The 52,594-nt window shown below is 47.5% G+C and overlaps 1 protein-coding gene across 1 annotated transcript; it reads right to left on the reverse strand.

Moving 5' to 3' along the window:
* Positions 1 to 20,205: 20,205 nt before the first annotated feature.
* On the reverse strand, positions 20,206 to 46,880 carry LOC144731460 (semaphorin-4D-like). The gene is made up of 14 exons (XM_078612514.1): positions 46,426 to 46,880; positions 36,392 to 36,546; positions 35,819 to 35,878; positions 33,771 to 33,866; positions 32,090 to 32,180; positions 31,559 to 31,675; positions 30,306 to 30,448; positions 28,491 to 28,678; positions 28,148 to 28,283; positions 27,080 to 27,302; positions 26,263 to 26,378; positions 25,693 to 25,856; positions 24,941 to 24,987; positions 20,206 to 24,210 (listed from the first exon to the last, which is right to left on the reverse strand). The coding sequence occupies exons 1-14, from the start codon at positions 46,553 to 46,555 to the stop codon at positions 23,948 to 23,950; spliced, it is 1,929 nt and encodes a 642-aa protein (XP_078468640.1). The 5' UTR covers positions 46,556 to 46,880; the 3' UTR covers positions 20,206 to 23,947.
* Between the last annotated feature and the right edge of the window lie 5,714 nt (positions 46,881 to 52,594).

A 52,594-nucleotide genomic window follows, 5' to 3' on the forward strand; every position in this document is an offset into this window, starting at 1 on the left:
ATGCACTATTCCGAAATGACCCTTTAACGATTGTCGTGTGCGCCCGTTCGTGGAGCGGAGGTCTCGAAGGGCTGCGCGCATGGCTGTCGTCACTGCCAAGCGAATAGTCAGGACAATACGGACCTCAAGCTGAGACAGGGTCCGCACGAAGTCTCCTCACCAACTGAACCCCAGCCTATTTGGCTCAAACCTGCAGCATCCCGGGAGTCCACTGGAGTGTAATTACTCAAGAAGACGGTACAACAACAAAACAGTACTTTCCGCATCCTGTGTATAAAAATGCACGACATTATTTTTTGGAGATAAATTCCAACACCCATGCATTCATCAGCCGTATGCTGTAAAACCAGTGGCTCTTAACCTGGGGGTGCACGCTGCATCCCCGCGGGGTGTGGGATGCCCTTTCTGGGGGTGCGAGACGTGGCAGCTTTTTCTAGAAGGTAAAACACATTCCTGCGGAGGGAGCTGGTAGGAACGTTGGGTTGCTCGGTCAATGGCCAGGGTCAACGGCGGCGTGGTGTATTCCGCAAATATGGCCGACTGTGAGGGCGGGCACAAGCCGGCGTGAGTAGGTTAAACGTTGAGTTTTATAAGGGCACCACGGGGTGACCAGCCCCTCCCCACCCAGCCCCACCCCTCCCACCCCCCACCCAGCCCCACCCTTCCCACCCAGCCCCTCCCCACCCTCCCCACCCAGCCCCTCCCCACCCTCCCCTCCCCACCCAGCCCCTCCCCATCCTCCCCTCTCCACCCAGCCACACTCCTCCCATTTTTGGATGCACGACGGACGGACACAATAATCCCCTGTGGGCTGGTGTAACCAGGAGGTTCCTACCAATATAATCGAAACACAAATGAAGCGCGGGCACGAAAGTACAACTCCTCTGTTTCATCAAGCCTATGTATTCATATTACACGTTTTTTTACGATTGAGAACGAAAGGGGTGCAAGGCTGCAGTAAAGGTTAAAAACCACTGCTGTAAAAGGAGCGATACGTGCGAGCGTGGAAAGAGGACATCCCCACGGCAGAGTCATTTTAACCCTCGGTTAGGAGCTCCCGTTCACATGTAATCAGCTGTTGCTGGTGTGCGCCCCTAATGGCCGAGCCGGCTTCGTCTAAATGCATTTACTACAAGCAAAATATTTATTAGCGAGATATCCGCAGGCTAGAAAAAAGAAACACCCATTTGTGAGTCTTCCTGTTTTACGTGACCGAAGACCAATTGCCATTATCTGCGACGAACTGAAAAGAACAAACAAACAGACAAACTGCGCCACAGCTCACAGACGGCTGAGAAACAAACCACGGAAACATTGGGAAACAAACTTGAGTCCGTCGAAGGGAGACGTTGACTCGTGCGTGGATAATTCAAACACTTGCAGAGCCATTGCAATTCTAACCAAGGTACATGTAAAGCCACTGAAATACACAATTGTCCGACGTTTTGCTCCACATGCCGGATTCTGCTGCAGATGCTGAACTGGTTCCGCACAACTGGCAGTGCAGTACAATACACATCAGAGAACAATTGGCTCCCAGCACGGGAAGCAGAACGGCAGCCTTCACTCTAAACAAACACGCATGTACAACCCGTTCCGAAACGCATCCAAAAAATCCACCGCAGAACCACGAGGACTTGCGAAGTGGCATCACGCCAAACACCCGCGCCCAACCCAAGGCATTCATATAAACGATGCATGCGGTAGGCGCGCTATAAAGTACGTTATGCGATTATATTAATGGTCTTTCAGGTTGTGGTAAACTTTTCACAGAGATGACGGATTATGGTGCTAATGACAGGCGGGCATGACCGCGCACTAAGTGAGCCTGTGTTAGGGACAAAGCCACATGGTTTGACTGTTCGGGGGGGGGGGGGGGGTGTCCGCCATGTGTCACGGCGATGTGCATCTAATCCTCGCTGAGGATCATTTTCAAGAGTAACATTACACTTTATCCTGAGGAAGAAAAAAAAACTCCCCATAAATATATATACATATGATATTACATTATGTGGCCATACGGTCAGCCCTTTCCAAATGTGTGCGAAGTTTCACCAAATTAAACCGATCTGCAGATGGAACCCACGAGAAAACTATATCGACCACGCTGCCTCCCTTCTGCCGCAATACATCCAACCTGTGCGACGTTTGGTATCGGTGCCATTCGTGTAGCCCCGAGGCTACGACGCAGGCGCTGCGTTCACGGGCGATTACAGTCGGGCAGGAGTTGTCCAGTAGGGGGCGATGTGGCTACGTGGCTCTACCCAAATAGGTAATTTGCGGTGTAAATCTTCACGTTTGGACCGTGGCGCACAACTTTCCCGCTCTTTTTAGAGCGACGTCACGGGGGGGGGGGGGGGTCTTTAACGTCGACTGTGAAGCGGACGGCGCAGAGTTTTTATAGGTAAGGGGCCGTCCATAAATGACGTCACGCACCTGGAGGGGGGGGGGGGTCAGACATTTGTGATGATGTGTGACGGGGGGGGGGGGGTTGAAAAATGCGCAACTTTAATTAAATATAGAATTCATATTCTTGGTTCTTTCGGTAAAGTCACGTAGAATGGAAATAATAAAATAATAAAAATAAAACATAATACAATTCTCACGACGTTTCGGCCACAACGCAAGCAGCCGTCCTCAGGTGAAGAACAGAGCTGTCGGAAAGACAGCGACAGCTCTCTTCTTCACCTGAGGACGGCTGCTTTGTGAAAATTGTATTATGTTTAATTTTTATTATTTTATTATTTCCCTTCTACGTGACTTTACCGAAAAAACCAAGAATATGAATCCCTGCAGTCACGAAAGCTTTAAATCAAAAAATATAGAATTGTTATAACAACACTAATTGTTATAACAACACTCCTACAACATCAGAGTGCAGCGCCACATTAAATACGCACTACGATGACAATAGTTTAAAGCGATTTGAAGCATGTTTTATTTTCAAAATGGAAATATGGTTTTGGGGGGGGGGGGGGCAGAGCTTTGTAACGTCATATTTGAGAGGGGGTCTGACTTTTTGTGACGAGGGGGGAGGGGTAAAACATCGTCATTTATGGACGACCCTTAACATGTGCAGCCCCCGCAGTTATTAACCAGGGCAGCCGGAGCCCCCCCCCCCCCCCAAGCGCAGCGAACCGACGCTACCGTTCGGCCCACGTCAAACCACGCACGAGAGGCAAAGCAGGAGGACGCCTCGACCACTCCGATGGGGGCCTTGGTGGTGTGCGGAGGCGAGAGGGCACGCCCCGTAATAGGCGCATTTTAATTGTCAGCAATAATTCTGTGCAATTGAAGCTGCACTAAGACGGCCGCATGATTCACAGCGCGAGCGCGCGAATTCGGCGCGTGCGTTTCATTGTTAATTCACTTCGCGCGTGCGTTTGTGCGAGCCGCACGCACGCCGAGCTTCTTTCGCACCGTACGTAGCCGACAGTGCACATCGTACGCATCTCTCGATACTTGCGCCACACCTCGCACGGTGGTTGTCAATCTACTGCCGGACGACAAAGCCCTCTCCGTGCAACGTCGATCATGGGGGTAGTTTGACCCATCGCTCAGTCGCTGCTGGTCGGTGCGGGTTGATCAAGCGATGGCCTTGGACGGGTTCAGCTGTCACTCACATTGACTGTGGGGGGGGGGGGGGGGGGTTGCACCTGTGCTAAACACTGCACCACCGTTCCACGACCATATGGACCTACACCCATGAACAGAACGTGGATGCAGTTTCGGGAAGCGATGGAATCGTGCACCGGAGTTTTCTCTTCAGAACTCAAATGTCTCGTTACATTTCTGTCACGTGTAATATGATGATGTATTGTAATTTGTGTAATGGGCTCTACTTAAAAAAAACATTCTGACAGGTGCTTCCTAGTTTTTTTAACACAAAACGAAAAACAGTCTGTAAACATTTCCCCGAAGAAGCCTTAGGTGATGTCTTCAGACTCACACTGCCCACAACTATTACGTACTATAAATAATCCGAATTAATTTTCTGTAATTCGCTCTTACCGGAACAGAAATGGTACGTGCGCACTCGCGATGAGTTTGCAGAGACATGAGGAGATATTTAAAAACAACAAGATGAAAGGGCAGTGTGGAGGAGGAGGTTTGCGAGAGAGTGAGTGGCAGGGAGACGGACTAACGCAGAAGGGCCCTGTGGAACGCACGTGTGGATCTTTGTCTTTCCTCACATGCAGGATCGCTGTTTAATTCCAAGCCTGGTACGAAAGGAAATGGAATGAAGGCTTGGGATTCCTTGGCAAACGCAAGCCAGATGCGAGATGGTGTGTGTCAGCACTCAACGCAGACACTCGCCAGCACATCGAGATCGAGGCGCGAGACGACACGGTGGAGTTCAGTGCGCGGCTGTAATGAGGAGAATATCAGTACCTTGAAGATGTCATTTTCAAAACGACTTTTCTTACTTTGGCGTGCAACGCGGGACAATTTGTTAAGGTTTTGAAACATTTGACATTTTGGCGTTTGCTCACATTTTGCATTGTCTTCGTCGACAGCCCACTGCCGGAAGGATGACTCCCCACACCGTGTCGGTCCGATTTGACCATACTTCACCGCCTTGGTCAGCGCGGGTTTGGTGAAGGGGGTGCCGAGGACCGGTGCTGATATCACTCGCCACTAATGTTAGCCGTGGCTGGGAATAACACTCGGGTCGCCGATCTCGTCGTGCAGTCAAACTAACCACAGTACCACCACTCATACCCCACACTATATTATATACCGATAACATTTATTGAAAACGTTTTTATTTGTTTATTTCGAAAGTATTTTCATCAGCTAAGTTACACACAACTGCTATCACCAAAACCCGTCACTCTCCGACCCCATGCAACTAATTGCAGAAACAGAACAGAAGCAACCTCTTCGTGCTTCACGTTGTCTTTCAAGATCCTTAAAGCAAAATGAGTTTTTTTTACATCGCACGCACGAACAGATATCGAAACGTAACTTCACGAAGAGCAGAGGCAAATGTGAAGCTCACGAAACAAACACCTACAACGTTTTATGACGTCACAGAGGAGTGTGTGCTCCCTGCCTCGCGGTGGAAATCCACGAGTCGCATCGAACGCGACACTTGGATGGCTTTATTGCCCTCTATTATCCAGGAAAGCCTTCAGAGTCTCGAGAATCATTTCCAGAGGGACGCGTCTTTTAGGCTTCGCTCCCATCTGTGCGTTTGCGTGCCACGTGCGTGCACGCGTGCTTGTGCACACCACACAACCTGGTGACCAGGGTGTCAACGGTGACCAGGGCGTGAACGGTGACCAAGGTGTGGTGGTGACCAGGGTGTAATGGTGACCAGGGTGTAATGGTGACCGGCTGCAGAGGATGGTGACGAAGCAATGGACACTGGAAGATGCTCGGAGAAGAGGAAGACCACGATCTGGTTGGACGCCAATCACAAAAACCCGTGTGGTGGTGGTGGTGGTGGCCACGGGACACGTGCCTTTTGGCTCGCCATCGAACAAAGACGGTCACCGCATCGGGTGCATTCAGATGCGCTTCTGCGGCCGTCTGGAACGCTCTTCCCTCCGATATTAGGAAGCCACTGGAGCTGTGCACTTGTAAATCTCGACTGAAAGCTCACTTCTTTCGAACTGCTTCTTGTGTTTAGTGTGTTGTCTTCCCCTCGCAACATCCGATTAGCGCGGTTGGCCTTGTACAACGCGAAAGAAGTGCAACATACCATGCCCTCACATCCAGCGCTGAAGGCAGTGAGAGTTGGTGGATCACCACATGCACGTTGTGAAACTCCCTTCCCTCGGGGCATCGAGGTGCCAAAACCTGGCTCGCCGGGAGAATGCAGTGCAGCAAGTGGACCAATCGCCATCTCGTTCCATCTGTACGGAGATATATCATTGCTCGCTCAGCGGTGAGTTGCTTATCTCCGGTTTCCTCCCACTCGTACAAACACTCGCTCAGTCATTGGCTGAAAACATTTAACAAACAAACAAACAAAAAATCCCAATCCAGAGACCCTCCTGACAAAAGTCCGACGACTCAGTGTGGCGCTCCTGGTGGAAGAAGTAAAATATAAAATCACACTCGTCAAGGTGTGTCTGTCGTGGGGGTTGTATGACCATACTTCGCCAAGTTGGTCAGTGCGTTCCAGGGCAGTGGGAGAGGGCCAGCGTCGGTCCAGCTGTCCCCATTGCTGGTGATGCAGACAAATATTGTGGCGGTGGAAAGGAAATGTCTCACTCCTGGATGGAGCCCGCTGCTTCGCCACACTCGAACGAGCATCAGAGCGGCGTCCATCGACACCGATGTCTCCGAGCGAGCGGAGGGAAATTCCAAATTGCTGTAGCACGAACCATCCTCTCGATAGCAGGAAAAACAACCCCCACACACACCACCCACTGTCGCCTTTCCTGCAGCAAGAGGTGACAGGGCCAGCGCCAGTGGTGGGCCCTGCCCTACCCAGTGTCCCTGTGGCACCACCCAAGTTTTCTCCCTTGAACGGTGAAACTGATAGGGTCGCACCAAAGACAAAGACCCCCCGTATAGACACAACATACTGTTGGGGCAAGTGCTGTTAGCGAGCACCTCTGAAGGCCAGAAGGGCACACGAGGGAGTGGTTGGCCAGCACCACGCCCGGCCGCCTTTGTCTCCTTAGCTGTGATGTTCTTATGCATCGCACCTAGTCCGGTCGCACCCTCCCCCCCACGCACGCACCAGCTTTACTGGCCTCAACTCTCATCAGGGAGGAGATGGAGCCAGGCCTGCGTGGGGTTTCACTTTATTAGGATGATAGGTCGCGTTAACCCCCCCCCCCACGCCTAGGGTTTGACGCAATGTCCTTCTGACGGTGAGTCAGGTGCTCTGGCGTGGAAGATCGTAACATTGTGTGTTTAAATATACAACGCGAGGCTGCAAATAATGCCCACTAATAAAAAACAAAAGGCACGCAATTTGTGAATTTCCACACGCGTGAGTCATGGGCTATTGGCCACGATGTCCCGGTACGGCCCAGAGACGCACTCCCACAAAACAGCGCCACAAACAGCATTGCCCACTGTCGCCCAAACTGCCCACATACGTGCAGATCCAGGAGATGTGTATATATGTGCACGTTTTATCAGTGGAATAATAATAAGGATCATATTTGAGGGATTTACAGCCCTTTCCGACCTCGCTGCTGGATCAAGGTCCCCTCCTCACACGTGTCGGTTATGTTTGAACATACTTCACCACGCAAGGTAGTAGGCTTCGGAAAGGTAAGGTAATTTACCATTTTTACCGGGTAAAAGGGTAAAGGTAAAGGTGTCGACATGCCACGGGGTAAGGTAAAGGGTAGAGTAAAGGTAGCGTGGAAGAATTACCCGGTAAACACCTTGCTTACCGCTCGCTAAAAGCTCCGTGGTGCAGTCTGTGGCCTCTATTTAAAATGGGAATCATCGAGAGTATTATATATGAATAAAGCGCTCTACCTAGCATTTACCGTTTTAAACCTTGTTCATGTGTAGTAGTACCCCAGTAATTACCCCGTAATTGGGTAATTTGTATGGGGTAAGGGTAAAAGGTAGGGTAAAGGTAGGCTTGTTGCTTTTGACCTTTTACCTTTTACCTTACCTTGCTAAAGGGCAAAAGGTAAGGGTAGAGTGATTGTATTGTGGTAAGGGTAAAAGTTAGGGTAAAGGTAGGCTCGTTGATTTGACCTTTTACCTTACCTTGCCGAGGCCTACTAGGTAGTGGGCGTTGGTGAAGTGATGGGGTGGGGTGGGGGGAACCGGTACAGATCTGACTCTTCGTTGACGTGAACCGTGGTTGGAAATCAAACTTAGGTCACCGGGTTCACGGTGAAGTGCGCAATACCACCGGGCCATCTCTCCCCATCTCTTGGCGAATAAGCATAATTGTCAACAGCTGAGTATATGGCAAGTATACGGGCAAGGTAAAATGGCAGCCATGCAATTGCTCGCTCCCACCACTGCGGACGAAATGGCCTCCGCCAGAGGGGGCACGTGAGAGCCCTCTTGCTACTCGCAAGGCCAACAGCGCCGTCTTTATGAGCGTGGTGGTCACCCATCCAACCAGGCTCAATGCCCGCTAAGTTTTGGAGGTCTGGAAGAATCGGTTGCTGCATTTCGGGTGAAATTGGTTGTATGTGTGCAATGTGCTTTTTGCTTTGGTGCCATTTCTTAATTTGTAGTGGTTAGCGCTATGCTGCCCTACGAACCCAGCGGACCCGAGTTCGATTCCCGCTCACGGTCAACACCAGTGACGATTATCTGAACCGGCCCTGGTGCCCTCCCCTAGTTCGACTCAGCCTTAAATGAGTACCTGGTGCGGTGTGTAAACATCGCCACTGGGGAGACGAAGGCGGCCGGGCGTGGTGCTGGCCACCCACCTCCTCGTGTGCCGTGCCGGCCTTCATAGGTGCTCGCTAACAGAACTTTCCCCAACAGGTTAAGGTTATATGGAGGATCTTTGTCTTTGCTTTTTGTTTTCGTGCCATTTCTTAATTTGTTTATTGATTTTAATTTGCTGGGTAGTTCCTTATATGCGATTTGGTCCCTCATATATATATAAAATTAACGGACAGAGTTATGGGATGTTATTAGAAAGAATGACGCTGGATAAAATAAAAGTATGAGTGACAATAGGTTTCCCCCTTTTTTATGGCAACAAAACAGGTGTCAAGATGTTTAAACACCAAACTGAAACCTCTTACAAGGAATCATGTTTGTATTAACCACAATACTTGTGGTCAGATTGCAACAAAAAAACATACTCTGATAATATATGCATTGTCTTTTAAACGGATCGGTCAACACCAGAGACAACTTTCTTTGGAGCCTCGTCTCAAACGGTGTTAGACCAGAGGACGCCAACTAAGGGGAAAACTTATTCTCATGTTTTGGAACTCGCAAAGGAGGTGCTATGATGTACAAGTATGAGTATTATGTTTAACTTCTTTCGCATCGTACATAGCCAACCATGCTAATGGAGTGTTCGGATGGGTTGTAAATCTGTGAATACATTATTTAAACATTTCAGGGATTTCTAAATTTACAGGCAATTTACGATCTTTTTTTCGGAGTGCTGTGCTTACATGGTACGACATTTCACCGCTTGTTTGTGTTAAAAGCGACATCGTCTGATGGGAAGTGATATTATTTTTCGGGGAAAAATCCCAAATTTGGATCGAGTCCTGATTTTTGGGGATTTTTTTGTTGGATGAACTAGAAATTGTGGTGCACATCCCATATGTAATGTTATTGAGAAATGGGGTTGTCTGTGGTGTAGATTGACATCTATTGATAGGTAACGATCACTATGAAAGTAATGGAAGGATGGACAGCAGGATTAAGTGATTTCAGACAGCGGAAACAGCAGAAGAAAAGAAGCCAACACCCACAAATCAACTCAGTGCATTTATTTACTTCAGTAATCCGAATGCGTAGGTTTATATAGCGTCGTCGTTCATGTCAAGTGCATCTCCCAATCGCCGAGGAACCACAGAACCAAGCTGGAATGTAGCAGCCAGGCGGTAAGCTGGCGAAAAAAATTGCCTAAGATCTGCAGACCTCGCTATATGAATATGTTTTCGCCAAATTCACGAGTGTTTATCACATGTGGGCGGAAACCAGAGGACCTGGAGAAAACCCACGTGTGTAAATGGGCAACACACTATCCCATTGAGAAGGAGCAGATGGTTTTCATCTGCACCTTGCTTTATCGCTTTCTCCTGGCGAGCCGGGGTACATCTCCTCCTCGACGCCCACGGGAAGGGAGTTTCACACCATCTGTCTGTGACCCACCAACCCTCGCTGATGCTTGCCTCCACCAGCGCTGGATTTCAGGCCACGTGTGTAGCCACCACCGCTGCCCTGAACCAAAATAGCCGTCGTGGACATCGTTACACACATGTTAATCCTGCCAGCAGCCGCATCTGTGTGCGATTGTAACGTGCTTGTATACCCACCCATTGCCTCATTCACAAGCCAGGTAGCTTGCAGCCAAATGATCCGGCTGACTTTATTGAGAGAATCTTTAAAATAAAACAAATACAATGTTTCGTGGCTTCCAAAAATTGTATCCAGGCTGTGTTCTCGGCATCACGGCACGAGACTCTGAGAGCAGTTTATAACTCATCGTCCTGATGTCCAACGAACGCGGGCATCAAAAGGGAACCCTTAAACTTCCATGCTGCTCTTTCCCACCCGCTTTGCATGACAGTCACCCCGCCCCCATGTGTTTGTGTGTTTGTGTGTTTGTGTGTTTGTGTGTGTTTGTGTGTTTGTGTGTTTGTGTGTGTTTGTGTGTTTGTGTGTTTGTGTGTAATGTGCTCACAACGAGCGGAGCGCCGGGTGGCTTAAGCACAGCGAGTTGGCACAGTAGGGCGCACAGGTGGTGCATCAGCCAGTCATCTCGGTCATCTCAGTCAGTCGACCCGTGGCACCTGCTGGGTCTGCCCCGTGACCTCCTGCCAGCGGGCGTTCGACACTTCACGTGGCCTCAAGGTGCACATGGCCTGGCACAAGCGTCGTGGTGACGTCACCGCCACTTAGTGGCGAATGGCGGTTGTTGTTGTGTGTGCATCAGTCATTGGCGACTGTGCTGAGACCGTGAACTCACTGCACTTTCAAACTGGGTTCGATCACGGACGGCTGTCTGGAGTCAAGCCCAGGCTTTTTACGGTTCAAGGCCACCTCCTCTCAGCCACCAGACCACCTCCTCGTTTGAGGAGGACGTTTTTACTCAAACGTGACCTATAGTTAGGGGATAAGCGTTGTGATTTTAACTCAAAGCAAAACACATTTAACAACCACCCCCACGCCCCAACAGCTTAAATGAGCACAACATACCCCTCAATCATCACAAACTTTGCGATGAACCCAGATAACCTCCGACGAGATGGCCCACAAATCAACTTTGTTGACACCATTAGGCGCACGCGCGCACACGCAGGGCGCTTCCACGGCTCGACTAACGCACGATTAACGAACGGGAACAACCACAAACCACCCCACCCCGCGCCCCGCTTCGGGATACTGCGACGCCACTCTCTGTTTGAACCCAATCCAGCGGAATGCGGCGGACCAAAGGGGGTGAACGAGTGACAGAGTCGTTCCAGTGAGAGCCGTTGTCCGGCGACGTCACCGAAGAGGACCGCGTGTGGATGGGGGGCACTGGGGGCCCCCGGGCTGGCCGCTTCTGATTTCACTTTGTTGGCGTGCCCAGGTGTTTTGTTCCATCAGAGGACACGGCGTGCTTAAAGGGGCGATGTCTGGATGTGGTTACCGAGTTGATTGCCGGCAGTGTTTCAACTGCGGTGCAGGAATTTTCATTGTCTGCAGATTGTCTTGACGAGAAGCACTTTCGACGCTGTGCCTGCACACCGCTTACTTGTTTTTTTATTCAATTGCATTGCGGAGGGATACATGCATATTGCCATGGTATGTTTGTGTTGTCTACAGGATTATTGATTGGGTAACAATGTCATCGTCGTCACCAGCCACGATCTATCCACTGTTGAATGAAGGCACCTCCGATTCCACCGCACCTCCGATTAGCACTGCTGGCTACGTACTGTGCGAAAGAAGCTCGACATCCATACACGAACAAGGCCTTTCCAAGCCGTTGCCATCTCTCACGCCTCTGCGATGTCACGATCCCCCCAGCTCCTTTCTCACGAGGCGGGCTCGTCGCTCCATCTCCTCGGCTGACGTCCTTTCGGGCGCGTTTCATCCTTTTGGTAGCCGCCGTTCTCTTCTTAGTATCGACCATCGACCCTCGCCCCATCGAACGACGCGCTCTGCCCAACTCGACTTACTTTTCTAAGCAGTCGAGGCGACGTCTCGAACTCGTCTTTGTTCTCTGTCCCCACGTCTCTTCCTGCGAGTCCATGTATTGCACCCGTCCATGCTTCTTTGCACATGTTTCAGCTTGTTTTATACGTAAAAATGTTTATGGGTTAGATCGCGTAAAAATATAAATGTGTCGTTAAACCCGCCACCACCCGACACAGCCAACTAGTAAGGGTTGTCACGTAAAGAGAACGTGCCAATTCGTCACGAGTACAGCAACACCGGTGTGTTGGAGAGCCAAGCTACAATATGTACAATCTGAGTACGACGTTTCGCCAGTAATTACAACTAGCTTCATCAGGCGACAACCAGATTTGTGGAGAAGTCCACCTTTTTCTTTCCTATTATAGAGCCGTAGATGTGGTGCGCAAAATGGGAGATTAATGAGTCAACGTACATTATGCATGTGCATTATGCCTTGCCCATTGATCTTGTCCATCCTGTCCATTGTGTACTAAAATAGCCGTACCAACGGTATTCCCTATTGAAGTATGGTCGCTGTATAGGCATGCATTTAAACAATGTATTATTCGATTATTCGCTTCCACGCAGCACTAAGTTGATAGCGATCCGAACGGTTAAATTGTTTTCATTTATTTCAATTTCGATAGATTATATAATTAGTTTTGGCCAACAGCAACTAGTTTTGCACAGAACTTCAACATTATCAAAATTAATTGAGTGTCCTTGTTGGCACGCGTGTTCTGCTACTACTGGCAGTTGTATTTGGGAGTATTTAATATTTTTTGGTGTTATTTTAGTCTCGTGCTGATCTTTCGTCCTGTTTGTCCAACATAGCATTTGCCACAAGTGCAATAAATTCGGTACACACCTTATGTTGTTTTATGTTGTATTAATTAGTACCACTTTTTTTCTGATGTGTGCATACATCACAGCGGCCAGTATACACGAATTGGAGACCATCTCCTTTGGGCACGTTGGTTATGGTGCTTTACATCATCAAGTTCATGGACAAGTTCATGATAAAGTTCGTGATCACGTTGATCAGATGGTGAGCAACTCCAAGGCCAGTTATTAGGATCGACTGTAGAGATTGAAGCGATGATTGTAGAGGTGGTCGAGAGGAGGCTGGAGTGGTTTTCAAATAAATATAACGGTAAACTGCAGTTGAATTACAATTAATTTACAACGCTACGTATTCACACTGACATGGTGGTGGCGGGTTTAACGACACATTTATATTTAAGCGATCTAACCCCAAAAAAACCTCTATTGCGGATAATATTTGTCGCGAAAGCCTACGTGTTAAACTCACACGGACGTTTTAAAAAGGTAAACGTATGCGCCGCAAAAATAAGTTCGGAATGCAAATTGTTTAAATGATCATGTCACTTCCATTAACGTTGCTAAACTTTCATGTCAGGTCACGAAAATGCGAATTCATGAGATGGTTCCAAGATGTGCAACAACATTGCCAGCGTGCGTTCTATCGTCACATCTCTAATTCACGAAACGTTGCTTTTATTTTAGAGGCTCAACAACTTCGAAAACAAGAATTAGGGGACCGAACGGATCATACTTAAATACGCCAAACGTGGAGTCTTTAGTGGCACCAACCAGGCCAGCGTTGCACAACGTATGATACAATACCTTTACCAACCATCTCATAAGCACGTAATTGCACCTTTGAGGTGCTTTCCTTTCTGTGCTGCCGAGCCCACAGACGCATGGGCAGCGCGTGTCCCCATTAGTGGCGCTTATACAAAATCACCGGTGTTACAGTGGCACATTGTTTTTTTCGTATGGCTCACGTTGATGTAGAGCTACGACTATAATGCAAGACAATTGCGTTATGGAGTGTATCGCTGTGATGATGCCACCCTCACATAGATCTGTGCGAGTCGAAGGGTCTCAGTGTAAATCTCTGGTTTTCAGTGTGAATCTATGGGTCTGGGTGTCAATCTATGGGTCTCGTGTGAATATATGGGTCTGGGTGTCAATCTATGGGTTTCAGTGTGAATCTATGGGTCTGTGTGTCAATCTATGGGTTTCAGTGTGAATCTATGGGTCTGGGTGTCAATATATGGGTCTCGTGTGAATCTATGGGTCTGGGTGTCAATCTATGGGTTTCAGTGTGAATCTATGGGTCTGGGTGTAAATCTATGGGTCTGGGTGTAAATCTATTGGACTCGTGTGAATCTATGGGTCTGGGTGTCAATCTATGGGTTTCAGAGTGAATCTCTGGTTCTGTGTGTCAGTCTATGGGTTTCAGTGTGAATCTATGGGTCTGGGTGTCAATCTATGGGTCTCGTGTGAATCTATGGGTCTGGGTGTCAATCTAGGGGTCTCGTGTGAATCTATGGGTCTGGGTGTCAATCTATGGGTTTCAGTGTGAATCTATGGGTCTGGGTGTAAATCTATAGATTTTGGTGATCTTCTTTGTACGGCTGACGTTGATGTACAGGGTGGGCCAAATGACTTGTGACCCCCCCACCCCCCCGATTGAACTAAAACTTAACATATTTGCATACAAATCAGTGGGAAAACATACATGAATAAGCAAAGGAAACAAAAATGTTAGCGGTCAATTCAATGTGGGTTACAGGAGATCTGGACCAACCTGTGGGGCGACAGCTATAATTCGACATTGAGGTGGTTGAGCCAGGCAATTGCGTCATGAGTCGCGGAGTGGCGCCTCACTTCAAAACTGCTCTAGAGGAGTTGTACACCCCTAGCTGCCACTGCTATTCAGTGGCCTAAAATACAATGTTTCGCTCCGGATGATCGCTGCAAAGTATGATCTGTGTTTTGATTTAGTGTGCTGATCTTAAAGGTGCATTGAAAAATGTTGATACTCCGACTGATGCTCCTGCTGCTGTGGAGTTAGTCATGCAGCCAGTTATGGCTACAGGGTTTTGGTGGTACATGTTGTTGACGTCGTTTATTGTGAAGATTCGGTCACAGTTCCTATGATCACTGTTTCATTGCTTTTATGGCTTTATTTTGGTGGTTTTCGAAAAGTTTTTTGGTTTGGCCATGTTTGTTTGTTGTAGTACAGAGTTAGACTGATGGCCTTAATCTAAGTTGTCTTGTGGTTGTTGTTTGACTTGCATCCCACTGGGATTTTTGCACACAGCGTTGGTGTACGGTGCTTTTTCTGCAATATTTTGCTGTCTTTTCTTGGATTTTCTGTTTGCACATTAAGTTGTTTTCTTGTTCATGTTTTTGTTTTTTGTTTGTTGCGGTTGCACCCGATTCAAGAGCCGAATGACTCACAGGGCTATACCTAATAAATGAACCTGAACTTCGATGAAGCATCAGGGACGCCACGGTGGCTCGGAGATGTTGACTACCTCGCCCGGTGTGCAGGAGGTCGTGGGTTCCATCCCGACCCTGACGCCTGCTGTATAATTGGAGTTTGCGGTGTCTCTCTCTTCCCGTGGTCGTGTGGATTTTTCTCCGTGTCCTCTGGTTTCTTCCCTCCACATTTAGAAACATGCGTTTAGAGTATTTGGTTGCTCTACATTTCCACGTGACGATAAGGTACTCCGTTCAGCTATCATATGTGGCCAGGTCGCTTCTGAAAAAGAGCTCTATAGCTAAGTGGGCCTTATCTCGTAAAATAATGTATATTATTTGTGAATTGGACATTGAGTCGTTGTATGTTCCATCGTTCTGTTCTGGGTGACCACAATCGCACACGGGAGAGTTTGTAATTTTCCATGTGTGCATCAAGTATCCAAATCAGCCGCTGCCACGGTTTGTCCTGCGGATGCGGTTCAGGGGTTGTGCCCCGCAAGCTTTACGGAAACTCAAAGCTCAGGGATAACCGTAAACCACATCCGCACAACCCCACTGACGAGCAGACACAATTCCTAGACACGCAATTATTGACTCCCTCTCTGCTACGTGCAGAATTATAAATATGCAGGGTCACCATTCCACTCAGGAATCCGTTCTATCGGGGCACCCATGGTGTATTAGTGCAGTCTTCAATTGTGAATCGCTCGATCTGTCTGGCCCTCTCTCTCTGCTACGAGGAAGAGCCCTTGCCCCTCAATGAAGAGCGTTATTGAGAAACGTGCTAAGATGTTGTTTGTTATTGTGCTACCCCTCCAATGCAGGATCCTTTTGTTGGTTTATCGTTTGTTATCTCGCTCGCGTAATCCGGTTTGTTGTCCTTTATAACAATAATAATATCGAATCATATAAAATGGGAATTTAACTAAATACACGCGAGTCACACATCAGCTGAAATTGGTGAATTCATTAATTGGCGCAAAGATCTTAAGTTTAGGCAGAAAAATCATGGTTGTGGAGGGAATAATGAGTGGAAGCCAAGTACCACGTCGGCGAGATGTTAACTACCTCGCCTGGTATGGAGGAGGTCGTGGGTTCGATTCCTACCCTGACGCCTGCTGTATATCTGGAGTTTGCAAGTTCTCACCAAGGTCGCGTGGATTTTTCTCCGGGTCATCCGGTTTTCCCCTCCACATTTAGAAACACGCGTTTAGAGGATTTGGCTGCTATACATTTCCACATAATGATAGGCCACTCCGTTGAGTTATAATTTGTGATAGTCAGGTCGCTTTTGAAAAAGAGCTACCATATAGCTCAGTGGGCCTTACCTGGTTAAAATAAAACAAAAATAGTTGAAATAGTTTAATAGAACGCGCGTCTAAGAAGACGTCCATAGAGTGTGTAGGTGCTTCAGTGCCTCGGAGGATCGCGAGAGATTTCCCTACAGCCTGTGCGAGGCCTTCATCCAGCAGTGGATTGACCGTGGCTTGAGGATGCGGGATGAATCACGGAAGGTGGTGATGATGAATCGTGTGCTCAGTGAGCGGTGAAAGAATTGCATCAGCCTCCAACTCCTTTAAATGCACAATCTGGAGGTCACGGCCCTCACTGGCCAAGGGGTTATATTGCGGTTCATATAAATATTTCTAACACACAGCAGGCGGACATTATTGTGGGCAAATCGATTTACATTGGAACGTCAAGCAATGTCGTCTTGCCTCTCAATTACGTACAGGCAAGTTCAACCTTTGCATGGGTCACATTGCCACGTGGTTTGAAAGGCATATTATTTTGTAAACAGGCAATAGCCAAGGAAAACCATTAGCCAAGCGAGACGTGGGTAGGCAGCCTCAAACAAGAACTTTAAAGACAGGCCTTCCACACAAACAGCATTGTCATAAACTTTTGCCAGTATTCATAAATACTCAGTCGATGGCAATACTGAAGGCAGTAGACGCAGTTTTATAGGATACTTGGTTGTATAAATGTGACGCTAATGCACGACATTCACATGCTACTCGGCTCATTTCGCGGGATGAAACCGGCATAGAGATTTTCGGTCAATTGCAATACTTATGGAATGTGTTGTTTTGTGTTGCAAATGGGAACAAACTGGATTACGCAAAAATGTAAATATTCCCCGCTCGCACCCGAGTGTCTGCCGGACGTTCTTCAGCGCTGGAGGGGTCTCATCGTGGTCGTGGGCCCACCCAGCCCTGCCATTCATATGGTGGGGGGGAGGGGGGGCAACACGGTGGTTATAGGGGAGATGTTAGCTCCCTCGCGTAGTATGCAGGAAGTCGTGGGTTTCATCTCGACCTTGACGCCTGCTGTACAGTTGGAGTTTGCGTGTCTCTCTTCGGTTTTTTCCATCCACATTTAGAAACATGCGTTTAGAGTAAGTGGCTGCTATACATTTCCGCATGATAACCCACTTCGTCGAGCTGTCATTTGTGGCCAGATTGGTATCATAGTTTATTTCAACTTGCAGCCCATTCGTTGGGGCAGTGTCAGCCGCATTCGTGGCGGGGGTACGGGTCCGGATGAAACTTCGCCCCGCGGAGCCAAAACACCCTCATGTGTGGCTCTGCGCTCATCGGCCATGCATCTGTCGACTTGGTACAATTGGTGTAGGGGGGGCAGATGTACGCGTGGGTCGGGAAAATATCGGACGCAGGGTGCCGATAATCATCAGAGAGAGGGAAGAATGGGTCTATCTTGCCACATGCTGCCATCTATTGGTGGAGTTGTGCAGAACGATTGTGCGCGTGAATTAAAAGCGGACATTCAAAGGATTCCGAATGTCACCGTAAATTCTGAGTTTTTGTTTCACGTACGGCACCGAAGGGAGAGCGGCCGAAAAGTGGATATCAGTGCTCTGAACCTATTCACCAGATATCCGATAATATCTCAAGCAATTTTGATTTGAAGTGTTCGTGATTGCAGGAATCCATACTAGTTGGTTCTTTATCTCTCAACCAGTACTGGGTCACCCAACCCGCACCAGCCGGCGTGGCGAGGCTACCGTCCAGTGACCAGCACGTCACGGAGTTGATCGGGAAGCCTTCATCCAGCAGTAGATTGACACCGCTCTCTAAAATAGGGATGTCACTGTCAACACAGTAATACTAATAATACAAATACGTGAATATCGACTTCACGTTTTCAGTTTTTCTTTAAACGATTACTTCAAGCGAGCACGAAACCACCGACCGTTACGGTCTTTGTTTCGTGAGAAATGACCGCTGTGATGTACGGGGTGGTCCGGATGTTTTGTTTTTGTGACCCCCATTTAATTCTCTAAAACTTAACATTTTGAAAGTAATGGCTTATTTAAAACAGACATTGATATGCAAAGGGAAAAAATATGTGATGGGTCAATTAATTGGGGGGGGGGGGGGGTCACAAGACATCTCGACCACCATGTAGATCACGTTCAATTGTTACCTCGTGCAGGATGTTGCTGATACCAGGGCTGAGCTGAGTCAAAAATAAAACAAAACTTGGTGGCCACAGCTTCCTCAGACCTTTACTTACCTTTCTCTGCGGCCGAACGACCACGTGGTTGCTTCTGAAGGTCTCTCGGTTCCTTAATTGTTGTGCACAGACAGTATTGTAACTTACAAGAAGTGATATTTACGTATAATTTGTGCAATAAATTCATACATTTTTTGGAGTCGTGATTTCTCACTCAACAACAGTGGGACCACGTGGAGGCTGCTGCCAACCTTCCACTCGTGTGCATAAACAACGCCACAACCATGGAAGAGTTTGCATGTTCTCAGACTCTTTTTGGCTTATTTGGGGGTTTCGTGTCGCCGGCGAAGGTCGGGTGGGAGCCCGAAACGTCGCGCCTCCCCGCGAGCCTGGGCGACCCGAGGGAGCTGGGAGACTCCACGAGACGAGGCTCCGTCTGTCTCAGTGATGTTAGTGGCAGCAACACTGCAGAGTTAGACTGATGGCCTTAATCTAAGTTGTCTTGTGGTTGTTGTTGTTTGAGTTGCATCCCACTGGGATTTTTGCACACAGTGTTGGTGTACGGTGCTTTTTCTACAATATTTTGCTGTCTTTTCTTGGATTTTCTGTTTGCACATAGTCACTTTAAGATGTATTCTTGTTCATGTTTTGTTTTTTTTGTTTGTTGCGGTTGCACCCGATTCAAGAGCCGAATGGCTCACAGGGCTATACCTAATAAATTAAACTTGAAACACTCGTGTGGCGTTACATTTGGCGAGAGGTTACGACCGGCAGGCTCGGCAAACCTCCGGCTCAGGAGCAGCATGCGGCTCTTTGAAAGTACTGACTCGTGACGATTTTTATTCAGCCCCCCCCGCGCCTGCTCTAGTGAGTCCGGTGTGCCTGGCACCGTCGATGCAACTGGTGATTCCGTCCAGAATGTCAGGATGTTGCAGTGTATGTGAGAGAGGATGTGGAATAAAAACACATCTTGTTAACTAAAATGACCCACCGTGTGATATTCACATTGCATTGCGGCTCTTGAAATATTAAGGGTTTTTATCTTCCGAATTTGAAACAAATGGCTAATTGTTATTGTTGTTGCCGACGCCTGGGTAATTAACTTGTCTTCTTATCCGTTACAGCGCAGAGATAATATGGTCTGAGCGAGAGACTCAACATTCATATTGTTGTGTGACGTGGGAGAGCGTAAATCCTCACCACACATGCACAGTAAGGAGCTGCCCTTTGCTGTACATGCATGGGAGAATACATTGCTTTGGACATGTCACTGTAAGATTTTTTTAAGGGTCCGTTGTTGGATCTTTTTGAATTTGTGATTTTTAACATTGCCTGCCACCTCAATACGACGTTACCATTAAAACCACAGCGTGGCCTTGAAGCCCACGATGCACTGCGAGTCTCGTGCGAACGTCGCTTGGAGCCCCCACTGGCTTCCACCACCGCAGGCAACCGATCCAGGAACCCGGCGACTCCCACGTTGGGACTTCTTTAAAAAGATGTGCGCGGTGCTCCGGACGTCTTTGGAAGACGAGGCGGCGACAAGAAGCGCGGCCGATATCGGCACAGCAGCGCTCACGAGTTCGAGAGGAGACAAAAATGCACGCTGAAGAATTATTTGCAACGCGAATGCAAGAGAAGCAACATTTATTTTCGTTCGTATTGAATGAATGGAATGTCAAAGGGAAAACTCGGTTCACTGAAATATCAAAGGTTCAGCTGAACACGTAGACTTTCGCGACCAATAATTATTCGTAATACAGGTTTTTGGGTTAGCTCGCGTAAGTATAGATGTGTCGTAATCCTCCACCGCACGTAAACAAACACACGCCAATAAGTTACGACTTCAGCCCACCGGTGTGTAGGAGAGTAAAGCCACCGGTGGGCTGAGGTAGTAACGAATTGACACGTTTTGTTTACGTGACAAACCTTACTGGCTGTGTCGGGTGGTGGAGAGTTACGACAGATTTACCAAACACCTTTATTATGCATAAGAGGTTCACTGAGATGGAGTTAAACACGTCTGTCCTTCTTCGGGCTTACAAAAAGAGTGCACGGGCTCTCAACAGCAGTATTCCTTTCCAGTACTTTAAACGGAGGTCTCCAGTCCAAACTACGCGCAGGAATTGCCATCTGCCTCTTTAAATGATAAATGCCCAATTTCCTCTGTGAACAGTAATTCCTCAACTTGCCACATTTTGCCAAACATCACAACTCTCTGGCGTGTTACTGGACCGAGTACCTCCGTATCTGGGGCTTTAAATTTGTGGCTGGGCATGGACTATCATTTTATTTTTTTCTCTCCATTATTTCACAATCACAGTTAATCTGTAATCCGGATATTATGGACACGGCATCTCAAGGGTTAAGCCCATGATGGGGTATTCGATTCTTTGGGAAGAGGAGGATAGAGTCTCCCGGCCAAGATCAATAATAATTAACTGCATATATCAATCAACATTGCAAACCTTACTGAAACATACACACAGATACAAAGCCTAACCGTGCGAAACAGGACATTGCGACTGAGAAATAAGCAGCCAATTCATCGTGCAAGAAAACATTTACAAGTTTAAAGGGAAAACATATCGAAATGAAATAAACATAACAAAAACAAATGGGGACATTTACCATGGGAACAAACACACAACACAAATGAATAATTTAACTTCTAAAAGTTCAGGCCTCAAATGGCTACAAACAGGCGGTTTCGTGGCAGGAGCTTTTAGCGAACAGTCCGAGCAGCGACCACGTAAAGGCGCGGCCCTGCAATTGCTCACGCCCTGTCACTGCTGGCAGAATGGCCTCAAGCTCGAACGAGCTCTCGAGCAGCAGTCGGCAACCTGCGGCTGTCTTTGAGTGACCGCTTCGTGACCGTTATTTATGGAGGGCCCACCGGCCTCCTCTTCACCACAGTGTATTTCGGCTCTTCACATTATTGAGTTTTTTCTCTACTCAGGACGGTGCTGAAATGGACAGAATGCAGGATTCTCGAGGTATATAACCGACATTATAAACACATGCAAGTGCAAATAATTGTCACTTTATACACTGATTATATTTAAAAAAAATACGTGTATAAAAAAAACCCTATACAAATATTTAAAAAAGCCTCCAGTTTCGAAGCATAAATATGCATCGTGTTTAAATTTCGATTTAAAGCTTTCGTGACTGCAGGAATTCATCTTCTTGGTTTTTTCGGTAAAGTCACGTAGAAGGGAAGTAATAAAATAAGACGGCTGCTTGCGTTGTAGCCGAAACGTCGTGAGAATTATTTTATTATGTTTTATTTTTATTATTTTATTACTTCCCTTCTACGTGACTTTACCGAAAAAACCAAGAAGATGCATCGTGTTTGTTCGAAGGTGGCAACAAAAAGGGCTCCTGGAAATTCTTGCCTTGGAGCAGCAATATAAATTCTGAGCAGCATAAGCGTTTAACTTGTTGTAACTGTGCATCTATTGAACGCGGTAGATGACAGAGATTGTATTCATGAACTCAGCGGGAAGGTCCCAATGAGGGGGCCATCCATTTAGTACGTATGCATGGAGCGCGGGAGGGTTAACCCAAATGCGTACGCTTGCGTACGGGGGGTGAAGCCTCGATAATTTGTCTACATTGGCCTTCAAATGAGTTAGATAGTCCAGCGGTGGACTATCTGTTTGCTTAAACACGTTAATATTATTAATCAAAGTCGGCTTTGGTCTGCCAGTAAGCAGGAGGAGGGAGGGGGGGCGATGATTTCTCCGCATGATCCTAATTGAGGAGTTTGCGGGCAGCTTTCGATTTTGGAAACTTCGGACCACGACGCCGACCAAACGTTTGTGGGGCAGCTTGCGAATTACGTGAGCGAGCCCGACGTCCATCCGCGTGCGAGACGGCGCAGCACACCCACGGTGTCAATCGGAGAAAATTTCAACAACAATAAAAGGAGGAGAGGGGGGGGGCTTTGGGGGGTGAAAGTAAAACAAATTCCTGTTCATAAACAAAACACCTCGGCGTAGGCCGGCCGCCGGAAATAAAAAATAATCAATAAAATGATATTAATAATCATTGAAATATAATAATAAATCACGACGTTTCGGAGGCAACACAAGTCTCCGTCATCAGGTGGGACCGTCACAGCTAAATTTACTGTATTAATACAGTACTTAATACAGTACTAATACAGTACTTAATACAGTACTAATACAGTAAATTCAGCTGTGACGGTCCCACCTGATGACGGAGACTTGTGTTACCTCCGAAACGTCGTGATGTATTATTTTATTTCTATTATTATTCCCATTATTTATTTATTATTATTTATTTTTACCTACGTGACTTTGCCGAAAAAACCTAAGAGTATGAATCCTTGCAGTGACGAAAGATTCAAATCTAGAAGTATAGTTTACATTTAATATAAGGTGGTAAGGGGGCAATTTATTTTAAAATAAAGACGCCACCCCCCCTCTCTCATGTGCAACAAATTATATCGTGCCAGCACTACGTGATGCGTTGTATCCCTAGCGTGCACACCGATTATAATTTTATAAAGCGTCACACTTTTCCGCAGGAGCGATCGTCTTACGTAAAATGTACGAACAGCCACAGTCGCTGCCGCAGGGTGACACGGCGTCTGCCACCGTCACACACAAACACCGCACAACCACGGGTTAAGGGTCAGGGGTCACTGAAGCACTGCCGTACACGACACGCAATCCGACGATTGAGTGGAGCAGAGCCGGCCCAGTCACTAAGCGACCCTTGCAATTGCAAAGGGCCCCGTGGCCAGCAGAGGGCCCCCTAGAGTCACTGCTAGCTCGGGGGTGAAAAAAATCATACATCAAAGGGGCCTCCAACCAAATTTTGCTTAGGGCCCCCAAAGGTCTAGGGCCGGCTCTAGAGTGGAGGACACTCCGATTGGATTGGTGCGGAGAAGGATGGTAAAAGGGCGGAAAAACACGAGAAGGTGATTGACGGCATAGTGGGGAGACGGGCTATAAGAGGAGACTGAATCTTGACTTAAAGCTTTCGTGACTGCAGGAATTCCTATTCTTGGGTTTTTCGGTAAAGTCACGTAGATAGGTAAAAAAAAAAACTACGACGTTTTGATCGCAACACAAGCATTCGTCCCCTTCTTTTGATGCGATCGAAACGCCGTAGTTTTATTTTTTATTATTTTTTTAATTTTTTGTTATTTTCTTTGAACCTATCTACGTGACTTTACCAAAAGACCCAAGAATACAAAGGAGACCGAGTTGGAGAATTCGGGGTTGGCTTTGGATGACGAGTGGAAGTGTGAGTTGGCGTTGAGAATAAAGACCCTTCTCGACCAGCTCAAGCCTCCTCGTCACACGCATGATGAGAGACGGCGGCGGACACTGGGCGCGGGCTAAGGTTTGCTCAGCGCGGCCACCGTATTTCCATTCTGCGCCGTGCATTTGGAGTCACCGTCAGGGACTGTCTTCATCGTCTCTGCGCGATCGTACTTAACGCACTCAAAGCACGCCTGCTGTCTGCACAGCAGCACACCTAACACTAAGGCGGACAAGGCGGACAAGACGAAAAAGATCCACCCGGTCACCATCTCCTTGTGATAGCTGTTGCACGTGCTTCCTGTCTGCCGCTCCAAGATGGTCACTTCTTCCTCTGCACCTGCAAAGCGACAGGGTTCAGTGGAATGAGAAACCCGTCAACATCGCGCTTTCAGATTGAACATTTTGAACAACAGAGGATGAATTACTCTGGGATGTTCATCAGTGGACAGTATCGGTGAATGCTGTTTTTGTTATTCTGCCTTTCCCAAGCTGGCATTTAGTCTCCGGCAGGAAATTATATACTTATGCAATTTGTACTCATATACATGATTCATTTGTTTAGTGACTTGCTTACGTTTTTGCTACTTCGCACGCCTATATATTTTCGTATTGTCTGTTGTCGTAACTTGCTGACCCCGCCCCCCTTTCTGGACATCCGTGAAAAAAAATCTTCCAACAACTCATTGGATTCCTCCTGCAGTATAAGTGAACATTCGCATTGATTCTGAACGAGTTGACCATGAGAAGCAACGAAGGCGAACGGGCTTGGGCAGGACATCACCCGACGCGGCGATGGCCTCCGAGAGAGTGGCGACGGAGAGTGGAATCCAACGGAGAGGACGCATGAGAGGTGACCACCACCGTGGAGATGGAGCTACGAGATTAGTTCATGTGGAGGAGGGAGATGAAGGTGCAGGGAGGAGGCCTTCATCCAGCAGTGAATCGACAATGGCTGATGATCAAAGACATTAAACTTACAATGATTATATTTATTTGGGTGAAATATACTGTGAATCTATTTATTTCCCCTGATTAGCATTCCCAAGGCGGGGATTTTGGGGTCTCACCACCGCAAGCCTGGGCGTCTTCATGCGTCAGGTTCTGCAGCAGGCTCCTGCAAAACAACAAATGTTCACAATAATGTTGGTGCATCACTCGGCAGCATTCCCTTTGTAACACCACAAAAATACCACCACCAGCACCACTACACTACGACCATCCCATTCAGTTATAACACATTCCTGCGGAGGGAGCTGGTAGGAACGTTGGGTTGCTCGGTCAATGGCCAGGGTCAACGGCGGCGTGGTGTATTCCACAAATATGCCCGACTGTAAGGGCGGGCACCCAGCCCCACCCTCCCGACCCACCCTCCCAACCCCTACTTCGCCACATAAAGGACCGCCTGGCCGTCCAAAGTAAAAACAAATGTTTCCTGTTCTGCCTGGCTTTCACAGATGAAAACTAAAGACATTCTACACGTTGCATGATTGCAGATGAACCGAATCGCTATTTTAATTGCACGGGGTTAACATTTGAATGGAGAATTATTTTTAAGTCCAGCTGTCTTGGTTTCAAGAAATTTGCCTTTAAAGAAACTCATTTTGATTAATTAATTTACAGACCCCGGTGTCATGAATTCAGTTACTGCGATGTGGTGTATCTGCCCGGCACTCTGCTCACTGTGGTGTGTTTTTCTGATCCTCCCCCAACACCACCGCTCCCATCACCACCACAACCACCAGTGCCACATCACAACTAATGAACGAAAACTCGGCTGATCCTACAGGGGTGGTCAGGGGAAGGGTGGGGGGGGGGTCACCGTGGGGAGTCCCCTGCTCGCACGGCCGTGCAGAGGGATCGCGATGTGTCCCAGGCGCAGAAGGGGTCTCGGACCAGGAGGCAGCGCTCACAGCCCCCGTGCATGGCACAGCCGTGCAGAGACAGCTGGGCCACGCCCGAGGAGGCCGCCACGTACAGCATGCCCTGTACGCACAGCAGGGGCGCAGCGCGCACAGCAGAACCAACACGTTCACCCCCACCCGCCAGGATACACAGCACGCACACGGCACAGCCGTACCCAACAAGGATGCGACGTATAGCATGGTCTGTACGCACAGCATGCACAGCAGTCCCAACACACTGATCTACCACCAGGATACACACACACACACAGCACAGAACAGAACATGGCACAGCCATACGCGACAAGGCTGCCACGTACAGCGTGCCCTGTACACACAGAGCACACACAGCACACAGCACCACCGCCAGCAGGTGCATGCATGCGTACACACGGCAAGACAACACAGAACGTGATGATGGCAACAACAATGATGATCGTGACGGTAACAATGAGCTCGGACCGTTCTCTCCGCGTTCCCCGCCGTACCGTGCTGGCTGACACGACGATGCTGAGGATGGATTCGTTGTGAGCGAAGAGCTGCGTCTGTGAGACGATGCGAGTCTTCCCGTCCACACGCACCGCCTTGTGTAACGACCCGTTTTCTGGCACAGCGACACAGACGCGCACGGTGAGGGGTCACGGCGGCGGTGGCAGTGATGGTCGTGATGAGGATGGTGGAGTTGGTGATAATGATGATGGCAGGGTTGGTTATGGTGGCGGTGATGGTAATGTTGGTGATAGTGAAGGAGGTGATGGTGATGGTAGTGGTGACAGTGGTGATAACTCTGATAGTGATGTGCTAATGGTGTTGGTGATGGAAGTTATGATGATGATGACAGTGGTGTTAGTGATGGTGATGGTAGTGGTGATCCATGGCGATGCTCTATGGTTACAGTAGTAATTGTGGAGGTGGTGATGATGATGATGATGGCAGGGTTGGTGATGGTGGCAGTGATGGTAATGTTGGTGATAGTGAAGTAGATGATGATGATGATCATGGTGGTAATGATGGTAGTGGTGACAGTGGTGATAGCTGTGATAGTGATGTGCTAATGGTGTTGGTGATGGAAGTGATGATGATGATGACGACGACAGTGGTGTTAGTGTTGGTGATGGTAGTGGTGATCCATGGCGATGCTCTATGGTTACGGTAGTAATTGTGGAGGTGGTGATGATCCATGGGGATTTTTGCAGATGATGGTCGCTACGACGGCAGTGATGCCGGTGCTGGTAACGGTGGCGGTGATGTTGCCGACGAGAGCACCGCCGATGCTCGTGACGTCGATGCCGGCGGCGCACTTACTCGTGCCCAGGTAGAGCACGAGGTGCGTGCGGTTGTCCAGCGCGGTTGCCGTGGCGACCGCCACCCTCGTGTACGCGTGGCTGCGGCTCAGCAGCAGCGGGAGGCCTTCGCGAGGCCGCAGCGTCTCCTGCAGCCTCGGGTGGTTTTGCATCCACGCCAGGTAGTCGTCCGGGAGGTCTTCGGACGAATTAATGCTGGAATTTCTCAGCTCAGGAGTGATGCACTGCCGCGCGGAGAGGGACATGTGGGGAGGTCGTTTCAGTGCTCATTTAAACACATTCCTCCTGCGGAGGGAGCTGGTAGGATCGTTGGGTTGCTCGGTCAATGGCCTGCAGGGTCAACGGCGGCGTGGTGTATTCCGCAAATATGGCCGACTGTGAGGGCGGGCACAAGCCGGCGTGAGTAGGTGAAACGTTGAGTTTTATAAGGGCACCACGGGGTGACCAGCCCCTCCCCACCCAGCCCCACCCCTCCCACCCCCAACCCAGCCCCACCCTCCCCACCCAGCCCCTCTCCACCCTCCCCACCCAGCCCCTCCCCACCCTCTCCACCCAGCCCCTCCCCACTCTCCCCTCCCCACCCAGCCCCACCCTCCCCTCCCCACCCAGCTCCTCCCCACCCTCCCCACCCAGCCCCTCCCTCCCCACCCAGCCCATCCCTGCACCACGGACGGATACAATAATCCCCTGTGGGCTGGTGGAACCAGTGGGTCCCTACCAGTATCAGCATTTTTATTTGCGTCTAGGTCTTAATCCATGACAACCGGTAGAATTTGTCGAGTCTCAGTCCGTGCGTTTCATATCGCCATTCTCTTCGTGCAGTCTGCGAAAGCTGTCAAACGTTGCGGTCCACTCTTAGTTTTTTAAAATGTTGGTGCGTGGGTCACGTTACCTCTGTGTTGGGTGGTGGCAGGTTCAACGACAAAACGTTGATGGATATTTTCGTCACTAATTCCGTAAACGTAATTAACGCCGCGGGAGCCGTGGCTGAGTTGGGCCGGGGCGAGCGATGCCCCCACTCGCTCCCCACCGCGCCGGGAGGTCGCGGCGGTGGTGGCGGCGAGCTTACCGTGCCGGGGCTCAGAGTGACGGTACTGGTGGAGTCTGCCGTCACGATCTTGAACATTCGTTTAGGCGGCCGAGCGAAGGCCTCCTCCACGTCGCTCAGCGTGTACTCGCAGACGGCAGAGTACGGGAGGTCTCCCCTGCAGGGAAACAGAGACGGCTGCTGGGAAATGCAAGGAGATAGTGGGGGCGAGGGGCAGTGCAGGGAGAGACACTGGGGGGGGGGGTCAGCACAGTGGTTCTGGACCCACGGCTCTCAGCAAGTGGGAACTCGAGTCCAGGGACCCTGGTGGCAGCACCAGGGTGTCATGACACCGGGGGAGACACATCGCCACAACGCGGCTCACCACTGCATGGCGAGCAGGGCGTAGAAGCGCGTGTCTTCACGCCTGTCCCCGGAGTGCGGCGGGCGCAGGGTGGAGACGTCGTGCAGGATGCTGAATGGCAGCTGCAGGTCGGCCACTGAGCACTCGAGCTGCAGCTTCACGAAGGAGGTCCACTTATTCTGCAGAATGTGCCGCCCTCCCTTGTCGTCCTGCACGCAGCTCGTGGCAAAGCCCAACGGCGACCTCCCCGTCCGTCAAAGCGAAGTAAACGAAACCCTTTCGCATTGCGATGACGCACGTGTTCAGATTTCTCCGGTATAAATAAACAAGTCATCGGAACGGAATCGGAAGTAAAAGGCCACGCAGGAGAGCGTGCGGCACAGTTTGGCGCCAGCTATTGCAGAGAATGCGGTCGTGCCGCTACAGTTCTCTGCGGTGAATAAAGTGTTTTTAAAAATAATGGCGCTGCGCCTCTCTAAATGAAATTAACGCCGGACCACTTGCACGTTCCGAGATTCTGCAGTCAACGGGACACCCACCCTGCAACTTGCAGACCCATCGGAACGGGAGAGGATTAAGTTCGATTGATCGATCATCGAGGACTGACGCAGAGTGAATAAGTGAACGATTTTAACCTTTGGCTGGAAAGAGGTCACACATATTGAATGCGCGAGCCACGGCTTCACAGCTGACGGTAGGGGTCGGTTCTATAGCGGTTTCCGTGAACTATCATTCGCAGGTGTTTACCAGGGGCCAGGACACACGCCTGTTTACGTAGTGACGAGAAGCCACCGCCTTTGTGAACTTGTATCTTTGTGCAAGATGCAAATAAATAATTAACATTCCGCTTACAAACATCAGGATATGCCAGTTATAAACTTAAATTTTGTATTATTACATTGTATCATTCTCTCCGTGGGACCATGCTTGATGATCAGCTGACATTGATGCTGTCCATCAAATTATAGGTAAGACAAATGAACACCTTTGCCTGGCTTTGTAGATAATGAAAATGAATTTGATTTCGTGAAAACTAAACTATACATTTATTTTTATTTTACCAGGATAGCCCCATTCTGCTATATAGCTCTTTTTCAGAAGCGACCTGGCCACAAGTGATAAAGCAACGAAGTGGCTTATCGCGTGGACATTTATCGTAGCCAAATACTCTTAAACGCATGATGTTGATTCTAAATCTGGAGGGAAAAATCTGGAGGACCCGGAGAAAAATACGCGCGACCACGGAGAGACACGCAAACTCCAAACAAACAGACGTCAGGTTCGGGATCGAACCCACGACCTCCTGCAAGCCAGGTGAAGGAGTTAACATCTCGTCACCGTGGCGTACCATAACAGCAGCCATCGAAAGCGGTCATCTAAGCTTTCACAAACCAAAGCCTCAATCAAGAATTAACTCTAAAAACGTTCAAAATCCTCGAACAAAACTGAAGAGGATTGTCATAGCAACACGAGAATATATTTTCGAAAACTTTAAATGGAGAAATAAAGGTGTTAAGCTCGACGGTGAAAGTATTTATCTCAGATTGAACTTAACGTGTCGGTTTTCATTCATATTTGTCTCTGCCGATGAGACACTGCATTTTAAAATCAATTCCAGAGTTTGCTTGTTTAGCAATAATGCTGCTGAGAATGTGCACTCACAGAAGGCTGTGCGGTTCGTGGTTCGTGTAAGAAATACCTTTATTTTTTACGCGGAGAAACGGATATTTATTTTTGTGTTGATAATGACAAGTCAATGCACCGACAAATGGACATGAAGCAGGATAATTAAGACGAAATGACGGACGACGACGAAGATGTTTCCACCGAACCCACCGTGCAGACGCGAGCGATGCGCGCCACCCGCGGCTGGAGGATGTAGGCGTACTCCATGGCCGTCTCGGTGAAGAAGAAGTACACGTGGCGGCCGCCCCCTCCATCGCCGGGCTCCACCACCTCCGAGGCCACGAAGGTGGGATCTGTAACGTAGAGCCCAGAGGTCGCAATCGGGTACCCGATACCCGTACCCTACCCGATACCCGGCTACCCGTACCCGGCCGGGTATGGGTACGGGTATCCGTTTGCGACCCTGGTGCGGCCGGGTACGGGTACGGGTAGGCCGTGAGTCACTGGTGAGTCACCGTTTGTCACTCATTTCCCAACGTCTTGTCTCTTCTCACAATTCAAGTTCCTAGAATCAACCCACCCGCGCCTGCAACACGGCTTCATCCCAGAGGTCGCAATCGGGTATCCGTACCCGTACCCTACCCGATACCCAGCTGGGTACGGGTAGCCGGGTATCGGGTAGGGTACGGGTACCCGTTTGCGACCCTGATGCGGCTGGGTACGGGTAAGGAATCAAACCCCGTTTGCGACCTCTGGTAGAGCCCCCCCCTGCCCTGGGTTTAATGCCCACACCCCTTCTCCACCAGCACACCCTGGCCGAGCCAGCGTGCGGTCCTCGTGGGACGAGTGACTTTCACCTGGCTGTTTCCCCAAGCCAAGCCAGAACCAAGACACACTGGCCTCACGAAAAAATAATCGAATTCTGGTTCAGGGCCAGGCAGAGCCAGAGAATCAGAATATCCGAAAGGGAATATTCCTTCGAATACTGGAGGAATCCAATGAGCTATAACGCTCTTTGTCACAGATGTTCAGTAGGGGTGTGTCACAACGTTACAACAACAACGAGTACTAAAACACGATAGGAGTGCAAAGGTAAGCAAATCATTTTTTTTTTACTATTTTTATTTTAACACGTAAAGCCCACTAACCTGTTAGCTTATTTTTCAAAAACGACCTGGCTATCACAAATGATAGCTCAATGAAGTGGCTGATCATGTGGACATTTATAGCAGCCACGGCTAATGACAAGTGAGTTGCTTGTGACATCAGTCAGAACGCTGGGGGTCGACTGGGTCACTTGGCCATGCACAGGAGTCTGTTGTCCTGTATGGATGTGCAAAGCTCGAAGATTACACAGACCATACAGAGATATGCATGAGACAAGAGGGGAACAGTGGGGGGGGGGGGGGGCATATCGGACTGCATTTTTTAGAAAGAGAAGCGATGTTTAACTCATCAATTACCATTGAGAGTAGCAGCGCTTCCCTCAGTCGCAAACATTCTATGAGATCCATCTGTCCGGAAGATGCTGTTTAGCGTTGCCTTGAAATCCTTGCTTGTCGCCAAGTACAGGCTGTTATCTGCAAAGAGTGGGCAGCATTAAACGGGTACTTGGCACAAGACACGAGGCTCACAACACAAACAACGTGAAAAATACGGGAAGGGCTCAGAGCATGCGGACCCGCTCATATGCCACCGACCCCGATTCGTACACTTTGTGACTCGTACTTTCACTACACGCATGGGGCGGGAAGCCGAGTGACATCACCCCCGCCCGCCATCACGCGGACGAGGATTTGACGGCAGAGTGTAATTATCGCCCATGCAAGAAACGAGTCCAAAACAATATCGCGTGCCATCCAACCGGGATGCCACATTTATGCACATGCATATACATTTTCTGACTAGGTTGAACGAAACAAGAGCAATGGCAAAGCGTAACTTTAGCGGCAACCCGAATTTGCCACGCAGTCAGGAGGCTCGGTATCACTCACTGATGAGCACGGAGATGCATGGGCTCGCGGGGTTGTACACGAACTTGTTTGTCATATCCACTGTGCTGAGCATTGTGCCATTGTCAGGGTCCTGCAAATGGAGAAAGTGATGGGCACGCATCCCTGTCAATCCCTTATCTGTGCCCTACCTTATTACAGACCAATTCAAACCATGTTGGTCACCCCCGTGCCCTTATAAATCTCAAAATTCATCCTACAATGTCCCATCACAAGGGAGAAACATAAACAAATAGACAAAAACATGTTTTTTACTCAATCTCTCTGTACAAGAATACAGGGTAAACCGTATGGGTTGACTGCTGCTAAAGCGATGAGCATGACAGCTGGTGTTCGATGTACAAGGTCAGCAACAGAGTACGCCATTGGCGAGTTCAGTCCGAACCTGGATCTGCAGGTAGATCCGCAGATTACCACAAGTCAAATCAATCTACATTTGAAGTTTTCGTGACTGCAGTGATCCGTACTCTTTGGTTCTTTCGGTAAAGTCACGTAGGTAGAAAATAAATTAAATCACGACTTATTCTTAGGTTTTTTCGGTAAAGTCACGTAAGTAAATAATTAAAATTAATAAAAGTAAAATTAAAATAAAAATCACGACGTTTCGGAGGCAACACAAGCTTCCGTCTTCAGGTGGAACCGTCACAGCACGATAGCTGTATCAAGTAACTTGATACAGCTATCGTGATTGCTGAAGTGGGCAAAATGGCTGCTGCAACAAGAGGCTATATAGGTAAGAGAGGGGGGAGGAGCCAGGGAGGAGAGACAGAGAGGGGGGAGGAGCCAGGGAGGAGAGATAGAGAGGGGGGAGGAGCCAGGGAGGAGAGATAGAGAGGGGGGGAGGAGCCAGGGAGGAGAGACAGAGAGGGGGGAGGAGCCAGGGAGGAGAGATAGAGACGGGTGGGGGTGTGGGGTAGGGGGAGTGGAGACGTGCAAGCTCCAACATCGAGTATAACAATTCAGCAATTGTTTCTTGCTGTGGTTGTCCCAGCTGATGACGGGCACTTGTGTAGCGCCCGAAACGTCGTGATTTAATTTATTTTATTCCGACGTGACTTTACCGAAAGAACCAAAGAGTACAAGTCAAATCATCGTTTAGGGGTGGGGAAGGTCTGGCTCGCGGGCCGTATAAGGCCCGGGAAATCATTTGGTCTGGCCCTGCCAAGGCAACCGGGTGAGTTAATTAAGTGTTTAACCAAATATAACAGGCAATTTTTTAAGTTGATAATTTTGTATGGCCCGTTAATCATGTTATAAATATCCAAATGGCCCTTGGCAAAAAAAAGGTTCCCCAATAAATAATAATTGCAGCCTTGATTTTTGCGCACATGCCTTTCTGTTTGTGCTTTGTGCAATGGATACATTTTCAAAGGGGCATCCCGGTGGTGAGATGTTAACTACCTCGCCTGGTATATAGGAGGTCGTGGGCTCGATCCCGACCCTGCATACTTGGAGTTTGCATGTTCTCCCCATGGTCGCGTGATTTTTTCTCTGGGTCCTCCGGTTTCCCCCTCCACATTTAGAAACATGCGTTCAGAGTATACGGCTGCTATACATATTTGGTAGCATTATCTCAGCAGTGTGTTTTTTCAGCCGTTGCGTGGGTAAGTAGGCACCGTGCATGCACGCAGGCAGACGGGGGTGCCCGGAGGTTCTCACTCACAAAGTGCGCGCACACAGGGCTGAAGGCGCCAGTGCCACAGGCCAGCAGGTGCGAGCCGTTGAGGTGCAGTGCCCGCACGTGGTTGTGGCACTCGTCCTGCGGGAACACCAGCACGGCATGCCGGGTAAGGCCGACCGGCGTGGGTCAACGGTGACGTCACGCAAACAGTCAAAAAACAACGTGAGTGGTGTAATTTCCACGTTGATTTTGTGTGTTGTCCCTAATCATGATAGGAGTTCTGTAATTATTATGACTGTGCTGATGAAGCTTCTCCACTCTCCGTGATTTTGGGTTTGGCTATAACCAGAAATGCCGCTACTGGCCTGGCAATTCAGAAAACACAACACATTTGTCAATGGCCTTTAAAGAAACAAAAATACAATAATCGTGATGTTTCAAACAATGTAACTTCTTCACAGCATATATACATAGAGAGCACTGACCAATACATTACTTTTTCACCCTGCTTTAGCACGGTCATTTCAAATAATAAAACAATGTAAAATTTCTGTTACGTTTCATCACGCATACCGTTTGGGAGGTCGAAAGCGTGACGGACAGACACGTGTGAATCATATATACATAGATCTATACAGGATGTGTATATATAGAGAGAGACTTTTCCCACCTGGTTACTTCCTTAACGCAGTTCCGTTAAAAATGTCACTCCCACCACAGCGTTCCGGCCCATTTCCACCCCATATGCTACCTGCATTGTGTAAGATGTTTGTTTCGTGAATGGCTATAGCCTTTCATGCTTTACAGAATTACAGTAATGCCCCGATTAAAGCCCTCCCATGGTACGCACTTTCGCTATAACGTGCAGTAGGACCCCTCTTAACGACGGCAATTGGTTCCACGAAATCGCTCGCTAAGCCAGTTTAGGAATTCCACATCAAAGACTTAATTCGTTCTGAAGCAATCGAAAGTTACTCCTTTTTTGCCCCAAAAATACCTAATAATATGTAAACAATGGATATGAATACATAAAGATAGCAAACAACAATATTAACACATGGTATTCAAATAAACACTGTTGATTTATACGTCAATTAATATTCACTGTACCTCGAACAGCCCATCGTTAACAGGGGAATGGTCGATAAGTGAACAGATTGGGTTCGATGGAGGCACTACACTATACACTACACTATACACTACACTATACAAGACACTATATACTATACTATACACTACATTATAGACTACACTATACACTACACTACACACTACACTATAGACTACACTATACACGACACTGTACACTATACTATACACTACACTATACACTACAGTGTATAGTGTAGTGTATAGTAATATAGTGTATAGTAGAGTCGTGTATAGTGCCTTTGTAGGATGAACGTTGAGATTTATAAGGGCACGGGGTGACCAGTAAGGTCTGAGTTGGTCTGTTAGAAGCTAGGGCACTGATGAGGGCTTGATAGGTTTGTAGTTCGTGCGGTAGGTGGCGCCCAAAGCGTTTGCGTTTCTCTCGGCAGCAGTATCTGTCGTGTCTACACATCCTCTATTCATATCGCCCCCCTCCACATGCCGCCTTTATTGCGACTTTATTCATACAAGTGTAAACTACTTTTTTATATATATATAATAAACTATTAATAAGAATACATATTGTATCATAGACACGGGAATGTATCTTGATGCATCGATAATATCAACTTTTCACACCAACGGTTGTACGGTACGGATGCACAATGGGTTATTGAGCATCTCCTGTTTAGGTTGTGTACCAGGTTATGATCCAAAATCCCTTATGGCAGGTAGGACCTGCTACTACCTACAACTACTAAATACTACCTACAACTACGAGTGCCTATGACTAGTAGTAGTACTATTCCTAGCAGTAGTAGTAGGTTCTGTATCACGTGATGATCCACCATCCCATCTCCTTGCTTCGATTTAAGTAAGTACTTTCGATTTACGCTCTGGTATTGGGGAACGCATCCTGGGTTTGCCTGGACATTGGAAGCTCTGTACAGACATGTGGATGAATCTCAACGGATGTAGAAAGTCGGCGAGCGACTCACCACCGTCTTGCCTTTACTGCTACATAGGTCCCTGGAAGATTCTTCAGCATCCCAAGAGATCTGTGGGCACACGGCAAAGGACAGGGTCGTATTATCCAACATGCAGTGCCCGCAAGGGCCTAAGAAAACTAAAGGGCCTACAAAAAAAAATTTGACCATTTTTTATTTGCATGATGATTTTTTTTTTTTACCAAATATCTTTCTAGAATACATATATTAATTACTAGCTTGTTTGCCAAGGACGGGTGTATATTGCAGTAAATCTGAAATATTCAATTGAAAAATTGTTCAGCTCATGATTATTCATGTGGGCGGGTGGTTGCCCCATGTGGAGTGACGTCACCCGCTAATGGTTATTGGGGAGGGGTGCGGCACGTGGACTGGGGTGCAAAGCTGCAATAAAGGTGAAGAACCACTGCCCTATAAGCAGTCGGCGGATAGTGGGGCTGAGTGGGGCGTGTGTGGAGCCGCAATATAGGAGGGTGGAGCTGCGAGGGTGGAGCCTGCGATACAGGAGGGTGGAGCCGCTACAGAATGGAGCTGTGTGATGCGTCACAGGTGGCGCTGCGTTACCTCGAGGCTGGGATTCAAGCTGACGTTGGCGGCCGTGAGACGCAGCACGGCTCCACGCGCCCCCACGAACAGCGCTCCACGCTCGGGCTCCAGCAGCAGCACCGAGGCCGCCAGGCCCGGCTTGAGGAAGCGCTCCACCCCCCAGCTTCGCAACTCTATGCGCACGCAAGCGGATAGACACACGCAAGCGGATATTTGAGTTAACTTCGTTTGTAACGCGCGTAAAGACCGAAAGCGGCAGACCACTTACCTGACATGGTGCGCGCGCAAACATTAATTATTGACAACATTAAATAATGTCCGTTAAATGTCTAAAATCGAGCATACAGTACGTAAAAAAAATCAAACATAGCAACAAATATGTTTATCTTCTTGGTTCTTTCGGTAAAGTCACGTAGAAGGAACATAATAAAATAATAAAAATTCAACATTATAAAATAATTCTCACGACGTTTCGGCCACAACGCAAGCAGCCGTCTTCTCTACAGACCTGTTCTCCACCTGAAGACGGCTGCTTGCGTTGTGGCCGAAACGTCGTGAGAATTATTTTATTATGTTTTATTTTTATTATTTTATTATTTTCCTTCTACGTGACTTTACCGAAAGAACCAAGAAGATGAATCCCTGCAGCCACGAAAGCTTTAAATCGAAACAAATATGTTGTATATGTAGGTCCTGTTGAAATTCCTTATACGGCAATACCTCGGTTTACGTCGGTGATGCGTTCGCTGAAAGGTGCGACGACGAACATCGAAACGACGTCAATCAAAGCGATGGACACGGTAGGTGGAGTCCAAGGGTGAGAGGCGACGTATAACGAGAAAGGACGGACGGTGCTGTCAGTCGACGCGAGTGTGGGGTTGAGGCCATGCAAGTCACGTGGTGGTGGTATTAATAAGAGTAAAGTGACGACGTATATTTGCGAAACGACGTGAGAAGGGGGACACGCAATGTGGAACCTGTGTGGGACTGGCCCGACCTGAAACCACATTGTGTCCAGGTTCATCTGGCACATTTCCCTCCGTGCATTGAACTTCTAGCACGTTAAGTGAAACATCGGACCTCATCCCAAACAACACACGTTACGGCCCAAAAACTCATGTAAGAATATACTTTTGAATATGCCACGGCACTGCATGTTGAAATCGTACCGCTTCTGCATTTTAAATAAACTTTGCACCGAAATTGGCAATCTACAGTTTTTTCTTTTCCTGTAAAATGTTACTTACTTAAAGAGAACTTAATGCCACGAACCGGCTCACTTCTGTTACTATAAATTACTATTTTTAAAGACAATTGCACAAGGAAATACGTGCACGGAAAAAAACATGCAAAATCTGTTTACGCGTGACGACAGTGGGGGTCAGCAGAAGGCAAGTTGAGACCTCCCCCTTTCGTCTTTTTGGAGGTTTCGGGGAGAGGTCTTTTCCCCTCTACCCCAGATCACGGTTGCGAATCTGTCCTCTGTCACGGAGACGTTTGACACGAAGACAATCGTTGAGGCGATCGCATTTGACAAGCGACCCAACGTTTCTTCATTATTTTCTCACATTGTAATACTTCCGTTACGCTTTTGTAAAAAAAAAAACCCAGCATGAAATTTTGAACGTACACCACGAATGGTGCACCTGTATCACACAGCATCTGTATCCCGTCTGCACCACCATCACGACTGCCAGTTTCACCGCAGATTTTATCAACACGAGGCAACCCACGTGCTATTGGCAGTGTACATGTAAAACCTTGCCCAATGCGGATTCATCGTATGCGTGTTTTCGGCGATTACTGTACACCAGACCAGCTAATGAGGACTGTTTTCAGGAACACTGGGGGTGATGTTCCGGCTCTATGGGATTTGACGCCACTGAGATTCTCCTATCCGCGTTGAAAAGAAGTGCTGTTGGGAGTGATGCATCTGTTGGAAGGTGCGAATGAATCGACCGTGAGCACAATTTCTTTACCGTGTGCATTTTCCATAACAGAGGTGTTTGGGTTCGATCGCGTAAATATAAATGTGTCGTTAAACCTGCCACCACCGACACAGCCAATTATTATTCCGAAAGCCAACGTGTTCAACCGTGTGTGTTGTGTGAATGTCTGTGTTATAATGTAACACACTCAACACGCACACTGATCACATCTCAGAGGAAAAAAAATAGGGTTTTTATACGGAAACATTAATTTTCCATTTGATTGCGCCTGCAAATTGTTGAAGCTATCATTCTACCACCTTTTGACTACTGTGACACTGCTTAATGATCAGCTAATTGTGAAATACTAAACAGTCTAAACCCGCTTCATCATTCTACTCTTCGATTTGCACTAGGTGTACCATACCATTGCGACATCTACATAAAATTTAATCTCACATTACTGGATACAAGAAGAAAGCTACACTTGATCCTGTTCATCCATAAATGTCTTATTAGCAAATCTACACTATACGGGCAGTCCTTGGGTTACGAACCGAATTCGTTCCTGAGACCCGTTCGTAACTCGAACGGTTCATCAGTCGGAACACACAGTAATGCCAACGTTAATATGCTCATACGGTCAGCGTTATGAAATCCATGTGGTTCAAAAAAATGTAAACATTGTTAAACTCATAATTAACAAGACATTTTATACATTTGCATGCGACACTGTCAAAAATAATGTGAAGTAAATAAAACCTTAAATAAAGTAATAAATAGAAAAATAAGTTTTATTTTCATTTACCTTGAGCCTTGATGCTAGCTTGTCGTCGGAAGGTGAGCAATAAGTCGCCACAATTGCGCACACACACGGGGCACGCGAGTGCACACAGACACACACACACGGGGCACGCGAGTGCACACAGACACACACACACGGGAGGACGCACAACCAAGAAAACATATCTCTCGTATAGCCTTAACAGACTGTAGGGGCAAGTGCTGTTAGCGAGCACCTATGAAGGTCAGAACGGCACACGAGGGGGAGGGTAGCCAGCACCACGCCCGGCCGCCTTTGTCTCCCTAGTGGCGATGTTTTTACGCACCACACTAAGTGCTCATTTGAGGCTGAATCGACCTAGGGGAAGCCCAGGACCGATTCAGATAAACGTCGCCGGTGTTGGCCAGGAGCGAAAATCGAACCCGAGTTGCACACACACACGCAAACACTCACTCCGTGCACGAGGCCGACTCACTACACCTCGTAGAGAATCGCTCCTCTGAACAAAATAGTTCCGTGGTTCAGTTTGCAATTGTGAGTTCACGTATTAAGTCAATGTTATTTTTACAAATATTTCATGGAAGCTGGTTCGTAAGTACGGGCGTTCGTAAATCGAGGACTGGCCTGTGCTTAGCTAATTCATTCACCCCAATATCAAACCCAAGAAACCTAAGACGTCTATCTAATTTCCTTTTAACTATCCCAAGAATATGAATAAGTGACAAAAGCCTTTGCCGTTGCAGCACCAACGTTTGGGAACGAACTTATTTCCTCCCAAGACGTCGTAAATATTCCTTCAAAATTACTCTAAAGCACACGATTAGTGCCGGATACAATTGCGTTTGAAAATGTGATTTGAGACTGTCATTCTTAGCCAGGGCCTCCGGGAGAAAGAAAACCGGGGAGGCCGATGAACCCACCTGGCGAGGAACCGTCACCAAAGATCTTGGTCAGATGAGCCTCTCATGGGGAGAGGCTCAGTATGCAGCCAAGGACAGGGCAAGATGGAGAGCTCATTGTAGCCTTGCGTCCCATAGGGGATGAAGATGAGTTAAGTAAGCATTCTTACCCATATCATAATAGCTTTGACAGTTTATGGCACTGAAACAGTTGTGTTAAGATGTTAAAACAGTGAACTATTTGTCTTTTACACCATTGGAACCTCATTTGCCAGTAAAAAATATGATAATTGGTTTTTTACCCTTCTATCTGGCAACAAAACTGACACCTTTTTTACAAGGAGTCATGTTTGCATAGACCACAATACCTGCAGTCATAATGCAAAAAAAAGGTTTCAGTTTTGTTGCCAGATAGAAGGGTAAAAAAACCAATTATCATATTTTTTACTGGTAAATGAGGTTCAAATGGTGTAAATGCTTACCCTGAGCTCTCATACTCTGATGGTGCATTGTCTTTGAGTTGTGCGCCTTTTGGCGTCATCTGGTCCAACCCATGCGAGACTAGGCTCTAAGGAAAGCTGTCTCGGGTGTGGACCAATCAACTTCAAGGACGGTGCATACATTATCAGAGTTATGTGTTTTGTTTGCATTATGACTGCAGGTATTGTGGTCTATGCAAACATGACTCCTTGTAAAAAAGGTGTCAGTTTTGTTGCCAGATAGAAGGGTAAAAAAACAATTATCATATTTGTCTTTTGTCAACGTGACACTTTTTTGCTGATTGGCCGTGTCGAGTGGTGGAGGGTTTCGACACATTTATAAATAACGCGATCTAACCCAAAAACGTTGATTATGAATAATATTGGTCGCGAAAGCCTGCTACGTGTTAAACTGATGTTAAAACACAAAACGGAATCCTTGTGCGTGTTCACCACAAGTATATGCGGTTAATGCAGTGACATGATTCCTTGCAAACGGTTTCTGTTTGGTGTTTTCACATCTTAACACAACTGTTTTATTGCCAGAAAGGGTAAAACCAATTCTTATATTTTGATACTGGCAAGAAAGGTATCATGCTTCTTACCCATGTATCGATAGTTTAATTTGAATGTGCAATTTTTATTGAGGGATGTGGTGTGGTCTGGGAAGGTTTTTGCTGTTGTTTTGTTGCCTTGCTCAAGCTTGATAATTGGCAATTTTAACTCGTAGACTTTCTATATTTTAGCTATTTATTTTTAGTGATATGTTTACCTGTCCTATAATTTGCACTTCCGTCGTGGTTTTTGTTTTGTTTGTTGTCATAACTGACCTGCCCCTACTGGACACATTTCCTTCAAGGAATTTATATAGCGCCTTGTCCAAGGCCCTTCACACAAAATTAACGATGGCACATATGGATTTAATGGTGGAGACGTGGTGAATTAAATATATGAGCGGAAGCAACGGACAATTCTGTGAAGCGTGAATTCGGTGACAGTGAAATTGATGGCGGTAAACGAGGATGAATGAATGGATTGAATAAATCGAGAATGAGTGAAAGCGACATAACGAGAATACGAAGAGGGAAAGAAATAACGGTGACGGTTAGGAGGCGGAGATTAAGGGGGCCGCGGGGTGAGCTCTGGAAAATAAGTGAGCTTTGAAGTGCGGAGCGGAAACTAGCGAGCGAAGGTGACTGCTTCATCTGGAGGGGGATTTTGTTCCAGTGTAGAGGGGAGGGGGGGGGGGTGAAAATAAAAATAGCGAAAGCGTGGATTGAGCTCAAGGAGACGGAGGAACAGAAGGAGAGACAGCGAAGATTGAGAGCGTAGAGGGCGTGAAGGCGACATAGAAATATACAAGCGTGGCAAGATATGGTGGGGCGACACCATGAAGAGATTTATAGAGCAGGGTGAGGGATTTGAACAGGCAGCGGCGAAGAGGGTCGAGGTATGGGAATGATAGGGAAGGTTGAATATGATCCGAGCTGAGTTGTTTTGGATTTGCTGAAGGGGAGCAAAAGAGTAAGTGAGGAGACTGAGCATGAGAGAGTTGCAGTAGTCCAGACGGGTACGGATAAGGGATTGGATGAGGAGTTTTGCAGCAGAAGTGGAAATAAGCGGTGGGATTTTGCGAATGTTGAACGAATGAAACCGGCAAGCACGGGTTCGTCGCGGAGATGTGATCGGTGAGTGAGAGGGAAGAGTCAAAGATAACGCCAAGGCTGCAGGCTGAGGAAATAGGGGAAATAGTAAAAAAAAGAGAGGGAAAGAGGTAGTGGGACAGGGTGGGAATGAGAAGAAAACGTGGATGTCATCAATGATGGGGAAAGTTCAGCGAAGAAAGCAAAAGATGCAAGTGGTGAGAAAAAAGTGTTGAGATATAGAGAGAGAAAAGAAGTAGTGGACCCAGAACTGACCCTTGGAGAACACCAACAGTGAAGGGGGCTGGGGGGGGGTGAAGTGGCAATGATGGAATGAGACCGCAAAGGTGGGCAGAGAGAGAGATAGCACTTCAGCCAGGACATCGGTGTGCCGGAGACACCAAGAGAAGAGAGAGTGGCGAAAAGAGTAAGATGGTCAACCGTGTCAAAAGTTGAGGACAGATCGAGGAGTATGAGAATGGAAGAGAGGGCCAGCATGAGCAGAGTTAGCTCATCGAAATTCTCCAGGATAAATAAATATTACGATTCCGCGGGGAGGGGGCTCCGTAGAACGGGCGGTGTGGACGCTGGCTCTGCGCTTGGTATTTTAATGAGGCTATGAACTCAGTGGTTCTTACTCTTTGTTTTTTTCGGTAAAGTCACGTAGGTAAAATTTTGCTGTGACGGTGCCACCTGAAGACGGAAGCTTGTGTTGCCTCCGAAACGTCGTGATTTAATTTATTTTAATTTAATTTTTTACCTACGTGACTTTACCGAAAAAATCAAAGAGTATGGACCCTTGCAGTCACGAAAACTTAAAATCTAGAATCGGTGTTTTTTGTTGTGTTTACATTTTTTTGTGGTGTCTGATTACAGTCAGCCGGCTCCCCGAGAGAAATGCCATACAGGAGAAATTGTTTAAACACGCAAAACCCTCTCGACGTGTTTTTGTATCGTACCGCGTGCTGTTCGGCACGATGTCCGACGTTTCCCTCCACAGGCTGGGAGCTCATTTAGGAACTTAATTCATTCATGAGGAGAAGTTGGCGACCGTAGGGCCCTAAAACACATCGGAGAGTTTTACAGCACAAGTCGTGCACACCGAGGCAGTAGAAAATGCAATCTCTGGGCCAGTTTCGACCTTCGTGGTTTCATCAGTAGATTAAGCCTGCTTATTTTCTGTAAAAATTAGATTTTGCTTTGTTTGGGAGGTGATTAATTTGGGAGATCAAATGTCAATTGACGGACCCATTAACCCCCCGTGTAGACTGCGTCCAATTAAATTCAGCACTTCCTCGATAATTAGGGTCAGTGACATTATAGTAATTGGTATAATATTATAAAAATAGGCTTGTATTTTTTTTGGCCCAATTAGTGTCACGTGAATTATTAAACAATACGATGTGGTATATTTTTTGGTCACGTTTGAGCAAACATTTTATTTTATTTTTCTTTCAAACTATATTAAACATACCACGTTAAACCCAGCTTCACTGTTAGAGCAACAACATGCTCTGGTTCTAAGTTTAACACAAATTATCCTCATGCATGTACACCCATTTGTCAATCCACTGCTGGATGATGGTCTCCCCACAGCGTGCGGGTCGTGGGGTTATGTGACCATAAACACAGACACAACTTCAACCCATAGGATGGGTACAAACTGAGCTATCATTGGAAGGACGTTATTAACCAGGTAAAGTCTTAACTGACTGTGATGTTTCCATCCTACCTGCCTATGTCAGCTGTTATTTCCGACTCTCTGTGTGTGTCTCTCTCTCAATGCCTCTTTCTTATCTTAGATCTCTCATGCTCACATGTCCTTGGCATTGCACTCTCATGCCTTTGGATTGCACTCTCATGCTCACATGCCTTTGGGTTGCACTCTCATGCTCACATGCCTTTGGATTGCACCCGTTGGGTTGCACTCCCTCGTCGAGGAGGCTGCTCTCATATCTTACAGTTACATGCAAATTTTTCACGTTAACATCATGCTAATCTCTCACATTAACATCATGCTAATCTCTCACATTAACATCATGCTAATCTCTCACATTAACATCATGCTAATCTCTCACATTAACATCATGCTAATCTCTCACATTAACATCATGCTAATCTCTCACATTAACATCATGCTAATCTCTCACATTAACATCATGCTAATCTCTCACATTAACATCATGCTAATCTCTCACATTAACATAGCCACTTCCGTGCCCTCGTCGAGGAGGCCGCTCTCCTCCTATCTTACAGCTGCACGCTAATTTCTCACATTAACATCACTAGCCCCCGCCACTTCTTTATGACCCTTGGGCTACACCCATTTCAAACCTTTTAAAACAGTCTGCCTCAGCAGCAGACCAAGCTTTCCCTGATGACGGACGCTTGTGTTGCGCCCGAAACGTCGCGATTCATTTTATTCCTACGTGACTTTACCGAAAGAACCAAAGAGTATGTGACCATACTTCACCGCATTGTTCAGTGCGGGTTGATACAAATGGGGGGGGCCTAGCAATCGGGGCATACTACAGTACGACAATTGTTCGCCACTACCTTCTGCTCCCCACCCTGTCATCTCGCAGTCTATAACAACCTCATACGCATGGGGGTCACTAGTTTAAACACCATCCAGGCCAACAAAATCAGCTTCTGCGATGTGACACGATCCGATGCACCTCAGGCAATTTGGTCATTTCGGAAATGTGAACTTTAAAAAGGGTTTGGCAAGGAAATGAGCAATAAATAAGCGGTCTCTTTGCTATGAAGGGGACGGGGGAGCGGGGGCATTGTCTCAAATGTTTAATGTTGGAAACATTTTTTCCTCTTTAGGGCAGTGTTATTGAGGAGCGTCGTGTTGAGTTTGTCTGTACCTTTGCACCGCTGCCAACGCAATCCCACACCTCTAAACGAAGGGCATTATTATTGTTGTTTGCGTTCAAGTTTAAGTTCATTCAAGTTCATTTATTAGGTATAGCCCTGTGAGCCATTCGGCTCTTGAATCGGGTGCAACCAAAACAAACAAAAAACATGAACAAAAAACATCTTAAAGTGAATATGTGACTAAGTGCAAACAGAAAATCCAAGAAAAGACAGCAAAATATTGCAGAAAAAAATCACCGTACACCAACGCTGTGTCGTGTATTTCACATGACAGTCGTGGTGCTGCCCAAGATGACAATTGACGGCACTAATTTATTTACAGCTCTCCACCCGAAGGGGGAACTTTCGCATTTTTATGGCATTGTTCAGTTTGTCAATGGATAAATAACCGCTATTGGAAATATATTCTTGGTTCTTTCGGTAAAGTCACGTAGAAGGGAAGAAATAAAATAATAAAAATACAACATGATGAAATAAAATTCTCACGACGTTTCGGCGACAACACAAGCAGCCGTCCTCAGGTGAAGAACAGAACTGTCGGAAAAACAGCGTCCTAATGAACACCTAATGGACAGCTGTCTTTCCAACAGCTCTGTTCTTCACCTGAGGACGGCTGCTTGTGTTGTGGCCGAAACGTCGTGAAAATGTTATTTCATTACGTTTAATTTTTATTATTTTATCATTTCCCTTCTACGTGACTTCACCGAAAGAACCAAGAATATGAATCCATGCAGTCACGAAAGCTTTAAATCGCTATTTGAAACGCTACCAATCTAATCGACCTTGCACAGCCGATTAGCCAAGTCAGCATCCAACCGCAATGTATTTCTTCATGTGAAGCCGAGTCTAACCAAAGCACCCTGCCCCCTTTATATTACAACACTAAAATATTTAATACATGACAGTTGTTTCACCATAGACATCTGCCCCGCCGCCCACCCCACCGCCTGCTCCTCCTAAACCCAGAGCTGTAACGGAGGCGAGATGTTAACTACCTCGCCTGGTATGCAGGTCGTGGGTTCAATCCCGACCCTGACGCCTGCTGTATATTTGGAGTTTGCATATCTCTCCACGTGGTCGTGTGGATTTTTCTCCGGGTCCTCCGGTTTTCCCCTCCACATTTAGAAACACGCGTTTAGAGGATTTGGCTGCTATACATTTCCCCTCGATAAGCCACTCCGTTGAGCTATAATGTGTGGCCAGGTTGCTTCTGAAAAAGAGCTGTATCGATAGCTCAGTGTGGGTCTTATCTGTGCCCCCCCCAGACCCGCTACTGCGACCGCTGGCACCACCCCACCAAACATATTTGCCACCAAACTCCGCTGCTCGCTTTTTTCGCAGCACTTCAACACACTCGGATTTGCGTGGCAGCCGCCACGCCCGATCCACCCCAGCGACGGCTCGCTGCCCCCCCAAACCCGCCCCGACCACGTTACCTTCGTCGGTGTCGGGATGTCCGCTGCTGGGATCCAGGGCTTGAGAGAGACGCACCTGTTGCCAGGTGCCCAGCAGTAGCAGCAGGGCAGTTGTCACCACGGCGGTGAATGGTCCTGCCGGGAACAGCATCTCTCAGCTGCTTTTGTAGCTGTTGTTGGTCTTGCTGCTGCTGCTTCCGCCGCTGCGTGTTCAGTAGCACCAGTTGAGGATGAGTGGTCGGAACACTTCCTTAAGCGAGTTTAGGAACGCCCCACGCTACTCATCCACGCTCTATACATTATGAATCATCCATTTTAAGAGAGTAATAATGATTGAGACCCGCTCGCCAGTGTCAGGATGTTGAGTGTTAAAAAGGCGTAAATACACCAACGGATTGGCATGGGATGAACATTGTTCGATCATTATAATTATGCACAATCCCTTATCAGTACCTTGGTGGATTGACTCAGGCTATGAAATGTATCATTAATTACATTTTCATTCTTTTTCATGATTCATAATAATGTACAGCTCCGTGTCAATCCATTGAAGGTCCTCCCCATGCAGTTTCAGACATGAGGGTTGTTTGACCATACTTCACCTCTCTGGTCAGTGCAGGTTGGCACATTATCCATGTCGGTGTGACTCAGTGCAGACGGACGGTTACAAAACACGGAGAGGTTTTTTAAAGCAAAGGCAGCCGTCTCTTCTTGACGTACTATTTTAAAAGAGTGACCCTGCACGCCCCTTCGAGTAACCGTGCGTGTGTGCGCAAGTGCACATTCGTGATCATTTTATAAATACGATGTGTGAACATTACAAAGCTGATGTGTGACCACTGTCCATCATAAACACACCTCCGGCAGACACTTTGAGACAAGGTGTTCAATGTAAATATTTACTCTATTTACTGCGTCAAATAATTGTGACCTAAGAAGTCAAGCAAAGTCGATCATGGCAAGCGCGGGTCCGTTCCCCGTTAAACGCGTTCCCGAGGAACACCACGTTATGGAAAAATCTCGTTTTAATAAGTAATATCTAACGTGGGGCAAAGGGGCCGTCCATAAATGACGTCACGCGATTTTGGACGATTTTTGACCCCCACCCCCTCGTCACACGGCGTCACAAAAAGTCAGACCCCCCCTCAAATATGACGTCACAAAGCTCTGCACCCCCCCCCCCCCCCCAAATAAAACATGCTTCAAATCGCTTTAAACTATTGTCATTGTAATGCATATTTAATGTGCCGCTGCACTCTGATGTTGTAGGAGAAAACATTTATCAAAAAGTATATTTAATGAAGTTGAACGTGTTGTCTATATTTATTTAAAGTTGCGCATTTTGATGTGACGTCACATTTCTCAACCCCCCTCCCCTCCTTCGTCACACATCGTCACAAATATCTGACCCCCCCCCTAGGTGCGTGACGCGTGAGATGCGTACGCAGGCCGAACAAAGACTGAGGAGCGTGGGTAGCCATCGAGAAGCATCCAGCAGCATCCCGCCGCCTCGCGCGACCGCTTGTTCCGACTCGCGCCGCGACGTAGTTCTGTTACATCCCATTCGGATCCACGTCATAAGGAACGTGTTCCCGAATACATCATTCATCGCGTTGCATCAAATTCGCGTGCTATGAAAGCGACACGCGGCGTTGTAGGATAACAGCCTCTAGCTGGCAGGGAGAATGCCTGTAAATACTAGTTAGTGTAAGCTTGAGATGTGAGATGGACTGTACAGATTGGTCCAGATGTCTTGTGACACCCCCCCCCCCCCAAATTAATTGGACACTATTTTTTTTTTCCTTTGCAAATTCATTGCTGTTTTAAACAAACTTCACTTAAAATATTATGCCTGGGAGAGAATTAAATGGGGGGGAGGGTGTCACAAGACATCTGGACCACGCTGTACAGTGTAACCTTGTGATGTTTGGATTTTTGTCTGGGTACGCGAGTGTAACCATCCACAAGCAGCACTCTCATTAAAGATATTGGTCAAACATTCCAATGGAAGAGCCCTCCCTGAGTTGGAGGTCTTCATACTTTATGGGGCTTGGGTAAACAAATGTCGGTATCGTTATTATCAATGTGTTGTCACTTCTGCGAGCACTGTACATTCTATCAGTAAATTGTAATTATTAGCGTGTTCGACATGGCATTTACAAAGAAAGCAACGTGGTGTTGTTGGCGGAAGCAAGCAAGTAGATGTTCCTGTTTGTGGTGGTGTGGCAGAAGCTTCAGCCTCCATGTACGCTCCCCAACAGCACTTGTCCCAATAGTCCGTTAAAGGCTACACATGGGAGAAACTTTGTCTTTGCAGTGCACAAAATCACAAACAATGAACACAGTTAGCTGAGCAAAATAATAATAATAATGATGATGTGCAGTTTTGTGTTAAAGTTCACTGCCGGACAAAGAAGGCCTCATCAAGCAGATATATTCGTGCAGTGCTGCGTGGCCTTACTTAACCGCGTTGTGCAAACTGAAGGGAGGACAGACGCAGCTGGTTCAGATAGAACTTGCCACTACTGGTGACAGCCGTGCCTGGGGTGATCAGATTCGTGTCGCAGACGACTTATTGTGCATGCCGTGCTCAGCTCACCACACGGAACTGCAACAGTACCACAGTGATTCATCTTCTTGGTTCTTTCGGTAAAGTCACGTAGAAGGGAAATAATAAAATAATAAAAATAAAACATAATAAAATTCCGACAGACCTGTTCTTCACATGAGGACGGCTGCTTGCGTTGTGGCCGAAACGTCGTGAGAATTGAATTTTATTATGTTGCATTTTTATTATTTTATTATTTCCCTTCTACGTGACTTTACCGAAAGAACCAAGAAGATGAGTACCACCGTGCTCTCAGCTCGAGCTGAAATGGCACATTTTGTAGTTAGCACGCGGTCGACCTGGGCACAGGTCCGACACGGATGGGGAAGCCTCGATGCTGCTGTGTAGAAATGTAAGGAAGGGTGACGCAACGGATGGAGAAGTGGTGGAGACGTGGTGGGTGACAGGGCAGTAGGCGTGTTAAAGGTGGCGGGGTTAGGAAAGGGGTTTACATTGAGGAGTGGAGATAGGGCTCGGTGGAGTACCCCTTGAAGGGGTTTCGTTTTGGGTCTCGATTAGGATGCTGGAGTATGTACAGTCTGTTCTCCTGTAACGCCGCGGGGTTTCGTAACGCCAACGCGATGGATGTATTATGGAACAGATTTTTTTTTTATAACGCCGATGCGAATTGGATATACAACGGGATGGAGCGAACGGAACCACGTCGCGCGAGTAGGAACAGGCGGCCGTGCGGCTGCCACGGTGTAGCGTCACACGCTGTGGTGGGATGCTGCTGGATGCTTATAGATCCTACCCACGCGCCCCAGAACTGGCAACCTCCAGAATTGCAAGTCCAGCGAGCGAACCGTGACACCGCTGTGGCAGCGGCGCCCCGATCTCTCGTGGCGTGACGCACACACAGAAACAAGTTCTGCATCACGAGGATTTTGAGCATTGGGAGAGAGAAAAAAACAAAGGAACAGCGACCCTAGGATCCCAAGCAGATTATTCGCGATTGCACTAAATGGAGGAGATGACCTGGCCAGGATTAGCGATGGGTTAGCGATGCGCGGTACGACGGACGTGGGACCGGCGCTTGTGCGTGTAAACATTGTCTCGTGAATAGCAGCCTCTTCGGTCAGGCTGCTTATCGTCAGCTCTGATGTCACGAGGATGTAAGAATACAGGAAGCTTTGTATATTGAACTGTATAAGTGTCGGTGACAGGCAGGATTAATGTGTAGTTCCAAGGAATGTGTTGTTCCCAGGAAATGAGTGGTTGATGTTATGAAGGGTTCGGGTTGAAACAAAAGTTATGCCCAGAGGTGCATCCTTTCCGTGACCAGAAAGGGCGTTCTGTGATGTATGCTGAACTGTTTTTCGAAACCGCACGTAGCCAACCGTGGTTAATCGGAAGTGATCAACGAGAATTCTGTCGACGCCATTCATCGTCGTCGTCGTCATCCTAACCAACATTGGCCACGATCTATCCGCTGCCTCCCCCAGCCGCCACCACCAGTCACAGGCTGGCGATGCAACGTCTGGATCGTTCCCTGCAGGATTGATGTCTTTGTTTTGTCGCGCGCTGTGCGACTGGCTGTAGCGGGGGGGGCGGGGGTGGCGGGGGTGGCGGGGGGGAGGCCCATCCACGTAACAGACAAACGTCAATTTCATCGCACTGTTATCGGCCGTGGATGTCCTCGTGGGCAACGTTTCCCCCTCCTTTGGCCGTCACTCTCTTGTTTCTCAACGGTCATTGTGACGTTTAACTTGTGTGTGTCCACTGAACCGTGGGTTGTTCCTCTGTCTTTTTGCGTAATTTTAAGAATTTACCACTACACGCTGCTTTGTGCCTTTTTTTCCCCTTTAAGCATTCGTACACGTGCCATTTTGTGTGAGCAATAGGATTTTTTTATTTGTTTGACCAGATTATTGTGTGGCTTAACAAAAAAATCAATTAGAAATTTAAATGTGAAATCAAAGAGTGCAGTATTTTTTGGAATAAAAAGTATATTTTTAAATATGTATAATAGTTATATTTGGCAAGCATGACAAAATATAACTTATATTTAACAATCACACTCATATATTATTACAAGAACAAGAGTTATCGATTTAGACTTTTTGTAAAAAAAAAAATTCTTCCGATTTAAGTTTCAAACATGAACATAATACATTGAATTGGTCGAACGTCCACATCTCGCAGGGCCCTCCGAAAACAAAGGGTCCAATTCTTGTTCCTTGCGTTGTTATTGTTATTATTGCAAGACAGATGCGTCGACCAACGTTGTTTTGGCCAAGACTCTCTCCCAGAGCGGGGTAACAGCTGCAGCGCTGATGTCACTGGCATAAGCATTGTGATGCTTTGGGAACCTCCACCAATTAGCATGGTGTGCGAGCATTGTGAGCTCTCTCTCTTTCTCGACATCCCACTGGGACACTACCCCTTTGCTCTCACTGTGAAACCAGGACTTGGAGCACCGCTACACGTCAGGCCTGGCAAAGCTCAAAGACTGGTCTTTGTTGTTTGACTTGCATCCCACTGGGATTTTTGCACACAGCGTTGGTGTACGGTTTTTTTCTGCAATATTTTGCTGTCTTTTCTTGGATTTTCTGTTTGCACTTAGTCACATATTCACTTTAAGATGTTTTTTGTTCACGTTTTCGTTTTTTGTTTGTCGCGGGTGCACCCGATTCAAGAGCTGAATGGCTCACAGGGTTATACCTAATAAATTAACTTGAACTTGAACTCAAGGGGGTTTGCTGTGGAAACGGTCTGACGGCCCCTCGGTAAGGCCCCAAAGCTGGCCATGATGAGCCCGGAACTGGACTAGGTTCGGAGTGAGTCGGAGGGGGCCCCACTGAGATGTCACCCTAGTAGCGGCGTTTACACATCGCTCCAGGTACTCAGTTAAGGCTGAGTCGACCTAGGGGAGGCCCAGGACCGGTTCAAATATTCGTCAATGTTATTACACCACCGCTCCCCACGTGGGACACACACGGTCACACATACACGTACGTGCAGATCATCTATCTTGTGTTTAGCGATCATCAGGCGCGTGTGTCGCGTGTAATAAATTGTGGTCAATGTGAACAGACAGGATTGCAAGCATGGGAAGGCAGACAGCGGTGGGTTGCGAGGACTTGTGGTTGCGAACCCCCAATTTATGGCATTATGTACAGCAGTAAAGCGTCTGTCAATGAATGGATTACAACACTTGGCATCTTGATTATAACTTCCCTGATTTTCAGAATTTGCCCACAATTCATTTTCGAAGTCCCTCATCTAAAATTTTCCGGCATATAACATGATTTTTGGCTGGTCACCTTGAACATTTTTTTTTAACTGTATGCTTAAATCTTGATTTGAGCTTTCGTTACTGCAGGAATCCTTACTCTTTGGTTCTTTCGGTAAAGTCACGTAGGTAGAGAAATATTTTATTTTTCTACATACGTGACTTTACTGAAAGAACCAAAGAGAATCTATGCTTAAAGTGGAATATTGCTACATTGTTTTAAATTAAAGTCAAAATATCGTGCCTACTTCAACCAGCTTTTGGTTGGCACTTTGTTTCAATTAAAATTCCACATTTCCACGGTGAGGACCGGAATCATCCACCAAATCACCTGAAAGACGGCTTCT

Source organism: Lampetra planeri, chromosome 39, assembly GCF_965212315.1.
Source record: "Lampetra planeri chromosome 39, kcLamPlan1.2.h2, whole genome shotgun sequence".
Taxonomy (NCBI): domain Eukaryota; kingdom Metazoa; phylum Chordata; class Hyperoartia; order Petromyzontiformes; family Petromyzontidae; genus Lampetra; species Lampetra planeri.

What these genes read in the sequence shown, in the direction of transcription:
- LOC144731460 (XM_078612514.1), bottom strand. Translation starts at nt 46,555, where the DNA reads ATGCTGTTCCCGGCAGGACCATTCACCGCCGTGGTGACAACTGCCCTG. An exon ending in GCCCTGTGTGCGCGCACTTT is followed by an intron (nt 32,181 to 33,770) that starts GTGAGTGAGAAC and finishes CTCCATTTGCAG; the next exon opens with GACCCTGACAATGGCACAAT. An exon ending in GCCCTGCTCGCCATGCAGTG is followed by an intron (nt 28,284 to 28,490) that starts GTGAGCCGCGTT and finishes GTTTCCCTGCAG; the next exon opens with GGGAGACCTCCCGTACTCTG.